Source organism: Drosophila elegans, unplaced genomic scaffold (genome assembly GCF_018152505.1).
Source record: "Drosophila elegans isolate 14027-0461.03 unplaced genomic scaffold, ASM1815250v1 contig_397, whole genome shotgun sequence".
NCBI lineage: Eukaryota > Metazoa > Arthropoda > Insecta > Diptera > Drosophilidae > Drosophila > Drosophila elegans.
Window position 1 is genome coordinate 736,925 of NW_024545782.1, and position 71,706 is coordinate 808,630.

General features: G+C 41.3%; 4 protein-coding genes and 2 pseudogenes across 11 annotated transcripts; 4 read left to right on the top strand and 2 right to left on the bottom strand.

Annotated features, from left to right (window-relative positions):
- Window positions 1-10,758: 10,758 nt before the first annotated feature.
- LOC121467361 lies at window positions 10,759-12,339 on the top strand. 6 transcript variants are annotated; one of them, XR_005977475.1, is made up of 4 exons: window positions 10,759-11,087; window positions 11,197-11,394; window positions 11,448-11,508; window positions 11,574-12,339. XR_005977475.1 is itself a non-coding variant. In XM_041708752.1 (2 exons), the coding sequence occupies exons 1-2, from the start codon at window positions 10,961-10,963 to the stop codon at window positions 11,388-11,390; spliced, it is 321 nt and encodes a 106-aa protein (XP_041564686.1). In that variant the 5' UTR covers window positions 10,759-10,960; the 3' UTR covers window positions 11,391-11,562. The 6 variants fall into 6 exon arrangements, 1 of the variants encoding a protein (XP_041564686.1); XR_005977474.1 differs by having other exon boundaries at window positions 11,454-11,508; XR_005977473.1 differs by having other exon boundaries at window positions 11,197-11,508.
- Window positions 12,340-13,640: 1,301 nt separating this feature from the next.
- On the top strand, window positions 13,641-14,066 carry LOC121467362. The gene is made up of 2 exons (XM_041708753.1): window positions 13,641-13,758; window positions 13,816-14,066. Exons 1-2 carry the CDS (start codon window positions 13,641-13,643, stop codon window positions 14,016-14,018), a joined length of 321 nt encoding a protein of 106 aa, XP_041564687.1. The 3' UTR covers window positions 14,019-14,066.
- A 1,379-nt stretch (window positions 14,067-15,445) lies between these two features.
- LOC121467360 lies at window positions 15,446-16,216 on the top strand. The gene is made up of 2 exons (XM_041708751.1): window positions 15,446-15,864; window positions 15,929-16,216. Exon 1 carries the CDS (start codon window positions 15,459-15,461, stop codon window positions 15,861-15,863), a length of 405 nt encoding a protein of 134 aa, XP_041564685.1. The 5' UTR covers window positions 15,446-15,458; the 3' UTR covers window position 15,864; window positions 15,929-16,216.
- Window positions 16,217-22,100: 5,884 nt separating this feature from the next.
- LOC108139037 (protein adenylyltransferase Fic) lies at window positions 22,101-24,275 on the bottom strand. 3 transcript variants are annotated; one of them, XM_017261648.2, is made up of 3 exons: window positions 23,260-24,273; window positions 22,884-23,087; window positions 22,101-22,826 (listed from the first exon to the last, which is right to left on the bottom strand). In XM_017261648.2, the coding sequence occupies exons 1-3, from the start codon at window positions 24,102-24,104 to the stop codon at window positions 22,433-22,435; spliced, it is 1,443 nt and encodes a 480-aa protein (XP_017117137.1). In that variant the 5' UTR covers window positions 24,105-24,273; the 3' UTR covers window positions 22,101-22,432. The 3 variants fall into 3 exon arrangements, with proteins under 3 accessions (XP_017117137.1, XP_017117138.1, XP_041564765.1); XM_017261649.1 differs by lacking the exon at window positions 22,101-22,826 and having other exon boundaries at window positions 22,945-23,082; window positions 23,260-24,275; XM_041708831.1 differs by lacking the exons at window positions 22,101-22,826; window positions 22,884-23,087 and adding an exon at window positions 23,141-23,174 and having other exon boundaries at window positions 23,260-24,275.
- A 2,803-nt stretch (window positions 24,276-27,078) lies between these two features.
- On the top strand, window positions 27,079-36,557 carry LOC121467390 (annotated as a pseudogene).
- Window positions 36,558-36,824: 267 nt separating this feature from the next.
- On the bottom strand, window positions 36,825-47,472 carry LOC121467391 (annotated as a pseudogene).
- Window positions 47,473-71,706: the final 24,234 nt, after the last annotated feature.

A 71,706-nucleotide genomic window follows, 5' to 3' on the forward strand; every position in this document is an offset into this window, starting at 1 on the left:
TCGACATTATCCAGCGAGCACAATCAAAAATCCTGAGAACTATCACTGGGGCACCTTGGTATGTTCGGAACGACAACATCCACAGAGATCTGGGCATTCTACCCGTAAAAGATGAAATTTCAAAACAAAAGGCGTCCTACCACACCAAGCTAACTTCTCATCCAAACCAGCTCGCCAGGGGCCTAGCCAGGGTTTCCAACCGGACCCGATTGCAACGAAATGACCTTCCAGCTCAGCAATAGTTATTAGAGCCCTTACATCCCGCGTCAGTCAACTTGACTGTCAGATATAGCTTTTTAATTTAAGATTTTATATACTTATTGTTAGTCTCAATTCAGAGAAGATTCAATAAATAAAATGCATACGTAAAAAAAAAAAAAAAAAAAAGCATGCATACTGTAGTATGCACACATATTGTATACCCACTTTACCAAGAGTACTTAACTGTAACACTTTGTTGCAGTGTTTACATAATCAAAATGTCCCGGTCATAAACCCAAGTGGCCGAAATATGAACCGATCGCTCTGCTTTGGACTACACACCGAAAGTGCTAGCGTCGGCATAATTGTAACACAAACGAACCACATGTGCATCCACCTCGCGCTCCCGCTTAAGAGAGCATAGCCTATATAACTAAGCATAATCATAGTCGTCTCTCTGCCGCCGTCTGTGGGCAGCGCAGCGATGAGACTTAGTCTTACTTTGAATTAAAAGAATAATGTAAGATCAGAAAACATATAAACGTTGGAGCGACACCATTGCTGCTCCTACAAAAAAAAGAAACAATTTAACTTAAACTTGATGTTTCATTTATGAATAAAGAGGATACGACCGTGACATGGTCCTGGAGTACCTGGATCTAACAAGGATATATGGACGAATAACAACCTGAAACACTGGCAAAGGAGAAAAAGAGAAGCTAAGTGAGTAGAGTATTGTGAGTGATGGGTCGCGGTGAAGTTATTAAAAGGTTGAGCAAAGAAAATACCGTGGAAGGCAACTCCTGAGCTACAGGCCACGCTTGAAGGAAATAAAAAATAAAAACCCAACACCGCAAGTCCACTCAGCAAATATTCAAGTTATCAATGAAATCAAAATAACGAAAACACCTTCTCTAAAGTCATTACCGAGGAAAGAGAAATCCTGCACCAACGATTGCCGGGACCACTATATAGCCCGGCGTGCAAATCAACCTGCATGAAGCCCACGACCTGTGCGAAGACCGGGACACCAGCAGCAGAGAACTCGCTCCATCGAAGGAACGTCAGCGTAACCAAATCGGTGACGACCAGCTGACGCGGAGAACACCAGAAGATACTTTATCGGAAGCAGCCAAAACAACAGCGCGAGAGGCAATACGCAAAACAAAATAAAAATTACAAATTCCTAAAATTCCACTTGCGCCTTCGAAGGAGCGTCAGCGAAGCCAATCCGGCGACGACCATCTGATTCGGAGAAATATTTTATTACCAATTGCACTGCGATGCAAAATTTTTTTTAATCGCGCCACGATGCATATTTTTTTAATAATATAATATAATATATTATTTTTTAAAACTGAGCGGAACCCTTTCTGCCCAGTTAGAAGTATGGCCCGGAAAATTAGGTAGAACAGGTAAAAAAAAAAAAAAATTACAAAATTACAACTTCCTAAAATTCAGAAATGAATAAAAATTCAATTAAAAATTCAATTAAAAAAAAAGCAATTTAATCATATTTTCTTCATGAGCCAATATACATGGCACATTAATAATAAATCGAGAAAAGCACCACATATAATTGGCATAAATTATAAAACACTCAAAATGGGTTTAGTAGCCACCAAATTGACACAGAAATGATCACAATAATGCTAATAATAATAGCATTTATAATTTTAGCAAATTTGTTTTTAAAGATATATAAATTGCACAATAATACTCAAAAGATTCCAAAGTAAAGCAAACGACTTGGTCAAAATTTAAAACTTGCCCATTATAATTGCGATCATTATTGACATTAATCAAAATAAAAAAAAAAATAATTAAATTTATGTAAAAATAAAAAAAAGAATAATATTAACATATTCATTCAAATTACTTCACTCAAATTCAATAATTCCCAATATCCTGCTTATTTTTTTAAATAACTAAAAATTAACACTCTATTACAAAGGTTAAAGGAATGACCCAAATTTTAGGCATAGAATTCTACAATAGGTATCAACGCCCCCGAAGAGCATATTAGAGCTCGAATACAGTTACATTGATTTATAGAGGTTAGGTTTTTCACCAATTATTCCTTGCTCAAGAACACAGGGGAACTATCTACCCATATCCATAAAATAAAAGACGCTTTTAATCGAATATCGTTATTGAACCGAATAGACGCACTTTTGTGAAGCTCCGCTTTAACACCGAATAATACCTTAAACACGGCTTAAAAAAAACTAAAAGCTGCTTACTACAGCAGCATAAATAAGAGTAAACACATAAAAATTCATTTTGCCCGGAATAAATCGGTTCTAAGCTACATAAATCGCTTCCTAATAAATCCACAATTTTAAGTGCAATTTTAAGTCCACAAACAGTGCACAACATAACATAACAGCACAGAGACAAAACACTCAACGCATCAAAACACTCAATCGAAAAACTCTCGTCGCCAACAAAAAACCAACTCAACGAAGAATAAAAACAAAACAAAATATGGTTTTGCCAGAGGGAATACGCTTGAAAGAAACCTCTGGCTCTAAGCGCGGGCGCCCCTCTGACGCTGCCAATGACACTGCCTCACCAATGCTTATCGCGGCAATGAATAGCCGTTTCGATGAACAAGCCCAGCTGATCAAGTCTACCATCCGTGAGGTCGAGAAGAAGATCCTTAAGGTGCTGCAGGAACGGCTCTCGGGTGTCACCACGGAGATGATGCAGATGGCCGATCGCATGTTGCAGCTGGAGCAGGAGGTTAAAATCCCAAATTGGCACGGTGTAAGGTAAGCTTGACGCACAGTGTGCCAAAAGCGAGGCGTGCGCAGTATGCATGGCGTTCTTTTTGTGGAAGGAGAGAAACTAAGGCCGCTGTTTAACAAGCGACATGTTTAGGGTCCGAAAATCGCTAAATTCTCAACCGCCAATTCTGATAAAATTGGAAACTACGAGGGAAAAAGTTTCACTTCTTCGCGCACTGGCTGATTTACGACGAACAACAAAACAGCAACTGAGCATACACCTATTGGGCTTTGACTCGCCGGCCGCTCTCTACGTAAATGAGCAGCTCACGAGAGATAATTTCCTTATATTTAAAGAAGCCATGCGTTTGAAGAAGCAGACATCTCTTGCTGCTGTTTTTACGCGCCGTGGGCTCGTGCACGTGAAGTGCAGTGGGAGAGAGGACATTTACATTATCCAGCAGCTTGATGAGCTCTCAGAGATCACGGCTGCTGAGTATGCTCTCCCTCTCTCTGTATCTAGCGCGTTGGTTGCCGAAGGTACCCCTTGTGCTGCTTTCGTAAATAACATCTCTTATGCAGCTGACCTCTTTATTCTTATAGCTTTAAAGAGTAATTTAGGTTTAATCTTTTCGTTTTAATCTAGCTTGTGCCTTCTCAATTCATATGTGCGTTGTCCAATTTACCTTATACCCCGCTATTAATGCAGGTCAATACAAATAATGCAACAGCGAGCAGTCTGCTGAGAATTCTGTGTAAACAGAAAGTTGGTCTGAAGATTGTCCACATAAATGCTCAAAGCTTGGTCAGAAAAATGGATGAGTTTAGGGAACTATTTGTAGGATCAAATATTGAGGTAGTGTGTGTTTCACAAACATGGTTTGTAAGTGGCTACAGTGACGTCCCTTTTGAATGTGATGGCTACGTGTTGCATAGGTCCGACAGATTAAATCATGCAGGTGGTGTAGCGATTTTTGTAAGCAACAAATACACTTCGAAGCTTATTAAATCAAACCCGATCGAAGGTGGTAGGGTTGAATACTTGTTTGTGGAAGTCGTAGATCCTAGCTTCAAGTCAAAAATAGTAATCTGTTGTATTTATAGTCCCCATCGAATGACCGAATATACTGATCTCTAAGAGTCCGTATCAGACATATCTGTGGCGTACGAAAACGTAATCCTGGCTGGAGATCATAACAGCAACATAATCAGAGAACAAAGTGTACAAAATGACTTTAACTCGCCTAAACTTGGTAAACTGCCAACTACCTACGCATTTCACAAGTACCTGTAGATCTTTGTTAGATGTTTTCTTTGTAAGTGAAAGTCAAAAATCATTTTCTATGACTAGTTGTGTGTGCCAGCGTTATCTAAACATGACTTGATATTTATAACATATCATGATTTTTCGGACAATTCAACACGATTTTTTAACTATAGGGACTATAAATCAATCAATTTCAACAACCCACTAACTGAATTTGACAATTATGACTGGACAAACATTTATGACTTGACTTCGCCACAGGAACAACTTCTATTATTTAACTCCAACATTCGACGGTTATTTGAAAACTGTGTTCCATTAAGAACAAAAATGAAAGCCTGCACATAATTTTTAAACAACTGAGAAACTTTGTCACAAACTCAATCTCTTCCTCCAAACGTAGATTTTATAATAATATATTTGCCAATGCAGAGTCTCCTGGTCAAGTTTGGAAGGATTTAAGAAGCCTGGGCATAGGAAAACAAAATGCTATGGCTAAATCGGACCTTGATGAAGACACCCTTTGTAAGAAATTTTAATAAGAAATTTTCCGTCATTCCTACACATAACTTGTACCTGAACTCAACAAAATCCCGTGATATAACTTTTAGCTTTATGTGATGTCCTTGAATGTATACTTAAAGTTAAATCAAATGCAGAAGGGTAGATATTGTTAGCCCCAAATTTATAAAAATGTTGCTCCCAAAACTAATTTGTTATATTACCCATATTTTTAATACAGTTTTTACCACGACAATGTTTCCTGATAGCTGAAAAATTGATACAATTTTGCCCGTCCCGAAATAAAAAAATTAATTTAGACCAATTTCCATCTTGCCTTTCCTTGCAAAGTCTTCTGAGCAACTAGTTGCCCTGCAGATGCAAACTAACCTGGAGAACAATAATCTTCTAAGTTGCAGGCAATCAGGTTTCAAAAAGCACAGAAGTTGTACAACTGTCATTTTAAAGATATCCGAAGACTTCGCCAAAAAATCGATGACAGCAAAGTAACCTTCCTAACACTTCTTTACTTTAGCAAAGCATTTGACTCGATAAACCACGAAATACTCTACACAAAGACTCGCATATTGTGCAATTTCTCTTCAAGTGCAATAAACCTCATCCGAACATATCTCACAAACATGGTGCAGGTCGTCGTCTTCAGGTCGCAAAAATCCTCAATTCTGCCTCTCACACAAGGAGTCCCACAAGGCTCAGTTTTAGGTCCACTGCTTCTCGTTATATGTAAATGATCTCCCTAAATGTATTTATGTTTGCAGATGATGTCCAGTTATATGTTAGACGTCCCCTAAGTCAAATTAGTGAGTGTATTAGAATTAGCGACAATGAAAATAAACAAATAAATTATTGGCCTGATGCGAACGGGTTAAGACTCAATCCATCCAAATCAAAATGCATTCTAATTCATAATAAATCAATTGACCTTAGCTGACTTCCAAAAATTGAGGTAAAAAATGTTGAAATATAATTTGGGAATAGAATTTAATTTCACCATAACGTGGGATGACCATGTGAACAAAGCCATAGGAAAAGCATATGGCATGCTCAGGCAACTATCCTTATCCAGAAACCTTATTCCACAGAATATCAGGATGCTTGTAGCGAAAACCAACTTTGTTTTACGGTATTGAAGTACCGTACATCCTGCGACGCCATAAGCATGCGAAGACTAAAAGTTGCCTTCAACTCAATTACGCGATATGTTTTTAATTTAAACCGCAGCACATAACATGTTACTCAAATAAAATTTTTTAACTAAGCTTTGAGTCATAGATTAAGTTAAAAACCCTGTTATTTCTGACTAAAAAGAGCCGCAGTACTTAATAGTCGTCTACTAGATCAAACAACATTGTCTGCAAAAGATTAAAATTGGCGATGACGGAAACACACTTTTTCATACATGCTGCTCGCTATTGGAATAACGTCCCAAGCAATATTAAATGTATAAGAAATGAAACGCGCTTTAAAAACTAACTTATAAACTATTTAAAGGGCACAAACTAATTCTTATTCTTCTTTTAATTTTAATTTATTATTTTTATACCCTTGCAGAGGGTATTATAATTTCAGTCAGAAGTTTGCAACGCAGTGAAGGAGACATCTCCGACCCTATAAAGTATATATATTCTTGATCAGCATCACTAGGCGAGTCGATCTAGCCATGTCCGTCTGTCCGTCCGTCCGTCTGTCCATATGTCCGTCTGTCCGTCCGTCTGTCCGTCCGTTTCTACGCAAACTAGTCTCTCAGTTTTGAAGCTATCTGCATGAAACTTTCCCAAAAGTTGTCTTTCTATTGCAGGTAGTATATAAGTCGGAACGAGCCGGATCGGACGACTATAGCATATAGCTCCCATAGGAACAATCGGAAAAATAAAGAAAAATTGCTGTTTTTTAATTTTTCTTTTAGTTCTTCGTAAATCAAAATTTTAATGTTTTCAAAAATGTTTAATTCTTGCAATAGCTGCAAGGGTATATGAACTTCGGATTGCCGAAGTTTGCTTTCTTTCTTGTTAATGTTAATCTCATTTTGTTTTAAATTTAATTCATTTCGTTATGTTACTCATGTTACCAAAACCTTTTTAATGTATTAATCTGTAAATGTTAAAATGAGTACTGTTATTGTAACGTAATGTAATGTAATTGTACTTCTAGTATTTAAGTTTTATTGTACGAACCCCAAAGTATTTAAGTTTTAATGTAAAAATCACAAAGTGACCGATAAATCTGAAATGACTTAGTCTTACATCGTCGGGATACCAAAACAAATAAATTTAAAAAAATAAATTAATTAAATTAAATAAAAATTGGTTTAAAGAAATATGCGCGCGATTTTTGTTTAAAATTAATTAATTTTGCCTGCATATACATGTTGCACACTGAAACAATCATTCCGATAATATTTCGATAACATGCACGAACGCGATATTATATCAATGAACGTTGGTACTCCCTGTCCAGGTGATGTTGCCAGATCGGCATGTCATTTTAAAGTGACAGATGCAAACAAAAATAACAGTTCTTACCGTTATTTACCAAGAAATCGATCTTGTCGCAAACTTTCACCTATTTATTCGTAGTCGGGAACTACGAAACACAATAATGTAATTTATTGCGCAACAAATAGAAATAATAAATAAGTACCTTAGTGGATTTGACACTGGGATCAAAAACCAAAATGATAAATACAAAATAATAAACACAAAAACGCAAAAGTAAAAGTAAAAGAACGCGTATAGACGCAAAAGTGAAAGAGTTTGAGAAAAAAACTTTGTTAAGCACTAATGGGCTTCTTGACATTGTTTTCCTCATTCATTGCTCAATTAATTTTTTAACTATACGATTTTACGTAAGTGTGAGCAAGACAAACGTGTGACGTTTCTAATGAGCAATGAAAAAAGAAAATTGACAGAACACGATACCCGATAGTAAAATACTAGACGGAATTAGGTAAAAAACAAACCGTTCGGTAGAACGACCAACGGGCCGATATATCAATGAGCAAAGTTTGATTTAAAAAGTACAATTTTGCTCATTCATTAGCGACAAAACGGAATAAGAAAGCGAGGCTTAAATGTATACAAAATATTTATTACCATTTAAAGGTAACAACTGAAAACCATTAAACGTCTAAATTAGCAGGATAATCACAATGTAATAAACAAAAGAATAAAGTTTGAATTTGACGTTAAAAAGGCAGTGTGACCGTGAACTTATTACCAAAAAAAATCTCAAGCAGTCTCTGAGCTTTAATGAATCCGTCAATTAATGGGGCGAACAATGTTATGTCATAAACAAAGATGGTTGGCCTGTTGACTTTGATTACGTTTTGACGAGCCACAGCTGTACAGATCATCTGAAATTGGAAGGTGGAAGGTGGATATGCTCTGTAGCTCGTCAAAACATAAACAAAGATGGTTGACCTGTTGACTTTGATTACGTTTTGACGAGCCTCAGCTGTTCAGATCAGCTGATATCGGAAGGTGGATGTGCTCTTTGGAAATCGGAGTTTCACATTTGTTAAAAATTCCAACCATTTCCAACTGATGGACTTTGTGGAAAGAGGCAATAGACAATTTATTAAAATTGCACTGACACAAATATTACTATTGTTACACATATTTTTAACTCTGCCATTACATCTTCTACCTTTCCTGAACTGTGCAAAATTTAAAAAATATCACTATACCCAAAGGAGTGAAAGAATATAGGCCTATAGCGTTTCTTCCCTATCTCTCAAAAGCTTTGGAACAAGTATTGAAATTTCAGGCAAAACAATTCATCCAACAAAACAATCTAATGTTCAATTTTTATTCTAGATTTCGTCCCTTCAAAAGCTGCACAGCTGTTACAGTAAATATCCCTGAGGATATCACAAAAGAAGTCGTCAACAGTCAAGTACACTGCTAACAGTTCTTGATTTTTGCAAAGCGTTCGATACAGTTAACCACGCAATTCTCTGCAGTAAATTGACGAACTTTTTTTGTTTTTCTGACCACTCTATTAATTTTTTATCGTCCTATCTAAGCAATCGCCATCAATGTGTTTTTTCAGCATCTAGTTCGTTTTCATTTTGATAGTCTACGCGGAGTGTACACCAAGGATCTGTTTTGGGGCCAATCTTGTCTTCAATGTATGTAAATGATCTTCCGACTATTACGTCCCTTTGTTAAGTTTATTTGTATGCTGATGATGTGCCACTATATGTTAGTAATCCTCTTTGTTGTACTAATGAATGTGTTCAATGGGAAAGTGCAAATAGTCTAGCCTTAGAGCCCAAAAAGTCGAAATGTATGGTGATTTACAAGAAGAAAATCAAAACAGAAAATTTACAACCTGTTCAAATTGATTATACAACAGTACCTTATGTCGACAACGCAATTACCCAGGGGTTCACATTCAACAATACCTTAACCTGGAACGACCACATTAATAGAGTAGTAGCAAAAACAAACGGACTTTTAAGTCAACTCGACTTTAGCCAGCAATGTCTTCCAATTAAAATAAGATTGTTGGTTGCCAAGACTTATTCAGATATCCATCTCTACAGCATGGCATATAAGTTTTTGAAAGTTTTGATGCTGTCAGCTTTAAAAAGATGAATATAGTATTCAATAATATCGCACGATATATAATTAAGATGAGACCCCTTGACAATATTTTTGAACACGCTAACAAATATTGGGTTTTAAGTATGTAATCAATCGCATAACTTTGACAACCCTCTCCAAAATTATCCGCACAAAGGATTTTTTGAGTTAAGCTTTAGTGCATCTCAAAGAACTAATAATCTATTTGCAAGCCGGACCAAGTTGTCCAGTAATGTGAATCACTTTTTCGTAAACTCTGCTTAAAACTCTACTTCGGCTCTTCATAAAATCAATAAATAGCGCCCAAAATATAAATATTGCCTAACCGCACACCTAATTACAAAATCTACATAACATAAATTAGCATTAATGTTATTTAATAACTTTTACTTGTAGTGCTAGGATTTTATGCATAAAGAAATAATAAAAACAACAGGAAAGAATGCTATGGTCGAGTTCCATGACAAATTTCAATATATATTTTCCCCTACAGAACAATCGGAGTTTAGGCCAAGAGCGCGCAACACTGCGCTGCGTGGGAAAAACTAGAATCTGCATGCCAAGTCCAAAATCCCTAGCTTTTAGAGGTGGAGAACTATCGATAGTGAGCGCAATCGATAGTTGACGATATTTTATTTTAAACCATCGATAGTGTCGATAGTGCCATCGATAGTGGCTCGATAGTGTAGCCCAACAAAAAAATTTTTTTTGAGCAAATATAAAAATATTATGCTTTATTTTAACTAAGTTACGATTTAAAAAAAAAAGAATGAAACGAATACAATAAAATATGCTTTATTTCAGCCAAGAGTTGCGATTTAAAAACAAAAGAATGTTAACATTTTTTTCTTTGAGTCGGGTTCGCCTCTCCGATATTATTTGGCCCGCCTTGCTGAATGTTCTTTCAGACTCCACGACGTAGCCGGAATGCAAAGATATTTGGCGAAAAGGCTCCCAATGGCAGGGAAATCAGTTTGATTCACCTGGAAAAAAGTAATATACTTAATTATATGCAATTTATAGCTCGGCACTTGTAAGAAGCGCACTATCGATGGCTCCATCGATAGTGGATGGGCCACTATCGAAGGTGTCTGCTGCCATCGATGGTGGCTCGATAGTCTAAACCATCGATAGTGGCGATAGTGCCATCGATAGTTCTCCACCTCTACTAGCTTTTGTAGTTTCCGAGATCTCGACGTTCATACAGACGGACATGGCTAGATCGACTCGGCTGTTGATCCTGATCAAGAGTGTATATACTTATATGGTCGGAAACGCTTCCTCCTACCTGTTACATACATTTAAACAATTACAATCTACCCTTTTACTCTACGAGTAACGGGTATAATAAAAACTATCGAAAATCGACGTATTAAAACGTATTAGAAGCAAAAAACGCCAGAGTAGTATGCACTCCTAAATTTAAATAAAAAGAATTGTATCACATGTTACGGAACTGCATCTTTCCCGGAGGGCAGCGCCGGCTAGCCACGGAGTCCCAGGGCGGAGTACCCCCTATGCCCTGCAGTCCGAACAATCGATTCCGACTCATCGGACGTCTCACGTCGATTTACCATCTCTAGCACAAATCAAAACAAAACAAAATTATGTTTACATTAAGCAACTAAGACAATTCGACGAAATTGGTGGCTTCGATGTCCTTGCCACGACGCACCCACCCAACCTTGGGTGCCCCAAGAGAGATGTGGGAGGCACACCCCATCTCCGGCAGACCGGAGTCTATTCCTGGTGGATTAGGATTGGCTCATCTCCCCGCCCAAGGTAACTCACACAACCATCTCGGTAGCTTGTTTACATTTAATTCTTGGTGAGATTAACAAGTAAATACATTCATTATTGATTCCTACTGATAATCTATTCTTTTCGTTAGAAACTTTAAGGCCGATCTCAGACCGTCGCCCAGATGAGAAGCGGTCAAAGCGGAAACAACCGAAAGGGAAATTTTTAGACGCTCAAAGTTCCAAGTGTCAGGCAAAGTCGCCGCACGGCACTAAATTTGGAGGCGTTTGCCAGCCGGGTCGCCTAATCTTGAGGAGCTCCAAGGGAAAAGAAGGGACGTGCTAATAAGGTAAGTACGCTAAACAAATCCCACAAGTCATTAAATTTCGCGACCCAATTTAGATGTAGTTGGACGCGGGCTAGGGTTCGGGCTTGAGCCTCTAAATTTAGATTAGATTTCACAGTAAGTACTTTACAATCTTGACTATATGATATCACAAAACAATAACTAAAACTAATTTATTGCAGAGTTCAACGTCGGATGTGTTGAAACTGCAGCAGAAAAAAAAACGCTGACGGCGAAAAACCAGCGCGAGTCCGCACGGAGCCAGTTGGTCCGGAGGATAGCGCAGCGTAGCCGGAGGCAGTGCGTCGGTGGACTTGGAGATGACCACGTGGCCAGCGCGGGCATTCGTTCCCGGAACGGACTCACCGAGGGAATCTCCGTATCTGGCCGTCTTGGCGGCAGTCGCTGTAGCTGCTGGCGCTTGAGGCTGCTGCTGCTGCTACTGATCGCTGCCAATGCGGCCAATGCTGCTGCTGCTGCTGATGCTGCTGCGGCCAATGCTGCTGAGGCCAATTCTGCGACGGCTGGTGGATGACGACCAGGTTAGGTCCGCCTGGTAAGTTTTCACTGCCCAAATCTTTAAATTTCCGGGGCCCTTTAGTTAGGGTCCCCGGCGGCTTCAATATAAAAAAACACTGTAATTTACAAGTTCCGGACTAATAAATAAACACTCACTTTGAGTTATTTAAACACTAATCACGAACTTAAATTTTGGGTTTTTTTCTGACCGTTCTCCTACTACTTCTTGCAGCAACTAAAGCAAAACCCTGACCTACACCAAAGTCGCTCGCCATGTTCCCTCCCGCTCTCTCAAGATGGGTCAGCGAACGTATTCAAGGCCATCTAACCCAGTTAACGAGCGAACCGGGCTAAATTTAAATAGCTAGATCCTCTCCCGCTATCAATAGTCGGTATCACGACCAAATCTTATCGATAGCGGAACCTGCTGACGTATCGGTTCGTTTCAGTATTTTCCCGACGGCTTCAACTGAAAATGCAACACCACCCTGGATTCCGAGAGACGCTAACACAGAGTTTTAGGCTAGCGCAGGAATACTTGGGAGCATTTGGATTTGGACTATTCGGATTCCGCCGGCCTCGATGCCAAGATGCAGTTCCAACGGTGTCCAACGTAGGGCCCACGCTTTACGGGAAGTAGACACATGCCGATTCTGAGCTCGTGTACTTTGTTATTCCTCTTTCCAGATCACAACCTAATGTCCTTGGCATGGTACACTCCGATCGGTCGTCCTTGAAGATCTTCAAGCTCGTACGCATTATTGCCGACTGTCCTGACCACCCGTGCTTTTAGGAACTTCCGAGCAAACTTTGCATTGAAGGCCTTTTTGAAATCGCTGGGGACAAAGTTGCGGCGATACACTTCCTGACCTGGCTTCGCAAGGAAAGTACGAGCCCTTTTGTCCTACCGCAGGCGACTCCGATCGTATGCCTCTTCGAGGTTCTTCTGCAACTTGTCATGGATCACTTGGAGTTTATCAGCTGTTCTCATCCCAGACATTTCGTGATCACACAGCGACTTCAACTTCCTTGCCAACTTGTAGCTGGCTCCGTTCAGGAACATGTGTCGTCCGAATACGGTGAAGAACGGAGCTTCTCCAGTTGCTGAATGGACCGCGTTGCGGAGGGCCACCTCAATCTCCGGAAGATACGCGTCCCATTCTCGATGGTCTTCTTCTAAGTAACTTCGGATCGCCGCCAACACGCTTTGGTTTACCCTTTCCGCTGCGTTGCTTTGCGGAGAGTGGACTGGCGTTTTGATGTGCGTGATGCCAAAGCTCTCCATCGCCTCCTCGAAGATCTTGGACGTAAACTGGCGGCCGTTGTCCGAATGCACAATTTCTGGAACCCCAAACTTGTAGAACACCTCGTGAATGAGGAACTCCACTACATTGGAGGCCGATGCCTCTTGCATGGCTTTCAGAAATGTGTACTTAGAGAAGTGATCCACCACAATGAAGATGTAGGCCTGTCCCTTCTTCGACCTCGGATACTTCCCCAGGAAATCGATGTACAGCTTCTGGAATGGCTGCTCAGTCTGGACTCTCTCACCGATACCAACTTGCATCCGGAAATTCGGGGATTTCGTCTCCTTGCACACTTCACACCTGCGTATGAACTCCCGGACTTGCAGTGCCATGCCAGGCCAGTAAAACTGCCGCCGTAGGTTTTCCAGAGTTTTTCCCATTCCGCCATGAGCTGCCGTTGGATCCGAATGTGCACGCTCAATTATGCTGTGGGTCAGACTCTGGGGAATCCACAACTTCCATTCGAAGCCTTCCACCTCGTCATCCAGATTTGCCGAAAAGACTCTCTTGAAGATGAGACCATCCACTATCTTCAAGTCTGGTAGGTTGGCCAAGTTTTTTCCCACCTCTTGTAACAACTGCGTGTACTCTTCTCCAGCAAACTCAGTGGTCTCGAATCCGAGCAACTCTGACGGGTCCACCGTTAGCTCTTCAACACAACGCGAAAGGGTATCTGCCACAACGTTCTCGCTTCCTTTCCTGTGTTCGATGTTGAAGTCATATCCCTGGAGTTGCAATGACCACCGAGCCAGCCGACCCGAAAGATCTTTCATGGACATGAGCCACTTCAAGCTGGCATGATCGGTGATGCACGTGAACGGCATTCCTTCCACATACGGCCGGAACTTTCGAATGGCCAGCAGGGCTGCGAGGCATTCCTTTTCAGTGACGGTGTAATGGACTTGGTGACGATTCATCTTGGCCGAGAAGAACGCTATTGGTTGTTCCTGGCCGTCTTCATCCCGCTGGAACAACACTGCACCGACTCCGATCTGGGATGCATCGCACTGGATGAAAAAGTGCCGCTTGAAGTCCGCATGTACCAGCACTGGCGCAGTAGTTAGGGCCATCTTCAGGGACTCTACTGCCAGCTGTGCTTCTGGACTCAAGGAAAACTTCTTATTTCCCGTCTTCTTCAAGGATTCCGTGAGCGGGGCAGCCAAAGTTGCGAAGTTCTTTATGAACCGACGGTACCAACCAGCGGTCCCAAGAAAGGCTCACACTTCCTTCATGGTCCTTGGCTCAGGCATCCGCCTAATAGCTGCTACACGCCCTGGATCCATCCGCAGACGTCCTCCACCCACTATGAAGCCGAGGTAGGTCAAAGACTTGAAGCAAAACTTCGACTTGCTCAGCCCAATGGTTAACCCTGCTTCCTTCAGGCATTCAACGACTCGGCGAAGATACTTCAAGTGCGTTCTTATGTCGGGCGCTAGTATTAGCAGATCATCCAAGTAGACGAACACATTTGAGCGGATTTCAGCAGGAATTACTCGGTCCATGAGTCTCACCAGCCTCTGTGATGCGTTGCAGAGTCCGAAAGGCATCACGCGGAACTGGTAAAGAGGCCGACCAGGAACCGTAACGGCTGTGTATTCCTTGCTGCTCGTGTCCAACTCAATCTGCCAAAAAGCGAACTTCAAATCCACGCTGGAAATGTAGTATGTTTGCTCAATTCTGGACAGGATGCCGTCTATGCTGGGCAACGGGTAAGCATCTTTGATGGTCACATCATTAAGCTTACGTGCGTCTAAGCAGAACCGGTGTTTTCCAGATCTTGACACTACGGTGGTGCGGTTACTCCAGGGGCTTTTGCTCTCCTCGATGACTCCGAGCGCTAGCATCTTGTCGACCTCGTCCTCGACCACCTTCTGCTTCACGGGAGACATCGGATAGGGTCGATCCTTGAACACTTTGGCTCCGTCCATCAGCTCAATAGTGTGTTTCTCCAGACTGGTGGTACCTAAGCCATCCCTCTCGAAAGTCAAGAACTGCTGCTTGATCTCCTCCAGCTCTTGTTCCTCGGCCTTGGAAAGCGTCCAGGACTCGGGATCGGGTTTCTCCTCATCGTCATCCTCGACTTCCGCGTAGTGTTCCATCTCCCTGGCGTGTAATTCTTCGGCCTTCTTCACGCCTTCCGAATTTATGTGGCCTATAATCGCTGGGGCCAGTCCGAATGCTTGCCAAAAATCAACTCCAAAATAAGCTGGCTGCTCCAGGTAAGGACACAAGTAGAAGAGAATGTGCTCTGTCCGTCCTCCGTATTCCACCGGTAACTTGACCCGTCCTATAATTGACCGATCCTCTCCAGAGGCCGTACGGACTGCGGATAAGTACTTCTGGACGGGCACATCCAAGGCCTCGACCAGCTCTCTGCCACCTTTTCCAAGCAGACTCACACTCGCTCCAGTGTCCAACAACCCCGTCAGTTGCTTGGTCAGAACTCGGACTGCGGCGAACGGTCTGGGATCTCGCGATAAACTGCGCCTCACGGCGGCCACTGCTTCGCGTCGGCAGTTCCGACGTTTGCGAAATCGCTCCCTGGCCTTTTGCACCTTACGAGACACCATACGCATCCCGCCCAACTGGTGCTCTGAGAAGATCCTGTTCCTGGTCTCTAGATACCGTCGCATCCTCTCCGCATAAGGTAAGTATCGTAATGCAAACTTATTACTATTTTTAGAAGGTAAACATTTATCTAACCCTACCAGCTCTTCTTCTCTGCGGAACTCCTGTTTGGACGCATCCTCTCCGCCCTCGGATCGCCCAGCCGACCGTTTTCCGCACAATCCGGACATTTGGGAGACACGGTGTCGGGCTTCCCACATCGGTAGCAGAACACTCTGCGTTCTGTTGCTGCGCAGTCACGGAACCCGTGATCCACGGCTCCGCAATTCCAGCAGCCGGCTCGGAACGGATTTTTAGGCTTCGCCCGCACTTCATCCACCTCTTGCCACGGAGGATCCTCACCAGGATCTGGGCCAATCGCCTCGCTAACCTTGGCCTTTTCCGCCAGAGGATACCGCATCGGCTGCGTGTACGTGGTCCGTCCACGTCGTCCAAAACTGCGCTCCACCTCGCAGCACTCTTCCCGCAGTTCATCCACCGTGAGCACGTCCATCGCGTAGACAAACCTTGCGATGCTCTCCCTCAATCCCTTTTTAATAATCTTCACCAGCTGCCGCTCTGACAGTGGCCTTTTCAGTCGAGCCGCCAACTGCTGCATCGCATGGATGTAATCGCCAACTCCTTCTCCGGACTGCTGCTCCCTCTGCAGAAGTTGGTGCATCCGATCGTGCTCCGTCTGATGGCATCGGAACCTATCCATCAGCGAGGCTCGAAGCTGGGATCACCTGTCCACCCTGCAGTGACGCACGTGCACCCAGTACCACTCCCGAGCCCGCCCAGTGAGCAGCAGGTGGAAGTTTCGGAGCACCTCTTGCCACGGACATTGGCACTGCCGCTGCAGGAACTCCAACCGGAAGAGAAAATCTTCCACCGAGTTTCGCTCATCCTCCCCGTCGAAGGATACGCCCCACCGCTCAATTCGCCATTGCTGGTTGGCGGCTGCCGGCCCCACATTGGCATACAGACGCGGCTCCTCCCGGAACTCTGAGGCCCTGCGGTCCTCAATGCACCAGCTGCGGGCCGGGCCATCGTCTCGGTGCGACCTGAAATGATCCGGAGGATACCCGGGACTGCTACTTTCCAACTCCTGGAAATCCAGCGGCCGCCTCGTCGGTTTGGGTGGCACCCTCGGCGGAGGTAGCCTGGAACCGTCCCTGCCGGTGACCTGTGTGTTCTTCGGCACCGCACCTTGCGGGGCTTGACCAGGGATTCCCGCGTTGATCCTTGAATCCGGACGCCTTTGCTCATCCGGCATGCTCTCCAGGGGAAGCTGAGGCCGCTGAGCAGCAGGCCTTAACACCTCGTTCATCAGCTTCATCATCTCCAGGAAGCCACTTCGGATCTCGTCCCTCAGTGCCTGATTGATCCCGCCTTCTTGGGCCTTCCAATGGGTCTCCGCCGCCTGTGCCAAAGCCACATTAACGGCCGACCTTGCCGCGGAATCCACAAAGGGATCGTCGAGTCTTGCGTCCTTATCGTCCAGCTGCAATAACTCATCCGCTGCGGAACCAATTCCCTCCAGGATCTGCTGCTGCCTTAGGTCCTGCTGCAGCTCTGTGTCCTGTGGTCCTTTTTGCTCTTGTTGCAGTCCCTGGCGCAAACGGGCAAGCGGAGTCCTGGGCAACCCTTCCGATATGCGCGGCAAGCCAGCCTCGGTAGCGCCCTCCACATCCGTGGACCACATCTTTTCGTCGTCCTCGCCTGGAAAACCTTTCGACCGAAGCAGGTGATCATGCTTGCTGCCTTGTCGCTTTGACATCTTGAATTTTGATAACCCCTAACACGACTTCTGAAACCCCGAATTCAACGTGGCCACCAAAAGCCCAAATTATGTATAAATAAATAAATTATACTGAATGCTAGTGAATAATAATAAACAATAAATAAACACCACTAAATAATATGCACCTAAATAATACGAATACTTATATTACCAGGCCAATAAATAATAATAATAAATAAATAGAAACAATAAACCATGAATAGATAAGAAATAATTAAGAAAATATATTAAAGACCCCCAAATACCTAAGGCTAAACAAATTCACACCAAACATTAGCTCTTATCAAAAAAACAAGTCCCTCGACTAAATTTCTTTCCCTATTTTTATTTTTTCTTTTCCCAGCCTCAATAAGGGGAGATGGAGCCGATCCCCAGCCGGTAGACTCCGCGCCAGTCGTCTTGCGTCTACAATTTCGTCCGAATTCTCACTAAACAAACCGCTCGTCAACTGGACTAACTTTCAGCTGTGCTGAAAGTCGCCAGTTAAGGACTTCGGCTGTTTGCAGGATCGCATCGGATTTCCTTTTGGACTTTGCGTTTTTCATTCAAGTCGCGGTGGCCGAGCAGCGCGTGACGAAGTCACGGGTCACGACCACACATTTAAGTTTTAAACCGATATGATGTGAAAACGCCAATACCCAGAAAACCCAAGGATCTGCACAAAAAAAAACAACTACACTGTAACCCCAAAACAAGACATTCATTAAAATTACGTTAACAAAAAAAATATGTCCCTAATACCTATATCACAGTTTAATCACCGTTTTTGGTTTAACCTTTCGTGCTTATTGCACGGACGACCTGGGATGCGAATCCTTCGATTTTCTTCGAAGAGGATGTCACCGCCAAATCACAGCTAATCCCTGTGAACTGTGCCTCGGGAGCAATTGTCCTACTTCTAGTGGACACGCCTCCCTTTCTTCCTACAAAATTTAAACAACTTTTCTCCACCAGTCCGCATCCCGGTGCAATTGCATGTGTGTCATGCAAGCCACCGTTCGTGGGCTGGCTGGAGATAATAAATATGCGAGACGCCGTCGACTCGGCTATCACATATTTTATTTGTTAAATTGGGCGCCATATTGTTACGGAACTGCATCTTTCCCGGAGGGCAGCGCCGGCTAGCCACGGAGTCCCAGGGCGGAGTACCCCCTATGCCCTGCAGTCCGAACAATCGATTCCGACTCATCGGACGTCTCACGTCGATTTACCATCTCTAGCACAAATCAAAACAAAACTATGTTTACATTAAGCAACTAAGACAATTCGACGAAATTGGTGGCTTCGATGTCCTTGCCACGACGCACCCACCCAACCTTGGGTGCCCCAAGAGAGATGTGGGAGGCACACCCCGTCTCCGGCAGACCGGAGTCTATTCCTGGTGGATTAGGATCGGCTCATCTCCCCGCCCAAGGTAACTCACACAACCATCTCGGTAGCTTGTTTACATTTAATTCTTGGTGAGATTAACAAGTAAATACATTCATTATTGATTCCTACTGATAATCTATTCTTTTCGTTAGAAACTTTAAGGCCGATCTCAGACCGTCGCCCAGATGAGAAGCGGTCAAAGCGGAAACAACCGAAAGGGAAATTTTTAGACGCTCAAAGTTCCAAGTGTCAGGCAAAGTCGCCGCACGGCACTAAATTTGGAGGCGTTTGCCAGCCGGGTCGCCTAATCCTGAGGAGCTCCAAGGGAAAAGAAGGGACGTGCTAATAAGGTAAGTACGTTAAACAAATCCCACAAGTCATTAAATTTCGCGACCCAATTTAGATGTAGTTGGACGCGGGCTAGGGTTCGGGCTTGAGCCTCTAAATTTAGATTAGATTTCACAGTAAGTACTTTACAATCTTGACTATATGATATCACAAAACAATAACTAAAACTAATTTATTGCAGAGTTCAACGTCGGATGTGTTGAAACTGCAGCAGAAAAAAAAACGCTGACGGCGAAAAACCAGCGCGAGTCCGCACGGAGCCAGTTGGTCCGAAGGATAGCGCAGCGTAGCCGGAGGCAGTGCGTCGGTGGACTTGGAGATGACCACGTGGCCAGCGCGGGCATTCGTTCCCGGAACGGACTCACCGAGAGAATCTCCGTATCTGGCCGTCTTGGCGGCAGTCGCTGTAGCTGCTGGCGCTTGAGGCTGCTGCTGCTGCTACTGATCGCTGCTGCTGCGGCCAATGCTGCTGCTGCTGATGCTGCTGCGGCCAATGCTGCTGAGGCCAATGCTGCGACGGCTGGTGGATGACGACCAGGTTAGGTCCGCCTGGTAAGTTTTCACTGCCCAAATCTTTAAATTTCCGGGGCCCTTTAGTTAGGGTCCCCGGCGGCTTCAATATAAAAAAACACTGTAATTTACAAGTTCCGGACTAATAAATAAACACTCACTTTGAGTTATTCAAACACTAATCACGAACTTAAATTTTGGGTTTTTTTCAACTAAAGCAAAACCCTGACCTACACCAAAGTCGCTCGCCATGTTCCCTCCCGCTCTCTCAAGATGGGTCAGCGAACGTATTCAAGGCCATCTAACCCAGTTAACGAGCGAACCGGGCTAAATTTAAATAGCTAGATCCTCTCCCGCTATCAATAGTCGGTGTCACCACCAAATCTTATCGATAGCGGAACCTGCTGACGTATCGGTTCGTTTCAGTATTTTCCCGACGGCTTCAACTGAAAATGCAACACACACAGGAAAAAAATGCAAAGAAGTATCCTGTAAAGTAGACCAAATGATCACTAACAGATCGATGGATTTAGATATATTCATTTCAAGGCTAAAACAAGCGGCCAGTAATCACAAAGTTGACAAATTAAAAATACTTTCTTACGAAAACATGTCTATTTCGAGAACGTTTGAAAAATAAAAAGATATGTAAATATGTAAAAGCACTAACCATACAACATGTTGTATGGTTAGTGGTAAAAGCCAGTGGAACACAAACTCCTGCAACAGCCTTTGATAAACCAATGATATAATATATAATATTTATAATATATGATATTATATGTGATGTAACAAAGTATTTAGTTAGAGTTCCAGCATTATATAAAAGCGCAAAAACAATACCAAGGGCAATTTTAGATAAATGTATGTACACTTACACTCGGATTAAAGAAAACCATTTTAGCAGACATGTGGACAGAATACATGAGCTCTGTATTAAAATCATAACAAATTGTAACATTGATAAACATAAACCAAACCAATATCAAACTCTAGGCTCAATAGGCTTAATCTGAACAGCTGTAGCTCATGAAAAATAAACAAAGATGGTTGACCTGTTGACTTTGTTTACGTTTTGACGAACCACAGCTGTTCAGAGCCCTTAAAAATTTACTTGTTTTAAAAAATCAAAACAACAAGCAACAAAAGCGGATAAAGGAAGCAAGCTTCGCCATGACGAAAAAATAAACCCTTGCAATTGTTATACAAATTAACACAAGAACACATCGATTTAATTGATATTTGTTCAAAAACAGTGAATTCCGCTAAATAAATCAATCGTTTCTAGGAAAGCTTAAAAAAGCTTATTAAACCGTAATTCTAAAATAATAATAAATTATTACTATATTAATAAAAATATTATAATTTAATTTAAAAACAGCAATCTTATCACTTTTGTTAGTTTTGTCCGGTTGTTCTTTTGGGAGCTAGATTATATAGCCGTCCCATATTAATAAATTAAAAACCTTAAATCAAAAATTTAAATCCCCGAGGGTGCCGACTGGTAATGACACTACATTGACATTACAGATCAGGGGTCAGAAACTGTGTGCTTTGATTTTTTCATATATGTATGGACGGCTCCGGGTCATGGCATTGGAGTACCTGTAACAGTATTAAAAAAAAAACAAGAAAGGAAGCGAACTTCGGCAAGCCGAAGTATATATACCCTTGTAGCCATTGCAAAAATACAAAAATCTTTTTTAAAACATCTAAATTTCAATTTATATCGGCTTGCCGAAGTTTATATACCCTTGTAGCCATTGCAAAAATACATCTTTTTTAAAACATCTAAATTTCGAATTATATGAGAACCCGTTGAAACCCATTGAAGCTGTGATGATTTTCCCCCCATTATTCGATGGTTCCTATGGCAGCTAGATGATGCTGATCAAGAATATATATATATATATATATACCTTATAGGGTCGGAAATGTCTCCTTCACTGCGTTGCAAACTTCTAACTGAAATTATAAAACGCTCTGCAAGGGTATAAAAACTTGTGATATCAAGTTATTGATATGACGAAGTTATTAAGCATTCGACTAAATAGATACATTATTTTTACCTTTGTAGATAAAAAGCTTAAAATTTTTGTTGGAACGGTTTTTTTTGTTACGGAATAATCCTGTTAATAATATTTGGGTACTTTGACTTTATTTTAAAAAAAGCTTCTAATATCAAACAAAATTATAGTAAATTTTAAAATCACCACTTTGGTTAGGGTCCTTAAAAAAATAAATTAAAGATTATGATTTTCTGTATTTTAACTCCGATTTATATACATTTTTGGCCAAAAAGCAGTTTCAGCATAGTTACACTATTTCAGGTTTGCGAAAAAACGAGGTCTGTGAGTAAAAAATCCTATTTAGTAAATATAACACTATAGTTGGTTTGTGCCTTAGTTACAGCATACATTTGGTTGTCTTTTAGCTTAAATTGATCACAGTATAACGTCAATTCTTTTGTTCAGAAAACAATCTACTATAGACAAATTTACATTAACTTGAATAATTTTGCACGAACGTTTGAATAACACAAAAGAATTAGCTAAAATTAATGCATTCAGTAGATTCATGGCTGCGATCCTGAACCGAATTCATTGAACTCTGATATTGACGACTTGTGATTTATGTATGGAGACTGCATTTTAGCCAGACGCTCTCCGACTTCACTTTCCGTCTGAATGAGGATGGGGATCTGTTGAGGCAGTTCGCTGGTGGACCACAGATACAGATCAAGAGTCTTCTCCGTGCAGTCAGCGATGAATCGCAGAAAGGGCCGAATGTCACCCTCGTTGGCAAGCTTTAGAAAGTGATAGTACTTACTACGCTGCTGCTTTGGAATAATAACAGGTGGGTAGCCTGCTCGCATCAGCAGCGTGTTCATTAGCAGACGCGAGGTGCGTCCGTTCCCATCAATAAAAGGGTGAATGTGGACCAGCTTGTAGTGGGCGATGGCCGCATAGCTGAATATTAAACTGTGTAGTTTTATACTAGGATATAGAAAAGTGTTTTACACCTACTTGACGGGATGTAGTGATGTACTGCGCTCCGAGTTTATCCAGCTCTGAAAGCGCTGCATTAACAGCGACAGGTCCCCCGGACCGGGTGGTATATGTCCCCCAACGTACACCTGATTACGCCGAAACTCGCCACCTTCAAGGGGGTCCACATGACCCAAAACACGACGATGCAGCTCAAGGATATCCTTTATAGTGATTTCTATTCTGAACGAAATTAAAAAGAAGTATTTCAAACATGTCACTCGTGGATAGAGAATAAGGGATATATTGCGTTATACAGCGTGTCCGACCCTATATGCATATAAACATAAAAACCACTGGTCAGTTTTAAAATTAAAACAAAACCTGAGAAACATGAAAATAAGTTATTACATACTTTTGCACCAAGCTAGCATTGATGTACTTCATAGCCAAATCCATTCCCAAGATCTCGTTGTGTTCATCGATGGATTTGCCGTCTACAGCCATGCGGGTCTCTAGGATTGACCGCGTCTGGGCCAGCGTCATCGTGTTCCCCTCTATGCCTACTGAGTGGTAAATGTGCTGAAAATAGGCTTCCTTTTTAGCACGCCGCAGGGCGGGTTTAGACTCGTGAATGGCGGAGAGAGCATTTCGTTTGAAGTCCAGCGACTCCAGGCGGCGCTCATCAAGATTCTGCACCACGTCGGCAGTACGCCGTCGGTTGGCCAGCGCCTCCAAGTTGCTCGGATTAATAGTAAGTGCCTGAAAGTAGTACTGATCCGCCAGAACAATGTTGCGCTGGTTGTGCTCCAGGAACTCGCCATAGCGAAGCAGGACTTCAGGGTGTCGGGGGGCTAATGCCAAAGCGTGTTTGAACAAACGCGCCGCCTTTTCATCCTTCCCCGCCAGGTACATTTCATGAGCCAGTCGAAGGGCTCCTAGCGCCTCATTGACGTTTGTCTGCTCCGCTTCCGTGTAACTCGCCCAGATGCTGTCGGTAATGCTCTTATCATAGAACTCCTTAAAAGTGTTGACCTCCTCCACGGAGTAAAGTGCAAACTCGTGTCGCGTCTCCAGGTAGTGGGCAGTGGGAAGTTTCCAGCTCAGACTCGAGAAATTCAATGAATGAAAAACCCAGGCCGCAAGACTGCCGGCGATAAAGAAAAGTGCTAAGTGGTAGATTGAGGGTTGCCTTCGCGCCCTCCACACTGGCTGCAAAAGCTCCGAGTCCGACTCCCCAGGTGCCGTGGCTATGGTCATTGCTCTATTTAAGTATATGTTTCACACGAATTTTGAATACTATGACCGCCAGGTACATCTTCCGATGACTTAAAATACTGAAAGACTTGTTAAAAAAAATTGTTTGTTTACAATACAGCAGTCTGCTAACGCCACGCATTTGTATTTATTTTCTATACATACGAACTTTCCTCCCAAATTTCCATAACAGCTTATAGCCTATTTCCACAGAGTTCCATCCACCTTCCACATCCGTTGAATGGATGGTCCATAATGCCCTCTTTCCACACGGTCCATTCGTTGGAAACGGCTGGAATTTTCAACAAATGTGAAACTCCGATTTCTATAGAGCACATCCACCTTCCACCTTTTGATTTCAGCTGATCTGAGCATCTGTGGCTCGTCAAAACGTAAACAAAATCAAAAGGTCAACCAGGTCATGAGCCACCGCTGTTCAGATCAGCTGAAATCGGATGGTGGAAGGGGGATGTGCTCTGTGGAACTCGGAGTTTCACTTTTTTTTTTTTTAATCTGAACGGTTTTTCAGGGACAGACTGCATTGGAACAGGCAAAACATCGGCTAACTTCGCCTACAGAAAATGACCTCGATAAGACAAAAACTAGAATACAGTCAGAAATGAATTAGAAAATTTGCCCAAATCCTATACCGGCCTATACAGTCGGGTAGGCATGGTCTACTCTGCTCTTAGATTAATACAAATTGTACGGCTCAGAAAAATTTCGTTTTTATTTTATTTTTTAAATTATAGCATTTTAGTTTTTTAGTTTTAATATAACATTTTAAAAATATTTTTTATATAATTTGTAACATTTCGAATTTGTTAACTTTTTAAAAAAATTTCAATTTACCGGGTTTTTCGTTTCCATTTTAGTTAAAGCTCTTATAAGAATTTTTCATCATCAAATTGGCTTGGCATAGCTATTTGAGCATGCAAATAAGCTTATTATAAAGATTTGCAACGGGTTGAATTTTTGAACTCTGAATAACTCCCAAAACCGAATGTTTAGATAAAAGTATCACTGTGGACGGCCGTCCACGTAGTGACGATGAGCACCGGAAAGCGTGCGCAAGAAGACTACTACATACGTACATACATATGTAAGGTGAGCGAAAAAAGTCACCTTACTCTACTTGGTACGTGCTGCCAAAATTTTTTGGTCAGGTTTGGTCCACTTCTGTTTACACTATTTTAGTATTACAGTTATACTTACTCCATAAAAAGATGCACAGGTGCAAAAACAAAAAAAGGTTCCGTAATATTCCATCATAACTTCGAGCGCCTCGTGTTGCTGAAAGAATTAATTGAGCTTACATAGATATGTATGTAAATTGGCTGTTTTAAAATGATTACGATCAAAATCTAAAATTTGCATTCTCTAGTTAAGTTTAAAATACCATTTAGTTAGTAAATTTTCATATTAAGTGTTTTTATACTTATAAAATTTAAAATTGGCCGAAATTGGTGGCTTTGGTGTTATTGCCACAACGCACTCAGCTTTCCTTATAATTATGGAGGCACACCCCATCTGCGGCAAACCGGAGTCTCTTCTAAGTGGATTACGACCGGCTCATCTCCCCGCCCAAGGTAGCTTACACAAACATTTCGGCAAACATTTTTGCAATATCTGCACGCGTATATAAGCTTCGGCTTGTCGAAGCTTGCTTGCCTGCTTTCTTGTTTAAATTTAATTACGGGCAAGATTTTTTATAAAATACGTTCAGATATTATTCTTACTCATGAACTACTCTCTTCGTTGGGAACACTATAGCGATCTTAGACCGTCGACAAGATGAGAAGTGGTCAATGCCGATCATAGACCGTCGCGGTAGTAACTCGAGGGAAATATTAAGACACAAAAAAAAATGTTTGGCAAAATGGCTAATTATAAAAAAATGCGGTACCAATTCGGAAGCGTTTGCCAACCGGTCACCTAATCGTGAGGAGGAGAAAAGAAGGGACGTGCTGAAAAAGGTAAGTAATGCTAAACAAATCCTATCCTTCGTTAAATTTCGCGACCCAATTTAGGTATAGTTGGACAGGCGGTTAAGGTGCGGATTAAGGCTTCTAATTCTAGATTAGATTTCACAGTGAGTATTAAACAAAAAGGTTGACTGGATGACTTTATTAACTTATGATTTCACAATTTATTTAATGCAGTAAAAAACGCTTTGTCATGGTCGACTTACGGCGAAAACCAGCACGAGTCGGCTCAGAATAGTCCGGACGAAAGTCAGCCGTTGGCCAGTGAGTGTCTGAAACAGTGCTTCGTGGCCCCAGGGATGACAACGTGGTCAGCGCGGGTATGCGTTCCCGGAACGGACTTACCGAAGGAATCACCATATGTGGCTGTCGTAGTCGTCACTGACTGCTGCTACGTATAATTGCTGCTGATATACCTGCTGGTAGCGCTGTTGCCGCTGTTGAAGTCTGCAGCTGTTGCGGCAAAAATCTGCAGATCCTGCTGCAACTGCCTCAGACTTGGCTTGCTACTGATACTGCTGCGGTTCGCTGCTGAATGGCAGGTGCAGGTGACTTAGTTCTCTACTGGCGACGTGGTCTTTCCGACCAGGTTAGGTCTCCTAAATTTACTTGAGATAGGGTCCCCGGTGTCCTTTAATTTTTTAAAAATCACTGCTATTTATAACCTTAAGTCCAATAAACCACTACTCAGTTAAAGTAACTATTCAAAATAAGCCCGAATGAATGACTACTTTTTTTCCGACCGTTCGTCTACGACTTTTTGCAGCTACTGAAGTAAAACCCTGACCTACACCAAAGTCCTTCACGACTCTTCAATCCTGCTCTCCCAAACTGGGTCATCAAACAAGTCCAAGGCCACTTTATCGAAAACCTGGAGCGAACCGGGCCTGTGACCCAACTACTATGGATAGCCTTGCTATTATCAACTCAAACCGCAACAAAGTTGATATCTGTTCAATGAAGAGCTAGTAAAATTTTCAGCTCTCCCTAAAATGGCGATGACACTAGTTAATAATGCAAATAAAGTGATGAGAAGGTATTTTACTGTCCAAAAATTCCTTAAAGATTCTCAAAATCATGGGAAAAAAACGCGCCCGGACCGCAATGAGCAATGAGAAAATTGACAGAACCCGATACCCGATAGTAAAATACCAGAAGGAATTGGGTAAAAAAATACCATTCAATATAATACCACCGGGGCCGTTACATCAATGAGCAACATTGTATCTAAAAAGTACATTTTTGCTCATATATTGGAGTTGAAGATAAAGCGGAATGAAAAAGCAAGGCTTAAATGTATACGAAATATTTTTTATCATTTAATGGTTACTACTGAAACCCTTTAAACGTTAAATTTAACCAAAGAATTAAATTTGAATTTAACCATAAAATGACAGCAGTATCTCAAGCAGTATCCTTACAGTTGTCTTTGTCTCTGAGCTTCAATGAATCCGTCAATGAATGAGGCGAACAATGTTTTGTCATAAACGACGCATAAAGGTCCTTGCCGTTAAAGAAAACCAGAGTGCTGCCCAAATTTGACGCGAATTGGATATATCAAGGAGGCTTCCCAATGGTGGGTGCTGTATTTGGGTTCGCTGGAAAGAGTGAAATATACTTCGTAAGTCACAAAAGGAATTCAGAATACTACATTAAACTCTTGGACGAAGTTCTTATTGATTTTGGAGAACAACGTTTTAAAAACTGCTGGACTTTTTAACAGGATAATGCTCCGCGATTCATGTGTGGTCAGCAAAAAGCCCTAATCCTAACAAAACACAACACCTTTGGGCATACTCTCTATCAAAGTTTACGTGAATGGAAGCCCATTTACAATATTAAAAGGGCTTAAAGAAGCTGTTATCGAAACTAGATATATCCTTGCTTCAAAAGTTGGTAAATTCCATGCCAGGACAAAAGTCTTAAGAAATAACGAAGGTCATATTTACCACAACACAATTACGTTCAATATTTAAGGAGAAAACATAATATTTAGCAAATTTAAATATTTATTTATATTAAATATTTATTTATGTTAAATTTAAATATTTTTGAACAGTTATTTTGTTGAGTTAAATGAAAAATTAAACAGAAATAACAAATTTCATTAACTTATCTTTTTATATAGTTATATGTGTTAGTAAAGCCAATTATTTTGCTCAACGGAGTATTCGAAGTCAGCAAAGAATAGTCCGATCTTAATAAATGATATAGCAATCAAAAGGTATCGTTTTTATAACAGTTTGTGCATACTCATATTTTTAGAAAATCATTTGGTTCCGGAGAAATGTGAGCTTTTGCACCCGTCTGAGCAAAAACTTACTTTTACTATTATGATATGGTTGTATTCTGGCTTTAAATACGCGTCTAACGACACCTCAATTATCTCAATACGAATCTTCGTTAAAAAGATATTCAATAATCAAGATTTAGACAGCATTTTTTTATTGAGAACGTTTTTCCTTTTAAGAGATTTTTAAGGCGATGTTTTGGGGTCCTGAAACTGTATTAAGCAGCTCGAGCTGAAAAACTTTTATTCCACCTTTTTTTTTTTGTAAAGCGCGATAGTCGGAAAATCGACTAAAAAAAGCTAGATTTCACACGATCACAACTACCAAACGTATCGTTAAAAAGGTATTTTATTTATTTTGCATCCTAGCACTATGAGTAATTAAACTCTTAGCCACGTGGTGTGATACGGAGTTATAATATTCTAATTCTAAATTTTAATTTTAAAATAAAATTAACATAGACTTAAATTTGCGTTACAATTAAGTTAAGTTAGATAAAGCTTGTGGTAAAGTGTACGGTTAGGCTAAAATTGTATGTTTGGGCGTTTTTTATCGATTTTGTGGGGTGCGAGAGTTGGTTCCAGAGACAAGCAGAATTTACAAAAAAGTGATTTGCTGAACTGGACAAATTATAAATTTTATTTGGGTATTCAGAAACATGGTCACGGGGTCTCAGCTTAAATACATATCGTGCAATGTTATTAAATGCTACATTCATTTTTCTAATGCTACTAGCATCACAGCTACCAAAAACTTCTATGCCATGCAGTAGAGATGGAGTCAGATAGGTCTTCGCGACGAATAGTCTTAATTCAGGAGGAAGATACTGCTGGCTAACATTAAGTTGTTTTAAAAGTCCGTACGTTTTCCTTACTGCTCTGTTTATGTGGCCGTTCCAGGTTAAATTATTGTTGAATGTGAACCCCTGGGTAATTGCGTTGTCGACATAAGGTACTGTTGTATAATCAATTTGAACAGGTTGTAAATTTTCTGTTTTGATTTTCTTCTTCTGTTTTCAAAAGTATTTAATTCTTGCAATAGCTGCAAGGGTATATGAACTTCGGCTTGCCGAAGTTTGCTTTCTTTCTTGTTTATTTATTTTTTCGATTGTTCCTATGGGAGCTATATGATATAGTCGTCCGATTTTGATGAAATTTAAACCGTAATTCTGAAATAGTTATCCATTACTATATGTCGAAGAACTAATAAAAAAAATTGAAAAATAGCAAAGTTATAATTTTTTTTTGTATTTTTTCCGATTGTTCCTATGGGAGCTATATGATATAGTCGTCCGATTTTGATGAAATTTAAACCGTAATTCTGAAATAGTTATCCATTACTATATGTCGAAAAACTAATAGAAAAATTTAAAAACAGCAAAGTTAATTTTTTTTGTATTTTTTTTCGATTGTTCCTATGGGAGCTATATGCTATAGTCGTCCGATCCGGCTCGTTCCGACTTATATACTACCTGCAATAGAAAGACCACTTTTGGGAAAGTTTCATGCAGATAGCTTTAAAACTGAAAGACTAGTTTGCGTAGAAACGGACGGGCAGACGGACAGACGGACGGACGGACGGACGGACGGACGGACGGACGGACGGACAGACGGACAGACGGACATGGCTAGATCGACTCTCCTAGTGATGCTGATCAAGAATATATATACTTTATAGGGTCGGAGATGTCTCCTTCACTGCGTTGCAAACTTCTGACTGAAATTATAATACCCTCTGCAAGGGTATAAAAATACTATCAAAACTTTTTAATCCAGGCGCAACTGTCCACGTAAAAATAGATAAAAGGTTAGGAACTAAACTTACGCCTAGATACAAGGCGAATCCAGATTAGCATCTAAGCAAGGCGGAACATTTAAAATCATCCACATATTTAACCTACAATGCCATGAAGAAACATTGGCGAAGTGAGAAGAATCATTTCATTCACTCACCTCATCTCATCTCATCCATTATTTATTTTTTATTTTAATTTATTTATTTTCCATCCTAGCACTACGAGTTATACACTCTTAGTTTATTGTGCTAGTCACGTTGTGTTGTGATACGGAGTTACAATATTCTTATTCTAAATTACAATTTATTGTAATATAAAATTAACATAGATTTGAGTTAAGTTAGGTAGAGTTTGTGGTAAAGTATGTAGTTACGCTAAATTAATATGTCTTTGATTTTATGGGGTGCGGGAGTTGATTCCAGGGGCGAGCAGAATTTACAAAAAAGTCATTTGCTGAACTGGACAACTTGGTCCGGCTTACAATTAGATTATTGGTTCTTTGAGATGCACTAAAGCTCAACAGGTACGACGGTTCCCTAGTGTGGATAATTTTGTGGAGCATTGTCAGAGCGCTGCGTTTTATTACAGATTTCAAACTTGGTCACGGGGTCTCAGCTATGATACATATCGTGGGATGTTATTAAATGCTACATTCATTTTTCTAAAGCTAGTAGCATCACAACTACCAAAAACTTCTATGCCATACAGTAGAGATGGAGTCAGATAGGTGTTAGCGACTAAAAGTTTTATATTAGGAGGACGATAGTGCTGGCTAACATTAAGTTGTCTTAAAACTGCGTACGTTTTCCCTACCGCTCTGTTTATGTGGTCGTTCCAGGTTAGGGTATTGTTAAATGTGAAGCCCAGATTAGTTGTGTTGTCGACATATGGAAGTGTCGTGTGGTCAATTCGAATAGGTTGTAAATTCTCTGTTTTAATTTTCTTCTTATAAATCATCATGCATTTAGTTTTTTTGGGGTTTAAGGCTAGACCATTAGCACTTGCCCACTGACTAATGCTTTGAAAGTCAGAGTTACAAGCACCGACACAGTCATTAATACGACAAAGAGAACTACTAACGTATAATTGCACATCGTCAGCATACATGTGGACTTTACAATCGGACACTACAGTCGGAAGATCATTTATATACATTGAAAACAATATTGGCCCCAGAACAGATCCCTGCGGTACACCCCGCGTACTCGGTAAAAACGAAGTCGAAATAGACGCTGACACTACACATTGATGACGATTACTAGGTAGAACGATATAAGTTTAATATAAGAGTCGAAAAAATGAAATAAGATCGTCAAATTACTGCAGAGAATTACATGGATAACAGTATCGAACGCTTTATTAAAATCGATAAGTGTTAAGAGTGTAGCCTGGCTGTTATCGAGTTTTTCCTGATATCCTCTGAAATCTTTATTATGGCTGTTGTGCAGCTTCTGAAGGGGCGAAAGCCAGATTGTAGATTGTACATTAAATTGTTTTGCTGGATAAATTGTTTTTTAAATGGGTTGCCAATATTTGCTCCAATGCTTTGGAGGGATATGGAAGAATAGCTATAGGCCTATATTCATTCATTCCCTTAGGTGTTGGAATTATTTTCGTAATTTTCCATAGTTCAGGAAAGATTGAAAATGTTATTGCAGAGATTTTATACAAATTTTCGATTTATATCGTCCAAGCCTGTGGTTAGATTTCACTTTTAATATTGCGTCTAGGGTATCACATTGAGGGTATCACACATAAAGGTAAACGTATTATTATCATTATTATATTGATTCAGGTACTGGGGCTCTTAAGCCCCTTATGGCGATTACTAAGGATGTTAATCATTGCATGGCTGCATAGTCTCTGATAATTCTAAGTTGGATTCATCGCCCATCTTTAAACTAGTATAGCATACTCAAACTACACACAGCACACTACACACAGCAGCACAACATGCTTACTCAAAGGGCAAGTCCACCGAATCAGCTCTGCACGCAGTAGTCAGCCAAATCGAAAAGTCACTCAACCACAAGGACACAAGGACAACCACTAGTTGCATTAGAGGGCGCTTTCAACAATGTTCTCCCTGCAGCCATAACCGAACCCCCCACTGACCTGGGTGTTGAGTTTCAAGTCGTGGAGCTAATCCATAAATTGCTGATGGGCAGAAGTAACCTCCACCCTTGGAACCTCAACACAAACAAGGTTCGTGAACAGGGGGAAACCCTCAGGGTGGTGTACTCTCCATTCTGCTATAAGCTGAATAAGCTGCTGTGTATCATGGAAGAGGGTGGACGTATGGTTGTGGCATATGCGGACACTATGCGATCTAATGACCGCAAACTTAAAATACTATCTGACTGGACAACAGAAGCCCCACAAAAACGGAGCTGGTGATTTTCACAAAAAGATACAAGGTACCTCAACTAAACCCACCAACATTAAATAACTGCTCTCTCACTTTCGATGATAACGCTAGATACTGGGGGTTAGTACTAGATAAGCGTCTAACATGGAGACTGAACAGCCAAGAGAGAACGAGAAAGGCAACAATTGCCCTCTATTCCTGCAAAAAAGCCATCGGAACGAAATGGGGCATGTCCCCAAAAATCGTCAATTGGATACACACAGCGATAGTCAAGCCTATTCTACTCTACGGAGTGTCAATATGGTGGCCTGCGCTAATGAAACAGAAATCCACAGCATTCCTTAACAAGGTTCAACGAATGGCATCCTTATGCATAAACGAAGCCCTTTGCACCACCCCTAACTAGGCGCTAAATGCTATTCTGAACCTTCCCAGCCTGGACTTAGCCGGCATAAAGATAGCCAAGATAGCTGCGGTTCGAATGAGGGAAACCCCAAAGATATGGTCATGCCAGGATACTCCAGCAAAACGATCCCACCTAAAACGGATCTATGCGAACCAATTGAATACAGCCACACCCCCTTTGAAGCATTACTCCCAACCAGAGAAGACTGGGAGCAAGGTCTACCGGGCCTAAAAGAGGCGGTCAACTTCTACGCTGACGGCTACAAATTAAATAATCGAGTCGGAGGAGGAATATACTCCGACCAACTTAACATCAGGAAATTCTTCAGACTTCCGGATCACTGCAGTGTCTTCCAAGCGGAAGTATATGCTGTCAATCTGCAATCTGTCAAAAGAAATGGCTAAACATCTACAGTGATAGGTAAGCGGCTATCATACAATACAACACAAACTCTCAAACTATATCAAACTGCCGTAAATCTCTACATGAGGCTTTGCAGTTTAAAGTATACCTAATATGGGTCCCGGGTCACCGAAACAGGCAATAGTATTGCAGATGAGTTGGCCAGACATGGCACTACCGTTCCTCTCCAACCGGACAAGGAGAACATTGGTATGCCGATAGCCACCTGCAAGCTAAACATTAAAAACAAATATAAAGAACTTGCGAACCTAGCATGGGCACACGTAATACATTGTCCCATCTATCACCAGATATGGCCATTAATGCGAAGAGAACTTCTGAACTTCTAAAGCTAAACCGTACCGAGTGCGGAATGATAATACGAGTGCTTACAGGACATTGGTTGGTAGGTTGGTTGAGTTTTCAGGTTCTGCGTCTTGCTGAGTAGCAGCATTAGACTGGTTGGATATAGAACTCTGTTGTGGAGCAATATCGATAAGTTTTTGAAGAGTTTCGACGGGTATCGCTCCCCTCCGGCTTGATGTTTAATGTGCACCAGACCCCTACGGGAAAAGACTACTTGTCACCGCCGAAGTTTTTTCATTGCATCGCTTCTTTGAAAATGGAGTAGTTTTGAGGAGTAAGCTGCTCATTGACAAAGAACGGCGTAACAACTTCAAAGCCCAAAATCTGGAGATTCAGGGGTTGCTTATAAGCACGCCTTGGTGCTAATATTTTCCATCTTTACAAGGATAATAGCGTCCACAACAGCATTTTTAATTTTGCTTCGAACTCTAAAAATAAAGTTTGCTGCGAAGATTTTCATTATCTACAAATGGAATACAATGTATTCGTAGATCGCCTGCAACATCGTTATTGGCTTGGATCTAAAGACTGTTAGCAACTTCGCTGGATATGTATTCGAATTTGGAGGCCAGCCCTTTTTCAACCGGCATCTCACATTCAAAGTTCAGAACTCTCTGTTGTAGCTCAGCTATTAATGTATTAGCTGCGGCTAATTCTTCTTGAAGAAACGATTTGATTCGTCCCTCGGATTAATTTATCTGAAAAGCATGCTCATCGAAGCGCTGGTTTATGAGGACTATGAGAGTTCAGTTCAGAAATGTTTGTAGTTCCAGCTTCTATTTTAGCATTTTTTACATGTCCTCCAATATTTATGAAAAGTAGTTAGGTTGTTAACAGAAGCACTGCTTTAACTGTGTTGAACTGCTTGCATTCAAAGGGTTGTAATCCAGCACCGCTAAACTCTCACTAACTCTGAAGATGCAACTAGATATCTTCTCTCACCCAATAGTTGCACAAACAACAACTTAAGCGTTTCCAGGTTATTTAAAATTGTTTTTATGCCGTAGGTAGCAGGTCAATTGCAAGTGTTGCAAGTTATTCGCGTGGCGACTGATTTCACAAACACAGTGTCACTCGAATTGTCTTATAGGTTGTTTTGTTTACACGGCTTAGATGAAAGGCTTGACGGAGCGTTTTGTTGTCGTCTGCTCTCTTCGGCTGCTCGAAATGGCTAAGGGCTATTTAAGTTTCCTCTACATATTTTTTTGATATATAACACATTTTTTGAATTTTCATTTTAATTAGCAATTTATTCTAACTTGATTGAGAAGAAATATATGCAAAGCAAATTTGATGATGAAAAATTCTTGTTACAGCTCTTTTAAGTAAAATGGAAACGTAAGCAATGGTATTTTAGACAAAAGTAATTTTTTATGATCAAAGGTCAGAACTGTGTTCTTCGGTTTTTTCCAATTTCCACGAAATATATTGTCGCCTCCTGGTCATGGGATAGTTTAATACAAAATTTGATTTTAGGTCTCCTATACAAACAGTGGCTGAGCACCGGCAGAGTCGCGGCAGAGCTGCAACAGAGAATTTCATGAACCTATAACTTCTAAAATTTTAACTCGATTTTAAAGCTAATGCAAACATGCCTCAGGATGACGTGACAGACGTTTTTAGTGTTTCTCGATTTCCGCTTTGAAATAAGCTTGCGCTGCGTAAGAAACATTAGTATCTGCATTTTAAATCCCAAATCCCTACCTATTATAGTTTCCGAGAACTCGGCGTTCATACAGACGGAGAGACAGCCAGACGCACAGACAGACGGACATGGCTAGATCGATTCGACTATTGATCCCTGTTTCTTGGGCAGCGGGGGTTGCTGGGTGTCGTCGACTTGTAGAAGGCAGCTCCAACGTGGCAGCGGGATGCTGATCGGTGGCGGCTGTGGAGGTGGAAAAAAAACACTCGGTCGCGACCCGAAACGAAGAGGAAAAAAAGACTTGTGTTTCGATTATAGCGCAGACAATTTTTGAACTAAACTCAAAAACTAGACCACCTCCAACTTGGTCCCCTCGTTGACCTTCGACCGGATTGTCGCCGTGCAGATCTTCTTATCTCAAACGCTGGTGGTCGGAAGACGAAAGGCTGCTGCCATCGACGCGTCGATGCAGCTGGTCGCGGTGCACGGGTCGATGAGGTCGGCAGTGTCGAACGTCTTGAGCCCGGTCGATTACACTGTGACGTTGGAGCAGGGAAGAGAGCGACGGACCACCGGGTCGAGAGGCGAGCGCGGAAGAGAGCGCTCTACGGATTGGCGGATCTTGCCGGCGCGAACGCTGCCGAGAAGCGGAACGGCGCGAACGCTGCCGAGAAGCGGAACGGCGCTGGGAAGAGGAAGTGTGATGGTTTCGGTTGCAGATCTTGCACCGGTCACCGCTACGACACTCTCCTTGCGAATGCTCGTGAACGAGACAATTCGCGCAGTACTTGTTTATTAGAACTGCTCGGAGCCACTTCTCCGCGCTCAGCTTTCGGAACCTCTGACACTTTTTCAGAGGGTGGATATCCCGGCAGATTTGGCATCGGTAGGACAATTACCCCGAGTACGTCTGCTATCCAGAGCCTGGACGCTGCGTGGACGTGGGGCCATCTCAAGGGAATCTGAAGGAGAATTATGGAAAAAGAAAGCCAATGAAAATGATTCAGACTGCAGTGGCACGTGCTTATGGACTATGGATGACGGAATATGGATTTATTGGGTAGATAACCACTTCGGTTACTGGACGCCGGATAACATCGCGCGCAGTCCGAATGTCGACTACAAGGACGTTGCTATCGGCTCCCGGAAAGACGGAGTCGATTATACCACTCATTCGATGGAAAATTGTCGTACTTGATGACGACCATATCGTCGACGCAGAGATTTTCGGTGGGAAGTTGCCACTTGTTACGTTTGTGGAGCTCTTAAAGATACTCTTCCTTCCAATCGGCACGGAATTGCTTATGGAGAGCCTTTAAGTGCTGCCAACGGTTCATAATGGATTTGGATTCCTTCACTTCGGGTTCCTATATGGACTGAAGAGGTCCGCCGACAAGAAAGTGTCCTGGTGTCAACGCTAATAGATCGGTCGGATCCTCTGACATGGGAGATAGCGGTCTGGAATTTAGACAAGCTTCGCGTAGCTGTGGATTTATAAAACAGAGTCTTGAAGCTATTGACACCCGCTTCCCACAGGCCTCCCATATGGGGCGCCCCCGGATGAAAAAATTGCCATTGGTGCAATTGGTGGCTATACGCATCAGTCACAGACTCTTTAACGGCAAGTAGGAAGTCTCGGGAGGTAAGGTGGCAGCGCCAACGAAAGACACGAAATTTGCGAAAGCGGCAAGAAACATCTCTATTGTTCAGTCGGATGTAGGCTCTAGATGGATAGCCTTAGTGGAAAAACATACGAAAACCAACACATACCCCTTTGTAATAAGACAAGCTCTTCCGTGCAATTTGTTATGTCAAAGGGGCCGGCGTAGTCCATCTCTGTGTACGTAATTGGACGGGAAAAGGAGGCTCGCTCTTTCGGTAAATTGCCCATCATCTGGAGTTGCAATAACTGCCTTCACCAAGTTGACGCTCATCATAACGCAAACTTCCCGAGGCCGATACTCGGCCGCACGTCTTTATTAGCCCTTCTTGATCCAGAATGGAGGTTTAAGGAGAGAATTGAACTTGACGCGGACACAGGACGCTTTTGCTTCAGACAGCGGCGTTCGTTAGCAAAATATCTGCGCTGCGTGCAAGCAACCATGAGTCTTTCAGCGGCTACAAGTTCCGGGTCCTCTAGCCGGCCCCTTGAGAGCGGCGATTGTTTTCAACACCGATGGACATAAGCGAGAACTCGCAATGCTCTATCTAATTTGGAGAAGCGATCTAAGATATCTTCTTAAGGCATGGACGCCACATGGACTTTGACTGCCCGCTCGTGGGTTGTCAACCAGCTCTTGGAGGTGTACTCCTCGACTAGCCAAAACAGCTGGGTTGTGTTCGGATTGAATGTGCGACCAATTGGCTGCATCTGCGGATTTGGTTATCTTTGTCACTCTGTTGGCCACGAACGTCGTCCAATGGTACGGGGGCTTGGCTAACAATGCCAGCACAATGGTGGAGTTAATCCAGCAATGGAGGTTCAAAGTAAGAATCAGCATGTCAGGAAGGACAGCTTCGGCCTTCCCGGCCAGCAGTAGGGCTCCACACAGCTCTAGCCGGGGGAGCGACACAGTTTTGACTGGCGTGTTGGCCGTGAGCAGGTTAACTACTCTAGTATTCCCCATACACGCACATAAATCGCACCCATGATGCTCTACGCGGAACTATGGGCGAAAGGAGACCCATCTCGGAATTCGAACCTGCTCTAGGACCGAATAGCTCTGGAGAAAACTGCGCCACTTTTGGCATAACTCAGCTGGAAGTTCATCGTTCCACCCTAACTCCTGAAGCCAAATTTCTTGCATAAAGATCTTGGTACACACAACAAATGAAGCGAGCCAGTACGCTGGGTCAAACAGCCTTGCCATTTGGGAAAGGACCTGGCGTTTTGTGGGGGAATTCTCACTTGATAGTTGTGGTGGGACGAAGAAAAATTCGTCGGACGTCGCTTTCCAACGCATTCCGAGAGTTTTAACTGTACTTTCGGTATCGATCTCGAAGAAAGCTGTGTTCAAAAGATGATCGCTTTGGATGTGAGCTAGAATTTCTTTGTTGTTTGAGGTCCACTTTCTTAATGGAAAGCCCGCGGAATCTAGGGAACTTTCTAGCTCTCGTACAATGAGCTGCTCGACCTCTGCGGAGTCAGCTCCCGAAAGGACATCATCTACATATATATAATTGCGAATGACATTGCTTGCTTTTGGATGACTGAACTGCACGTAAGTCGACAGCTGTTGAAGAACTCGAATCGCCAGGAAGGGCGCAGAATAGATTCCAAAAGTCACCGTTTTCAATTCATAATCCCGAATGTACCCCTCGTTATAAGATGCGTTGGAACGGATCTGTCGTTACATCTTCTCGATATCGGCACTATAGGCGTATCGGAAATATCGCCACTTCAGGATCTGGATGGTTAGGTCGGATAGTTAGACTGGGCCAGCATGAAGGATATCATTCAAACTGACCCCATTCTCTGAAGGGTTGTGCTTTCCTTCTTGAGCACGTAGGGTAGGAAGCACCTTTCTCATATGGTTGAGATCGAGATATTCTTGAATCACGCCGTTATATTTGGCTTTCAGTTGACTGTACCTTGTTAGGCATTGCTCGTTTCTTAGGAATTGAGCCAAAGCGCAGGATCTGGACTGTTCCAGGGCGAACCTTACGTTTTCAAGATCACGAAACGGGAGGCTTACTATATACCTGCTGCTATCGTCTCTCGTAGTAGTCCGGAGGAAGTTTTCCTCACATGTCAAATCTGACGCTTTTGCCTGGCAGATCCTCCAGCTCCCAAAATTTGGAGTGACATTTGTGAAGGGCAGTGTTCGACGTGTGAGAAATTCGCGTAGAAAAGGCGGAAATCATATTTTACCATGAAGCCGGTACTGGTTCAGTTAGAATTCATCCGAAAATGGTTTCTTGGCCGAGAAGGGAACCACAGATATTCGGACGCGTGCCGCTTAGAAGGATGGATGGCAATATATCGGCCCCGATCAAAACATCTATTTGTGCGCTCTCATGAAACTTTGGATCCGCCAGGTCACGTAGAAAATGTTGCGGAATCGGACAGGATGGGAGATTTCCAGCGAACTGTGGAAGAACATAGGCCTGTTCGGCGAACGAATGGTAAACTGACAGAGCTTTTTTGATTCAGCGGATACTGTCTGGTTTAAGCCTGACACTTGAACATGGATATTTGGTGAGGTGAATAAAATTAAAAAGCCGCTCAGTGATAAATGTTGCCTCAGAACGTGATTCTATCAGTGGGCGGGAACTGATAGCGCTTTGGATGAGTTGTAGGCCGACCAATCGTCGACCGAGATGTGCGCATGTGCGTACTGGTTGGTTTTCCCCTCTTGCACAAATCACACCATCTAGGATTGGATGCCACTCATGTCTCGTAGGAATTTATTCTTCGAGATGCAGTATTAGATGTGGACGCCTTCGACTGAGACTGTCTAGAACCTGACGATAGCACGTCAAGAGTGACGCTCAGTCAGGAAAACCCTTATTTCATGCCATGTTGGCATTGTCGTGTAGCGACTGCTCCCATAAGGACAGCGTGGGCTTCGGGAGTTTGGAGGAGCACATGTACACTAAGAGACAATCCCAATTTTCGATGTTTATTCTGCACATTTCTAGTGCTGTGAGGCAGACCTGAATGACGCTTTGTAATTCTCGCAAAGCTGTTCCAGATTCCTGATTGATGGTTTGCACATTAAACAGTATTTTAAGTTGGCTATTAACTAAAATTCGTTTGTTTTCGAAACGCTCAGTTAGGTTAGCCCAAGCTGAGCGAAAACCATCGTTAGCTAGAGGCGCATTCGAAACTATGGCGAAGGAAGTTATCGAAGCCGTGTGCGGTTCGCTCAAAAATAGCTCCTTCAGTTCCGCTAGCTCTCGTTTAGCACCAACAAAGTTTGTCGCATTATCACTCCAAATAGTACGTAGTTCTCAAAGCTGCAATGAAAGAATCCTTTGTGAGATCCTGGTCGATTTCCAAGTGTGCACTTGTGGGGTGCTTTGTTCCGGGTCTCTTACTTGTGATAGAATGTCAACAATAGTCCACTCCTGTGGTGTGAAATACTGGTTAAGGCTGAACCCGATCTGTTGGCAGGCTACCCATCACGTGTTCCCAAGACAAAGGTTTTCATCCGAAAGCATCTAACGCTTTTGTTGATGAACGATCTTTCGGCCTCCAATTGGCAATTACCTTACAATAGACGAGTCCGACCAGCAGTAAAAGGTGCAATCAAAACCAATGGTTTTCTAAACGTTTACGTTAACTCGCTGCTGAAAGTTCTAATCTTGGTATTGTTAAAGCTTTTAATGGCGCAGAGTATATGGGCTTCAGCGTTTCCATTGGCCTCCGAACGCAAAATAAGCACGCGTCATAAGCTGCTGTGCTAGCATCACAGAATCCGTGCATCTCGACGGAAGCCTGCGATTGCATTACGAACCGTGAAAATTTTAGGTTCTGGACGATCGGCAACTGAGAGGTCAACTCCCCTCATCACGAAAGAAGGGGCCCTGGCAGTGTGCCATCCCAATTTATTTATTGATTTATATATTACATTAACGTTAGCAAATATCTGACATCATAAACATAGTACTAGACTCACATTAAGTGGGACGGGGCAAGGACAGGAAAGTTAGGATGTTTGTTACAATAAAATTAACAGAATGCAGTTCATTATATTGCGAAAATAAAACACGAAATGGAGCATGTACCTCGAAATTCGTCTTACAAATGTCGAGGAGACCTAACAGGGATGGAGAACCGTGTTTGACCAAGTAGATAGCTTGAATGTACAAGTCCAGTTATTTATTTGTGAAGGACACCATGGCAGGTCCGACGATCCTTGAGGGAGGGCAGGTTCAGTAGACGCAGTCTATCCAACTAAGATGGTAGGTGACGATGGGTATCCCAGTTTAAACCACGTAGAGCAAACAAAAAGAACTGTTTCTGTTCCGATTTTATAAGATCCTGATAATTGGTATATTTGAGAGACCAAACACACGAGCAGTGTTCAAGAATTGAACGAACCAAGGAAATGTTTAAGTGTTTCGTGGTATAGGGGTCCTTAAATTCCTGAGACCAACGTTTAACAAAGGCAAAACCCCTTTTGCTTAACTAACTATAATGCAAATGTGATCAAAGAATTTTTATTTGTGATTGAATAACACTCCAAGGTCTGTTACGAAATTTATGTGTTCAAGATCACTCGACCCAATAGAACATGAAGTGAGGAGGAGAAGCCTCTTTAGATAAAAGGACATAAAGTTATATTTCGAGTTATTTAAAAACAGCAAATTCTGGATGCACCAAGAATGCAGATTGTTCAGATCGGGTAGCAAAAGTTCATGGGAATTGGGGTTAGATAATGGCAAACAAAGTCTTACGTCGTCAGCATACATCATAACATGAGAAGAGAGAACTACTTGAGGTATGAGGTAATTCCAAACAGTAGGATTCTGGGTGGCTTTCTTGCGGAACACCTGAGGTCACGTGAACAAAATTAGAGAATGTGCTTTTAAAAGCTAATCTCTGAGTCCGGTTCGATAGGTATATTGAAGTCCACATTGTCAACGGGATCGGGGATCCCAAGAGTATTAGTTTTTTCAATAATATCAGATGTTTTACGGAATGATGACTGAGGTAAATTCAAGAAGATTTGTAGTCGTTGACCTTCATTACATAAAGCAATGCTGCGTTGGGGACATTATTGAGCTGCATTGGTTCTGTAGCTGAGCGGTAATAAGCTGTTCAAAAGGCTTGGGGATCGCGCTCAGTTTTGCAATACCACGGGAGTTTTTAATGTTCGATTTATTTATACGTGTTCATGTTTGAACAATATTAGTGAATGAAAACTGAAAAAAATTAAATGAAACGAACTGGTCAAAAACATAAAAATTATTCATCAAGTTATGTTCAATCTTAAGTGAGGAGTAAAAATCAACAGAACAGGTAGAAGTAGATTTAACGGAGGACGAAGACTCCAAGTCAAGCGAAGGAGTTAATAACAGAAAAAGATCTACACGATCTGACAATTCCTGCGGGAATAACATTACCGGAAGTAACGAACAACGTTGAGCAGATGGTATTGCAAACTGTTAGCCCTGCACGCGTTTAAATCCGGCTCCAGCTCGTCAGCGAATGTCGTGGTGTTCTTGGGAGGCTGCAGCTTACGGGTGCTCTTAAATATCTTTAACAATTAATATGTATTGCGTGCAAACAGGCAACGAGCCAATATCGGCCGGAAAAGAGATAGCATATCAAACAGACAGACAGACAGAGATAGCACTTCTCACACTACACGCCCCTAGATGTAAATGGGGGTGTTGTCAGCCCACCCTACCATGGCCAATGCTCTTCCAATACCATACTGCATTAGGCCCCTTATAATAACTGATTCTACGACGGCTCTCGGGTTAGCATGGAGTTAAAAAGATGATTGTTTACTCAGACATTATAATAAGTGTTTATTCACTAAATATAAGAGGGAATGATATTAACTTCATTTAAATTAAAATATTTTTGTGTATACAGGTATTGTTTAAAACTAGCATGCATGATTCTTAATAAAACTTTAAATTTTCATTTTTTTTATTTTCATTTCAGTAACAAAAGGGTATTAACATATATTTAAATCGAAAATAACAGATTTACTTTTCTACTTCACTGTTTTCTTTTTGTTTGTTTAATAAGAAATATTATCGTTATCATTCAGACAATTTATTTAGTATTTGGTTGCTTTTATATTACAAGGGTTTTTTTGTGTATAGCGATAAATTTTTACTTGATCAATTAATTGCGTAATAAAATTTCGGATAACTCTCAAGACCGTTAAATTTGCCGAAGGGTATTAAATTGTCAAACTTGGCTCACCTGAGAAATCCCACTGATGAAAGCGCTTCCATATATTGGTGGTATTGCTGAAAATTAGTAAACAATATGCAAGCCAAAGAAATTCGGCAATTACAACCTTATCGGCTGCACATTTTTAACTGGTCCGAAACTTACATACACATCTCTAGAATTTTACATGTTCCTACTCTCCACCTATATTCGCATCTTTTTTAATCTATTTATAACTAACGATAAAAGCTTTCGAACTTCTTGTTCTCTTCTTATGCACACCTACTGCTCTTTTTCTATTCACATTTCTTTTAACATTTTAACTTATTTATATTTTTTATTGATTTTAATTAGTAGAACTTAGCCTTATCTTATACGATTTTTATGTCTTCAACCGGTTATATGTTTTTATTTGGCAACTTCAAATTTACTTCATTTTATCTGTGTAAAAATCTGGGTTTGCTTTTACGTTTGTGTTTACATTAAGGTTTGCGTTTACTTTTATATGTACTCAGCTTTGCGATCATTTGTATACATGCATTTCTTTGCTTACTTTTATATTTGCATTTAGTTTGCGTTTACATTTATATACGCATTTTGCTTTGCGTCTACCTTTGGGCACTATTCTGACTTAGTTTTAGACACTTCACTATGGGAAATACTGGGATTTAATTACTGTAGGCCATAGCTGCAGATTATGAGAGCACAGACGGGTTGGTATGCAATTTAATTAAGTCGACAGACGTATGATACCAAAAAAAAATGCACTGAAAACTTATTGCGGCATGCTGCTGGCGCTGGTTATGTTGAGTTCCTGATGGCGTTTCCTTCTCCTCGCTGCTCCGGGGCTTAGCCGAAGACGTGGACGAACTGAACTTCCTTTTTGGGGCAGAAATGACTGACGATATGATCGCCGGAGGTACTCGGCGACGAGAGAGCATGTAATATTCCGTCCCCTATGACAAATAAAACGCCTGAATGAGGGCATGTTCACTTGCACCGGTTATAGGTTATGACTTACCCGTGAGGGTGTGGTAACTAACCGTTTTGGCCAGAATCTGGCCAAGAATTGGTTCACTGCCACTGTAATACTGTATGCCGCGCAAAAATTTGTGCAGTGGTGAGCTGCGAAAGTCTTGATCGGCCACAACCTCTTTACTTTAAGTTGTATTATCGCTGTTCTTTTGCCAGCTATACAACCGCTCAGGTCGAGACTCAGATTAAGAAGAAATCATGAGGTTTTCGAGGGCGGATATTACAAGATGGGTTACAACCGGGATTAGAGCTGGGCTATCGCTAAAAACGTTAACGCTAATGCAGTCCTACCTATTGACGATTAATCTTCCCCTCTTAAGGTTGCCCTTTACAGCCGATACCGCCCGCTAGGTGGCGCAACTAAACATACGATATGTGGTTCTATACTCCACTACAACACCCCCCGCTAAAATCAGACTTGGTGGTAAACCCAACAAGGCTGATCCCGCCAAGACTATTGGCGCAGATCTTTTGCATGTTAGCGTCCAACGAGTTTACCTTGAAGGTCCTCAATGTCGTAGTATGAATTTCCTAGCTTCTGACGCACACGTGCCTTCACAAATGCAGGTCCTAATTTGGCATTGTATCCTGTTTGAAAACAGCTTTGCTTAAAATTCCTCCGAAACACTTCTTGACCATTGGAGTAGGAAACCTCACGCGATCTAAGATTGTAGCGCTCTCTATTATTATTGTCTTGCTTTTCTGATAACTTTATTGCCTTGCTATGAGCTAATTTTAACGAGTCTGTTCTAGTGAATGTCACCCCTCTATCTTGTAAAGATTGCAGCGAACTCAATAAGGAGTAAGTGCCTCCTGATGTCACCATGTGTTGGCCAAATATCATATAATAAGGAGATGTCCCGATGGCTGAATGGGTGGCAGACCTAAGGGCGCAGGAAATGCTGCTTTGATTTGCATCCCAATCTTTTTGGCTAGCATCTACATACGATCGAATAGCAGTAATTATTGAGCGATTCACTCGCTCTGATGCATTTGCTTGGGGCGAATGGATTGCTGTGAGCTTATGAGTAATCCTGTGTTCCCTTAACAACTTTTGAAACAATTCAGCCCTAAACTGTGAGCCGTTATCTGAAACTATTGTTTCCGGCACGCCGCACAAATGAAACAACTCCTCTCTCATATACTTCACAACGATGGCCGCTTCCAGCTTTTTAACGGCTTTCAAGAAGACAAACTTCGAGAAGTGATCCAGAACTATAAAAATTGCGACGTTTCCACTACGCGACCGAGGGTATGGACCTAGAAAGTCTATATAAACACGCTGGAAGAATCGTTGAGATTCTGGTGCTTTTCCCATGGGAGGCCTTAACGGACAGTTGGGTGCTTTTGTGGACTTGCAGGTTTCACATTTGCTTATGTATGACTTTACGTCACCTACCAAACCAGGCCAGTAATAGTAGCGGCGTATACGTTCTAGAGTTTTATACACGCCTCCATGAGCAGCAAGTGGGTGATTGTGTGCATTTTCCAACACATCGGTCACCAGCTGTATTGGTACCCATAGTTTCCAGATATAAACATCGTGAAGAGGCTCACCTGTCGCATGCTCTGATCGTCGATAAACCAAGTTATCTAACACTTTTAAGTCAGGAAATTTCGAATTGTTGGCCCTAACACTATCTACCAGGCTTAAATATTCTGGGCTTTGAAAATGTTTGGACGTTACATCCACCAGCAAGCCCTGTGAAGCATCAATGCTCGCTATTTCGTCCTCGTTGACTCTAGAGAGGGCATCTGGAACTACATTAAGTGATCCCCGGCGATGTTCGATCGTGAATTTAAACGCTTGCAATTTGAGAGCCCATCTTGCCAAACGGCAATTGAGATCCGTCTGACCCATTAACCACTTCAGCGATGCATGGTCTTTAATTATCGTGAAGTCCTGACCTTCTACGTAGGGACGAAATCGCTTAACGCTTACAATTGCAGCCAGGCACTCTTGTTCACTTACTGAGTAGCTTTTTTGGGCCTTGTTAAGCTTTTAAGAGACAAAAGCGATCGGGTATTCGTCACCCTGTTCCGTTTTCTGGACTAAAACACCTCCTACGCCACTTTTGCTAGCATCGCAATGAATAAGAAGGGCTTTGAAAAATCTGGGCTTCTAAGGACGGGTGCGGAACAAAGCATTCGTTTCAACTTTATAAATGCCTGATGTCCTTCCTCTGTCATCGTGAATTTTCTTTTTGCCTTAAGTAAGTCTGTCAAGGGTGCAGCTACCGTAGCAAAATTGTGTATAAATTTGCGGTACCAGCCCGCCATACCTAGGAAGCTTCTCAAACTTTTCAGGGTTTTGGGCAACGGAAACTTCTCAATCGCTGATACTTTTTTCCGGATCTGTGCGTATCTCGCCTTCCCCGATGACATGCCCTAAATACCTGACCTGCTGAACGCAAAAATGACTTTTTTGAACATTGATTGTCAAACCGGCAGATCGGATGCGATCAGAGACTGTTTTCAGGACTTTTATATGGTCTTCAAAGCTCTCTGACACTAGCAAGAGATCATCAAGATAGATGAAAACCTCATTGCGCAGTGAAGCAGGGATAACTTTGTCCATTAAACGCGACATTGTTTGGCCAGCGTTGCAAAGGCCAAACGGCATTACCTTAAATTGGTAAAGCGGCCGACCTGGGATCGTAAACGCAGTCTTATCCCTAGATGCTGGATCCAACGGGATTTGCCAAAATGCATCCTTAAGGTCCAGACTGCTTATAAAAACGGCTTTTGGTAGACGACTTAGGATGCCGTCAATCTGTGGCAGTGGATGCGCATCCTTGACAGTAACTGCATTTACTTTCCTGCTATCTAGGCAAAGCCTAACCTTTCCAGGTTTTTGCACCAGGACCACTGGCGAGGACCAAGCGCTATCAGACTCTTCTACTACGCCGAGCTGCAGCATTCGATCTACTTCTCCATACAACAGCTTTTCCACGGCTGGTGATACGGGAAAATGGCGCTGCTTTATGGGCTTAGCGTCACCCACATCAATGTGGTGTGAAAGGAGACTTGTTTTACCCAAACCAGCGGATGCGAATGATGGGAACTGATCAACTACTTTCTGGAGGGTTTTCTTCTGTTCCTCAGACAGATTATGAGCGCTTAGCTCCGAAATCTGAATATCGGGAGGTAACAAATCGAAAAGTTGCCAAAAGTCAACGCCGAGATAAAGATTCTGCTTCAGAGAAGGAACTATGTGCATATCAATAGCCTTTATCTGACCATTATATTCTATATCTGTGCTTAATCGACCTACAATATTCTGCTTGCTTCCATCTGCAGTACAAATATTATTAAACACTCTGCGAATGGGGACTTTACTACCAAGAATTTCCTGTGCGAACTGACCGCCGATACAACTCATAGCGGCTCCGGTATCCATAAGCCCTTTAATTTTGCGATCAAGGATTTTGACCACGGTGTATGGACGCTGGTCGACACAAGTATTGCGAAGCGCACTTAAGTCTTTAGTAACTTTCCAGAACCTTTTAAGTCTATTTGTATTTCGTGATTTATTTTTAATTCTAGAGTTATTAAGAAAAGAAGATTTGTTGCTACTAATTTTAAGATTACTAACTCTCTGATGCCACCCACCTAAAGGAACATCATCAGGAGTAAGAGAGTCCTTTTCAGGACAGTTCCTAATGGGACTTATAAGTGCTCGTTTTCGGTGTTTGTTGACTGTGTCTTCTGAACACACCGAGAACGAGTGACTTGGGTGTTCTGCTGAAGGTTTTTTTAGCATCTTTGGCACGATGGCTTGTACGTGTTGCGTGCGCCACATCCATAGCAAAACACTTTTCGAGGAGCAGTGCAGTCTTGGTACCTGTGACCTTCCTTTCTACAGTTCCAGCAAATTAAAGATATTGCTTCAACTGCACCATCATCGTCTTCGAATAACTCTGATTCACAAACCTTATGCTGGTCCTCTAGCAGTTCTGAGACATGGCTTTTAAACAGAGAATCCTTTTTATATACTTGATTCCGCTTTACTTCATCAAGGAATATTTAAGATTTCGTGTCTTATTTCTGCTCTCAGATTGCGCCTTAGAATCTCTATCAAGGCTTTTTCATTCAAAGGGCAATCTAGGCTATCAGTCAACTGAACTATAGCATCATAAAACGAATCGAAATTCTCTTTTTCTTTTTGTTTTCGATCTCTAATCAATTCTCGAATATCTACATCTCTCCTAGTGTCCCTGAATTGACGACGAAGTGCGCCACACAGTTCGCTCCACTTTACGGATTGCACTGATTTATGATACCGCCAGTAAAAGTCACTTGCCTTACCCTCAAACAATGCACTTGCGTTGCTACACATTACATCGAATTTTGAATCAAGTGTTTGACCGGTTAGAGCTTGTACCCTGTATATAAAATTATCTACGCTTATGCCGCCTGGGTCTCCGCTAAAACGGAGTTTCCATCCATTCATTATATGTGCCACCTTATCTGGCCTGTGAAAAAGTTCTGTGGCTGTTGATCTAGGTGAAATGTTAGCCTGAGAAAGATTTTGTCCTGCATTCGATTGTCTTGCATCTATGCCAAGAAGCTGATCAAGTGAGGACCCTAAATCGGTAGCGCTATGAAGTGTCGGTTGGGGGATTCTGGCCGCTAGATTGGATTGTATCATGTTTGACATTTTTTCTGATAATTGCGTAAGCAACTCGTGTTGCATAGATTTTACTGCATCTAACACCATACTTTGTAGGTCCTCGCCCCCACGCTCTCGACTCTGATTTTCTTTCTCCATAACTTCTGATCCCTGACTTTCGCCCTCTGCTTGTGAACTTAAAAGTTTTTGACTTCTTGTTTTTTGTGCGATAGAACTATCTGATCTTGTAGTAAGTTCTCCAGAACCAGCAGCTTTACAGGTTGGGCAGGTTTTTCAAGAATGCGCGAATTGCATAAGACACAAAAATCAGACGATCTTCCGGCTTCTTCGCTATCTGAATGGTCTACTCCCATAGTTTATTAATTTCCCGCTTAGACAACAGTTGGCTGGTTTTGTAAATCAAATATTAAAATGAAACGTAACTAGCTAAAGAAAAATTCGGAAAAATCGAAAATATAAGATCATAAGCAACTAGCTTATGCTATTACGAAAATTTATGACGGATAAACAATTAACTCCATGCATAACCAAGAGCTCATCGACGAAGCTCTAATTAAAAATGATGTGAGAAGTTCTTAAAAAAAATGGAGAAAAAGGTAAAGCTGAGAATGAATGCACAACAAGAGAATACTGGCTGTTTTGATCACTTGACCTTTATATGAAGCGTGGCCAACCTAAACTACTAATAGTTCTTTTTAGGATTGTAGTTCCAAGCACTTCACACTCTGCCTGAAATAAAATTCCCTGGTAACAATTGCTCAAAGCCCTAATTTCATAACCTGCGGCCAGGCTTTTGCTTCTTAGCATTAGCTCTGTTATCCTGCAGTGCCGAATTACTAGACTTTAGCTTAATTACCTATGCATCGCTGCGTCAAGTGTGGTTAGTCAAAATAATTAGATAATTGTTATTGACCAAAATCCAAAGCACTTGACCATTGTGGTTTAACACAAATAAAGGAGACAGCTGCATCAAAACTTTCTTCGTGGTGTGTTTTTACTATTTCTGAAAATATAAGCACTGCATTCCAATGCGATAGAAAGTTGACACGGCTGACTAGGAAAATTATGGAAATATAACTGAAAGGAAAATGTATAGTATTTGTATGCTATTTAGTGGGCTTACTGTACGTTGGGCGCCAAATTATTCAGATATTATTTATTATTATTCCTGTAACGAACAACGTTGAGCAGATGGTATTGCAAACTGTTTGCCTTGCACGCGTTTAAATCCGGCTCTAGCTCGTCAGCGAATGTCGTGGTGTTCTTGGGAGGCTGCAGCTTACGGGTGCTCTTAAATATCTTTAACAATTAATATGTATTGCGTGCAAACAGGCAACGAGCCAATATCGGCCGGAAAAGAGATAGCATATCAAACAGACAGACAGACAGAGATAGCACTTCTCACACTACACGCCCCTAGTAAATGGGGGAGTTGTCAGCCCACCCTACCATGGCCAATGCTCTTCCAATACCATACTGCATTAGGCCCCTTATAATAACTGATTCTACGACGGCTCTCGGGTTAGCATGGAGTTAAAAAGATGATTGTTTACTCAGACATTATAATAAGTGTTTATTCACTAAATATAAGAGGGAAAGATATTAACTTCATTTAAATTAAAATATTTTTGTGTATACAGGTATTGTTTAAAACTAGCATGCATGATTCTTAATAAAACTTTAAATTTTCATTTTTTTTTATTTTCATTTCAGTAACAAAAGGGTATTAACATATATTTAAATCGAAAATAACAGATTTACTTTTCTACTTCACTGTTTTCTTTTTGTTTGTTTAATAAGAAATATTATCGTTATCATTCAGACAATTTATTTAGTATTTGGTTGCTTTTATATTTCAAGGGTTTTTTTTTGTATAGCGATAAATTTTTACTTGATCAATTAATTGCGTAATAAAATTTCGGATAACTCTCAAGAACGTTAAATTTGCCGAAGGGTATTAAATTGTCAAACTTGGCTCACCTGAGAAATCCCACTGATGAAAGCGCTTCCATATGTTGGTGGTATTGCTGAAAATTAGTAACTTTTTAACTGGTCCGAAACTTACATACACATCTCTAGAATTTTACATGTTCCTACTCTCCACCTATATTCGCATCTTTTTTAATCTATTTATAACTAACGATAAAAGCTTTCGAACTTCTTGTTCTCTTCTTATGCACACCTACTGCTCTTTTTCTATTCACATTTCTTTTAACATTTTAACGTATTTATATTTTTTATTGATTTTAATTAGTAGAACTTAGCCTTATCTTATACGATTTTTATGTCTTCAACCGGTTATATGTTTTTATTTGGCAACTTCAAATTTACTTCATTTTATCTGTGTAAAAATCTGGGTTTGCTTTTACGTTTGTGTTTACATTAAGGTTTGCGTTTACTTTTATATGTACTCAGCTTTGCGATCATTTGTATACATGCATTTCTTTGCTTACTTTTATATTTGCATTTAGTTTGCGTTTACATTTATATACGCATTTTGCTTTGCGTCTACCTTTGGGCACTATTCTGACTTAGTTTTAGACACTTCACTATGGAAAATACTGGGATTTAATTACTGTAGGCCATAGCTGCAGATTATGAGAGCACAGACGGGTTGGTATGCAATTTAATTAAGTCGACAGACGTATGATACCAAAAAAAAATGCACTGAAAACTTATTGCGGCATGCTGCTGGCGCTGGTTATGTTGAGTTCCTGATGGCGTTTCCTTCTCCTCGCTGCTCCGGGGCTTAGCCGAAGACGTGGACGAACTGAACTTCCTTTTGGGGCAGAAATGACTGACGATATGATCGCCGGAGGTACTCGGCGACGAGAGGGCATGTAAGAACGCCGTCCCCTATGACAAATAAAACGCCTGAATGAGGGCATTTTCACTTGCACCGGTTATAGGTTATGACTTACCCGTGAGGGTGTGGTAACTAACCGTTTTGGCCAGAATCTGGCCAAGAATTGGTTCACTGCCACTGTAATACTGTATGCCGCGCAAAAATTTGTGCAGTGGTGAGCTGCGAAAGTCTTGATCGGCCACAACCTCTTTACTTTAAGTTGTATTATCGCTGTTCTTTTGCCAGCTATACAACCGCTCAGGTCGAGACTCAGATTAAGAAGAAATCATGAGGTTTTCGATGGCGGATATTACAAGATGGGTTACAACCGGGATTAGTGCTGGGCTATCGCTAAAAACGTTAACGCTAATGCAGTCCTACCTATTGACGATTAATCTTCCCCTCTTAAGGTTGCCCTTTACAGCCGATACCGCCCGCTAGGTGGCGCAACTAAACATACGATATGTGGTTCTATACTCCACTACACGGAACAAGAAGAATTAGATTCAGACACAAGTTAAATAGACAGGCGAAATAACTGCCCAAAGGGAATACATATCGATTGTCATTCCAGAATTCAATGGACAAAGGATGCACCTTCAAAAATTCGTAACGACTTTGAAGTAAAGCTAACAAAAGGCACATCCGAAGAGATAGCATTTGAGGATGTTCATTGTACAATGTACAAAAATAAACAACGATTAATGCAATTATAAAACAATTGCACGATACTAAAGTTGGTCAAAAATCCGATTTATTAAAAGCACAATTGTAAAAACAACCCTAAAAGGGATAGTTGCGGAAAACTTCCCTACAGAAATTGACAATTTACGTAGGCTCTTGGAAGCATAAACTAAAGTAAAAGCAAAAAAAAGAAACATTAAATATGATAATATCATTATTTTATATATCATAAATACCACTAAAAAAAATAATTTACAAATCAAAAAATATATAAATTAATTATTAGTCCTGTTTATGGATTTATTTTAAGACGCACTGTACTGTACGAATGAGAAGACTTTGTAATTGCGAGGTTTGTCCGTCACGGTTTCTAACTGCTAAGTACATTTTTTTTTATAACGAAAGCTAGCCTTATGCCCTAGAAGTGATGACCCGGCTGGCCATGCATGGTGTTGGGTAGCCGCCGTTGCATCGGGGTGCATTGCCCGCTGATTGCGCTGACCGAAGCTTGAGATTTTGGCAACGTCGTTGTGCAGCATCCGTAGGTGTCGCTGGCCTTGCATTATTTTATTCGGTTATGCATGATCAGCTGGGGACTTCCGTGTTGCTGTGAAACCGTGTTACCTCCTCCCTTACTTAGATGACGTCCTCGGACTTCTAGAAGCTGTCAACGATAACTTGAAGGTCACGCTGACGTTGATCTCGCCGGTATCTCTGATAGAGCTTGTAAATAGTAAAGCAGATGACCAAGAAGGCGATTGCGGCCACTCCAGATATTATAGGCCGTGTTTCCAGTCCCTTTTCTATTTCGCCAATGTAACGTAGGTTTTTTATATTTAATTTTGTAAGTATGGCAAGGAAGTTGAAGTTGCTGTGCGCAGGTTGTGTAGGGCATTTCTCTGCAAAATGTTGTTGTAAGGGCGGTGCTGCAGTTTCCAATCGGTATGATTTTGTTACCACAGTCAGCTATAGTGTTGTCTTCAGCAAAATTAAGAATGGTGCCGTTGTTTTCAACGGGGTGGAAGATTATCTTCTTACAAGCCACATACGGCTAAGGATATTGTAAAAAATAGTGTAAAAAATTAATATTTAATAAACTAAAGGTTTGAGCAACTTCCATTAAATCAGTAACAGTAACATTTGTAGAATGTTCATTGATTAAATTTTGTAATTCATTTGAATCTAAAATTGCGGCGTTGATTATTCCAATTTTCGCAAGTGTAACTGACAACATAAAGGCTTCGAGTTCGGATATAACTATTCTATTTCTTGATAGCAATTTTTCATACAAATTTTCTGTATTTATCTGTTCTTCTTTTGCGTTTTTTACTAAAATGTTTAGGATATTCCTGTATCTGCCTATTTTCTGAATCTATGAGTTCTTTCTGCGTGAATTTAATTTTCTCGAAGTCATCGAAATGTGGAGTTCCAGCTACGATTTTTAGTGCGGTGCCTAATAAGTTGATGCTTCTAGCGTGTCTATGGTAAACATTAACTGTATCTATGAGAGTTCTAATGTGTCGTAAATCCGAGTCTAATATCTGACTCATATGTGACCGAGGGAAATGTTCTTCCATTTCTTCCGTATCCTTTACTATCTCCTAATACATTGTTAAATTGGTCGAATGTTTTAGGTACTGGAAGCCTTTCCAAATGGTCACGTCTCCGTCTATGATTGGTATGCAATTTGAGGCCGCGTAATCGGTGATTTTGTCTGTTATTGATACGGTGAGAAGAAGTATCGTGCAAATACTGGCGTGTTGAAAATAAAAGAATAGAAGAACAATAAACTTTATTATAATTAGTCTTTTATTAAGACTGTGGTCCCCAAGTCTGCATCTATGGTTTCCTCGGTGTACAAATTTGAAAGTTTGTTTCCCAAACTCTTAGTTACGAGAACTTTGTCTCCTACTTGAAAATTTCTTTCTTGTCTAGTTTTATTTAATCTTTGTAGTTGGATGTTCTGTGCATTTGAGACTTTATCTCTTATTTCTGCGTTAAGCTTTATGGTTGATGAATTTGTTACAGAGTGAATTGTTCTATTTTATTCTTTAGCCGCGAGGAGTATTAATTCAAACGTGTCCTCAATACCTCTTTCGATTTTTAAACTCCGTGCTATTTCAGTTAGTGTAAGTCGTAAAATCGCGGTGTCTGAGGGTGTCTATCGTATTTTGACTTCTGGCATATTTTACAATTTGCGACCACCTCATTTTCCATATGAGTGATTTTGGGAAAAAAATAGTCTTGCAAAATCTGTTTCACGATTTCTTGAGCGGCCCTATGAGCCCTGTTATGTTCTGACACCGTAATTTCTTCTTGCTCGTTTTTGTCTAGGATGTCAGTCACCATACGGTTCGTGTAACGGAATGTGGTTGTCGGAAAAGTTTCTTTTAACTTATGTTGGATAAATGCCAGTACTGGTAGTTCGAATAAAATTGTATAATCGCATACTCTCTGTATAAGTGAGATGTCGAGTTATTTCACCAAACATAATGGCCGTTCTAGCTGAAGCAGTTCTGATTTCTTCTATGATTATCTGGTTCCGAAAGCAGTTGACCGGTTTGTCTATTATTTCAATAGTGTAGGTGAGTGATAGCTCGCTATGTATTGTGGCAATATCTGACTGGGCATCCTCCTCTAGCGCGTGGATGTGCTATCGGGACAATGCATCAGCGACGTAGTTCTCTTTTCCTAACTTATAAAAAAGTTTGGGCGTTGTGCTCTTCAATGAATGCTTTACAGCGCTTAATTTTTGCGTTTGGATTGCGATCTGAGACGGCGAAAGTAAGCGACTGATGGTCAGTAGAAATGTTTAAATTTTTCACGCCGTATAGATAATTCCTGAGGCTTTTTAAGGCCCATACTATTGCTAATAACTCCCTTTCGTTAGTTGCAAAATTTAGTTTAGTTAGTTTAAAGTTCGTGTTATCATGGTTATGGGTTTCCGTAACAGGTATTTTCTTTGATTGTCCTGCACTACCTTGCCATTTTCTCCTTTTAGGATGTCACTTTTAGGTTTTGCAATAGATGCAAAGTCTTTAATAAAACAACTATAGTAACTAGCTAGTCCGAGAAATGACCTGACATTAAATAGTGTGGTCGGTTGTTCGTAGTTACGGATTGCGTCTACTTTGTTAGGACATTTTCTTATGCCTCCACGTGAAACCACGAAGCCTAAATACTCTACATTTTCTTTTAAAAAATTAGCTTTCTCTCTCTCAAAATAATTACGTCGTCGACGTAGACATAGCATGATTTCCCTATTCCCTGAGCACATCGTCGATGGCTCTCTGAAAAATACTGGGTGCATTCTTCAATCCAAAGTGTAGTCTACAGAACTCATATTTCCCATTTCCTACTGAAATAGACGGTTTTTATCTGTCGCTTTCGGCGAGTAGTATCTGGTGAAAACCAGACTTTAAATCTTATGTGGTAAAGTATTTTGCCTTTCCTAAATTTGCCATGATAAAAACTACGTTCGGGATACGGTATTTGTCATCTTTTGTCTTCAAATTAAGCTTTCTGAAGTCTATTACTAGGCGTTTTTTTTGTGTTTCCCTGTTCATCGTTCCCTTTTTTATCTACAACCCAATCAGGATTGTTATATGGAGACCGAGATGGTCGGATTATGCCGTATTGTAATAACGCTTGTGTTTCTGTGTTTACAATGTCGGACACGCCCATAGGGTATGGGTAAAATTTTGAGTATATCGGATCTTCATTTTCTGTCCGGATAGTACCAATAATATTAGTATTGTACGGCAGCGCTTCGTTTGGCTCTGCAAATACACCCGTACGGTTTCCTAACATTTCCTGAAAATTTTCCAAATTTTTCTGTTGCACTACTATATCCTCAACTTTTGTAAAATTAACATCTGCACACTTCAAAAATTTAATTTCCTCTGAACTGCTATTAGTTATTAACTTTTTTTCTTAGACCAAGTACGACTTCAGTTTTTTTTTAATTGGTCCAGTCCAATTATTCCATGAAACGTTGTTAAGTTTGGTAGCAAGAAAAATGTTTTATTTGTATTAAAAAGGTGCATTATACATTTTTTGTTTATTGTGTTGTGACCATGGATTGCAGGATAAGCAGCACATCAGCCGAAAAGCAGAAAGCAGTAGAGCAGGAAAGCAGCAGCAGAAATGTAAAGAACGCGTTATGGATTATTTTGATGATCGAAGAATGGACAGTTCTAGAAGAGGAATTCAGCAGAAGCAGAGGCATAAGCAGAGAGACAGAGAAAAAGTGACGCCGTAGGAAAAAAGTCAAATATTTTGTATCTTTCTATACTAACTTTATATAATAATAATAAAATGCAAGTTGAGATTAACCATCTCAACTCACATTTGGGGGCTCGTCCTAGTCTAGAAAGTGGAAGTGACTACTCCGTCCCGAGGTGTCAAAGATAAAATAAAAGGACAAAAAAGCAGGAGCCTTCTAAGATACCAGTTGTAAAAGGGAGACAGCCGTACTACACAAGGTCAGTTGCCGCAGCAGTAAAAAATCTTAGAATGACTGCTCCGAACAACGAGAAGCAGAAACTTGAAGAAGCAAGTGGTGATCAGAATTTCGGAGCTATGGCTACTGAAAGCTGTTCAGTCGCCGAGAATACAAGGACCGTAAAGGATCTTGTCCAGCTCCTCGCCTTAAAAATGGGAAAAGATGAGCAGAACAATACCAGTAGCTCAATTACTGTGGAAAGCTTTGCAAAAATCATTCCTGAGTTTGACGGTGAATCCATACCGGTCAAGCATTGGTTTGACAATTTTGAGCTGAATACTGAAGCTTACGGTTTGAACATAAAGCATATGTATGTACAGGCTCGTGCCAAGATGACGAATACAGAAAAATTGATTTTGGATTCTACTCACGTACACCAATACACCGAGATGCGCCTTTTGCTGGAAACGGAGTTTAGTCGTCAATACGTGTGCAGCGCGGATCTTCATGAGCAGCTCCGTACTCGGAAAAAACGCAAGCAGGAATCTTTCCACGAGTATTATTTGCAGATGAGGAAGATTACAGCGCTTGGCAGCATAGATGCACGTTCTGTAATACGCTACATTGTGGATGGCCTAAATCTGAGGAGCGACTTCACATACACTCTATATAATTGCAAATCTTTTAGAGAGCTGCAGGAACAGTATGAGGTTTTTGAGCGCGTAGCCGAAAAGGGAAATAAGCCGTTTCCGTCGAACGACAGTAGTTGGACCCCAAACCAGAAGAAGCAGCACGAATTTAACGACAAAAAGAGTCATTGCTTTAACTGTGGATCTGCCGATCATCTTCGCAAGGATTGCAAGGCCGCCACGAAATGTTTTAGATGCAACAAATAGGGTCATATGTCTAAAAATTGCCCTGGATTAGCTGCTGGTGTCCAAGTTGTGCGCAGTGCGAATCGCATGAAGAAGGTCACCCTTAACGGCGTCGAAGTGGAATGCCTGGTAGATACCGGAGCCGACGTATCCGTGTTGAGAAAATTCATCTTCAACAAAATTCCTAATGTTATTAATCATATGCCCAATTGGACGTTTTTTTGCCGATGTCGTGGTAGACGAAGTGAAGACTTCACAAAGCTTCGTTGTCATAGACGATGAAGACATTGAATATGATGCGCTGCACGGAAATGATATAGTCTCTAAGTTCAACCTGTCATTGTCTGCGGAAGGATACAAGTTTTCTTCCCAGCAAGGGGAGAAAGCTTGTGAGGAACCAAATCAGATGAGTATTTACAATTTAATAAATACAAATGACGAAATCGATGTTCCTTCCCAGTACGCAAAGGAAGTGTCTATGCTGATAAAAAACTACAAGGCAGCGGATTTGGTAGCAGAGGTTCTAGTTAAGCTGCGATTCGTTCCAGACGGCGAGATCATCCCATTTCGTCAGTCCCCGAGTCGATTCGCCATTGCCGAAGAAAAGGATGTCGAGAAGCAGATCGACGAATGGTTAGCTGCTGGAATTATACGCTCATCTACATCAAACTTTTCTAGTCGCCTGGTGCTGGTAACCAAAAAGGATGGCACGCGTCGTATATGCGTTGATTTTCGTAAACAGAATTCGATGGTGCTGAGGGACTGTTTTCCCGTTCCGGTAATCGACGGCTGGAAAAGCTGCAAAAAGCGAGATATTTTACCGTGATGGACTTGGAGAATGGCTTCTTCCACGTTGCTATAGAAGAGGACAGCAAGAAATACACAGCATTTATCACCAAATCAGGACTCTACGAATTCAATAGAACCCCTTTTGGATTTAGGAACTCGCCGGCTGTTTTTATTCGCTATGTAAATCACGTATTTCAAGAGCTGATGTACGAGGATGTTCTTGATTTATGTATGGATGATATAATAATTCACGCCGAAACTGCAGAACATTGTTTGGAAAAGATGACACTCGTTTCTAAAACAGCTGGAGCCTTTGGCTTAAAGATCAAGTGGCGAAAATGTCACTTCTTGCAAATTTTCGGTGCCGAAGAATGTCAGAGCAGTCCAAGCTTTCCTGGGGTTGACTGGATTTTTCAGGAAATTTATCTTGAAGTATTGATTACTCGAACATTAAAGATGTTCGTTTTAAATGTCTGAGCCTCAGATGAATGCATTTCAGAGTTTGAAGGATGCGCTGACAAAGGAGCCGGTTTTGAAATTGTATATCAGAGGAGCAAAAACTGAGTTACACACGGATGCATCAAAAGACGGATTTGCAGCAGTGTTAATGGTCGGATGGCAGACTCCACCCAATCCAGTATTGGAGCAAAAAGACAACCGAAGCTGAGTCTCGCCAGCACAGTTACATCCTAGAAGCAAAAGCCGTATATCTAGCAGTAAAGAAATTCAGACACTATTTGCTGGAATCGCCGTTTAGGTTGATAACAGATTGCACCGCATTCAAGTAAACCCTACAGAAGGCGGATGTGCCAAGAGCAGTGACGCAGTGGATAATTTATCTGCAGGACTTTGAGTTTGCAGTTGAACACCGTCCAGACGAACGACTTAAGCACGTTGACTGTCTTAGTCGTTATCCCAATCGTGTTATGCTGGTGTCATTAGAAATCACAGCTCGAATGAAAAATGCTTAAGGTAAAGACGAAAATGCTTAAGGCAATAATGGAAATTCTCGCCAGCCGTCCTTATGAGGGACACAAGATGAAAGGTGGACTAGTCTATAAGGAAATAAACGGCAATGATTTACTTGTAGTCCCAAAAGTGATGGAAAAAGATGTTATTTTAGACGCCCACAATTTAGGTCACTTTGCTCTTCAAAAAACTGTACATGCTGTTCAACAATCCTATTGGATTCCTCATTTGGAGCAAAAGGTTTAGCAGGTTGTAAGCAACTGCGTAAGATGCATAATTTTTAACAAGAAACTCGGCAAAAGAGAAGGACTTTTAAACTGTATTGAAAAAGGTGATCAGCCGCTTCATACGCTGCAAGTTGATCATTTTGGTCCCATGGATGCGACTGGAAAGCAATATAAATACATATTTGCAATGGTGGACTCATTCACGAAGTTTATATGGCTTTTTCCTACAAAGACCACAAGCTGCGAGGAAACACCGAAGAAGCCCGAAATTTGGTCCGAAATTTTTGGAAACCTAGTGCGTATTGGTTCCGAAATAGGTTCCGCCATTACAGCCAACTTATTTGCAGAGCACATGAAGGAAATCGGTAATGATCACGTTTGTAGCACAACCGGAGTTCCCAGAGGAAATGGGCAGATAGAAAGGGTAAATCGCACAATTATATCGATAATCTCTTTAATAAAACAACTATAGTAACTAGCTAGTCCGAGAAATGACCTGACATTAAATAGTGTGGTCGGTTGTTCGTAGTTACGGATTGCGTCTACTTTTGTTAGGACATTTTCTTATGCCTCCGCGTGAAACCACGAAGCCTAAATACTCTACATTTTCTTTTAAAAAATTAGCTTTCTCGCGCGAAACTCTCTCTCTCTCTCAAAATAATTACGTCGTCGACGTAGACATAGCATGATTTCCCTATTCCCTGAGCACATCGTCGATGGCTCTCTGAAAAATACTGAGTGCATTCTTCAATCCAAAGTGTAGTCTACAGAACTCATATTTCCCATTTCCTACTGAAATAGACGGTTTTTATCTGTCGCTTTCGGCGAGTAGTATCTGGTGAAAACCAGACTTTAAATCTTATGTGGTAAAGTATTTTGCCTTTCCTAAATTTGCCATGATAAAAACTACGTTCGGGATACGGTATTTGTCATCTTTTGTCTTCAAATTAAGCTTTCTGAAGTCTATTACTAGGCGTTTTTTTTGTGTTTCCCTGTTCATCGTTCCCTTTTTTATCTACAACCCAATCAGGATTGTTATATGGAGACCGAGATGGTCGGATTATGCCGTATTGTAATATCGCTTGTGTTTCTGTGTTTACAATGTCGGACACGCCCATAGGGTATGGGTAAAATTTTGAGTATATCGGATCTTCATTTTCTGTCCGGATAGTACCAATAATATTAGTATTGTACGGCAGCGCTTCGTTTGGCTCTGCAAATACACCCGTACGGTTTCCTAACATTTCCTGAAAATTTTCCAAATTTTTCTGTTGTACTACTATATCCTCAACTTTTGTAAAATTAACATCTGCACACTTCAAAAATTTAATTTCCTCTGAACTGCTATTAGTTATTAACTTTTTTTCTTAGACCAAGTACGACTTCAGTTTTTTTTTAATTGGTCCAGTCCAATTATTCCATGAAACGTTGTTAAGTTTGGTAGCAAGAAAAATGTTTTATTTGTATTAAAAAGGTGCATTATACATTTTTTGTTTATTGTGTTGTGACCATGGATTGCAGGATAAGCAGCACATCAGCCGAAAAGCAGAAAGCAGTAGAGCAGGAAAGCAGCAGCAGAAATGTAAAGAACGCGTTATGGATTATTTTGATGATCGAAGAATGGACAGTTCTAGAAGAGGAATTCAGCAGAAGCAGAGGCATAAGCAGAGAGACAGAGAAAAAGTGACGCCGTAGGAAAAAGTCAAATATTTTGTATCTTTCTATACTAACTTTATATAATAATAATAGAATGCAAGTTGAGATTAACCATCTCAACTCACATTTGGGGGCTCGTCCTAGTCTAGAAAGTGGAAGTGACTACTCCGTCCCGAGGTGTCAAAGATAAAATAAAACGCGAGCTAAAAAAGCAAAAAAGCAGGAGCCTTCTAAGATACCAGTTGTAAAAGGGAGACAGCCGTACTACACAAGGTCAGTTGCCGCAGCAGTAAAAAATCTTAGAATGACTGCTCCGAACAACGAGAAGCAGAAACTTGAAGAAGCAAGTGGTGGTCAGAATTTCGGAGCTATGGCTACTGAAAGCTGTTCAGTCGCCGAGAATACAAGGACCGTAAAGGATCTTGTCCAGCTCCTCGCCTTAAAAATGGGAAAAGATGAGCAGAACAATACCAGTAGCTCAATTACTGTGGAAAGCTTTGCAAAAATCATTCCTGAGTTTGACGGTGAATCCATACCGGTCAAGCATTGGTTTGACAATTTTGAGCTGAATACTGAAGCTTACGGTTTGAACATAAAGCATATGTATGTACAGGCTCGTGCCAAGATGACGAATACAGAAAAATTGATTTTGGATTCTACTCACGTACACCAATACACCGAGATGCGCCTTTTGCTGGAAACGGAGTTTAGTCGTCAATACGTGTGCAGCGCGGATCTTCATGAGCAGCTCCGTACTCGGAAAAAACGCAAGCAGGAATCTTTCCACGAGTATTATTTGCAGATGAGGAAGATTATAGCGCTTGGCAGCATAGATGCACGTTCTGTAATACGCTACATTGTGGATGGCCTAAATCTGAGGAGCGACTTCACATACACTCTATATAATTGCAAATCTTTTAGAGAGCTGCAGGAACAGTATGAGGTTTTTGAGCGCGTAGCCGAAAAGGGAAATAAGCCGTTTCCGTCGAACGACAGTAGTTGGACCCCAAACCAGAAGAAGCAGCACGAATTTAACGACAAAAAGAGTCATTGCTTTAACTGTGGATCTGCCGATCATCTTCGCAAGGATTGCAAGGCCGCCACGAAATGTTTTAGATGCAACAAATAGGGTCATATGTCTAAAAATTGCCCTGGATTAGCTGCTGGTGTCCAAGTTGTGCGCAGTGCGAATCGCATGAAGAAGGTCACCCTTAACGGCGTCGAAGTGGAATGCCTGGTAGATACCGGAGCCGACGTATCCGTGTTGAGAAAATTCATCTTCAACAAAATTCCTAATGTTATTAATCATATGCCCAATTGGACGTTTTTTTGCCGATGTCGTGGTAGACGAAGTGAAGACTTCACAAAGCTTCGTTGTCATAGACGATGAAGACATTGAATATGATGCGCTGCACGGATATGATATAGTCTCTAAGTTCAACCTGTCATTGTCTGCGGAAGGATACAAGTTTTCTTCCCAGCAAGGGGAGAAAGCTTGTGAGGAACCAAATCAGATGAGTATTTACAATTTAATAAATACAAATGACGAAATCGATGTTCCTTCCCAGTACGCAAAGGAACTGTCTATGCTGATAAAAAACTACAAGGCAGCGGATTTGGTAGCAGAGGTTCTAGTTAAGCTGCGATTCGTTCCAGACGGCGAGATCATCCCATTTCGTCAGTCCCCGAGTCGATTCGCCATTGCCGAAGAAAAGGATGTCGAGAAGCAGATCGACGAATGGTTAGCTGCTGGAATTATACGCTCATCTACATCAAACTTTTCTAGTCGCCTGGTGCTGGTAACCAAAAAGGATGGCACGCGTCGTATATGCGTTGATTTTCGTAAACAGAATTCGATGGTGCTGAGGGACTGTTTTCCCGTTCCGGTAATCGACGGCTGGAAAAGCTGCAAAAAGCGAGATATTTTACCGTGATGGACTTGGAGAATGGCTTCTTCCACGTTGCTATAGAAGAGGACAGCAAGAAATACACAGCATTTATCACCAAATCAGGACTCTACGAATTCAATAGAACCCCTTTTGGATTTAGGAACTCGCCGGCTGTTTTTATTCGCTATGTAAATCACGTATTTCAAGAGCTGATGTACGAGGATGTTCTTGATTTATGTATGGATGATATAATAATTCACGCCGAAACTGCAGAACATTGTTTGGAAAAGATGACACTCGTTTCAAAAACAGCTGGAGCCTTTGGCTTAAAGATCAAGTGGCGAAAATGTCACTTCTTGCAAATTTTCGGTGCCGAAGAATGTCAGAGCAGTCCAAGCTTTCCTGGGGTTGACTGGATTTTTCAGGAAATTTATCTTGAAGTATTGATTACTCGAACATTAAAGATGTTCGTTTTAAATGTCTGAGCCTCAGATGAATGCATTTCAGAGTTTGAAGGATGCGCTGACAAAGGAGCCGGTTTTGAAATTGTATATCAGAGGAGCAAAAACTGAGTTACTGCATCAAAAGACGGATTTGCAGCAGTGTTAATGGTCGGATGGCAGACTCCACCCAATCCAGTATTGGAGCAAAAAGACAACCGAAGCTGAGTCTCGCCAGCACAGTTACATCCTAGAAGCAAAAGCCGTATATCTAGCGGTAAAGAAATTCAGACACTATTTGCTGGGATCGCCGTTTAGGTTGATAACAGATTGCACCGCATTCAAGTAAACCCTACAGAAAGCGGATGTGCCAAGAGCAGTGACGCAGTGGATAATTTATCTGCAGGACTTTGAGTTTGCAGTTGAACACCGTCCAGACGAACGACTTAAGCACGTTGACTGTCTTAGTCGTTATCCCAATCGTGTTATGCTGGTGTCATTAGAAATCACAGCTCGAATGAAAAATGCTTAAGGTAAAGACGAAAATGCTTAAGGCAATAATGGAAATTCTCGCCAGCCGTCCTTATGAGGGACACAAGATGAAAGGTGGACTAGTCTATAAGGAAATAAACGGCAATGATTTACTTGTAGTCCCAAAAGTGATGGAAAAAGATGTTATTTTAGACGCCCACAATTTAGGTCACTTTGCTCTTCAAAAAACTGTACATGCTGTTCAACAATCCTATTGGATTCCTCATTTGGAGCAAAAGGTTTAGCAGGTTGTAAGCAACTGCGTAAGATGCATAATTTTTAACAAGAAACTCGGCAAAAGAGAAGGACTTTTAAACTGTATTGAAAAAGGTGATCAGCCGCTTCATACGCTGCAAGTTGATCATTTTGGTCCCATGGATGCGACTGGAAAGCAATATAAATACATATTTGCAATGGTGGACTCATTCACGAAGTTTATATGGCTTTTTCCTACAAAGACCACAAGCTGCGAGGAAACACTGAAGAAGCCCGAAATTTGGTCCGAAATTTTTGGAAACCTAGTGCGTATTGTTTCCGACATAGGTTCCGCCATTACAGCCAACTTATTTGCAGAGCACATGAAGGAAATCGGTATTGATCACGTTTGTAGCACAACCGGAGTTCCCAGAGGAAATGGGCAGATAGAAAGGGTAAATCGCACAATTTTATCGATAATCTCTTTAATAAAACAACTATAGTAACTAGCTAGTCCGAGAAATGACCTGACATTAAATAGTGTGGTCGGTTGTTCGTAGTTACGGATTGCGTCTACTTTGTTAGGACATTTTCTTATGCCTCCGCGTGAAACCACGAAGCCTAAATACTCTACATTTTCTTTTAAAAAATTAGCTTTCTCGCGCGAAACTCTCTCTCTCTCAAAATAATTACGTCGTCGACGTAGACATAGCATGATTTCCCTATTCCCTGAGCACATCGTCGATGGCTCTCTGAAAAATACTGGGTGCATTCTTCAATCCAAAGTGTAGTCTACAGAACTCATATTTCCCATTTCCTACTGAAATAGACGTTTTTTCTCTGTCGCTTTCGGCGAGTAGTATCTGGTGAAAACCAGACTTTAAATCTTATGTGGTAAAGTATTTTGCCTTTCCTAAATTTGCCATGATAAAAACTACGTTCGGGATACGGTATTTGTCATCTTTTGTCTTCAAATTAAGCTTTCTGAAGTCTATTACTAGGCGTTTTTTTTGTGTTTCCCTGTTCATCGTTCCCTTTTTTTTATCTACAACCCAATCAGGATTGTTATATGGAGACCGAGATGGTCGGATTATGCCGTCTTGTAATAACGCTTGTGTTTCTGTGTTTACAATGTCGGACACGCCCATAGGGTATGGGTAAAATTTTGAATATATCGGATTTTCATTTTCTGTCCGGATAGTACCAATAATATTAGTATTGTACGGCAGCGCTTCGTTTGGCTCTGCAAATACACCCATACGGTTTCCTAACATTTCCTGAAATTTTTCCAAATTTTTCTATGGTATCACTATATCCTCAACTTTTGTAAAATTAACATCTGCACACTTCAAAAATTTAATTTCCTCTGAACTGCTATTAGTTATTAACTTTTTTTCTTAGACCAAGTACGACTTCAGTTTTTTTTTAATTGGTCCAGTCCAATTATTCCATGAAACGTTGTTAAGTTTGGTAGCAAGAAAAATGTTTTATTTGTATTAAAAAGGTGCATTATACATTTTTTGTTTATTGTGTTGTGACCATGGATTGCAGGATAAGCAGCACATCAGCCGAAAAGCAGAAAGCAGTAGAGCAGGAAAGCAGCAGCAGAAATGTAAAGAACGCGTTATGGATTATTTTGATGATCGAAGAATGGACAGTTCTAGAAGAGGAATTCAGCAGAAGCAGAGGCATAAGCAGAGAGACAGAGAAAAAGTGACGCCGTAGGAAAAAAGTCAAATATTTTGTATCTTTCTATACTAACTTTATATAATAATAATAGAATGCAAGTTGAGATTAACCATCTCAACTCACATTTGGGGGCTCGTCCTAGTCTAGAAAGTGGAAGTGACTACTCCGTCCCGAGGTGTCAAAGATAAAATAAAACGCGAGCTAAAAAAGCAAAAAAGCAGGAGCCTTCTAAGATACCAGTTGTAAAAGGGAGACAGCCGTACTACACAAGGTCAGTTGCCGCAGCAGTAAAAAATCTTAGAATGACTGCTCCGAACAACGAGAAGCAGAAACTTGAAGAAGCAAGTGGTGGTCAGAATTTCGGAGCTATGGCTACTGAAAGCTGTTCAGTCGCCGAGAATACAAGGACCGTAAAGGATCTTGTCCAGCTCCTCGCCTTAAAAATGGGAAAAGATGAGCAGAACAATACCAGTAGCTCAATTACTGTGGAAAGCTTTGCAAAAATCATTCCTGAGTTTGACGGTGAATCCATACCGGTCAAGCATTGGTTTGACAATTTTGAGCTGAATACTGAAGCTTACGGTTTGAACATAAAGCATATGTATGTACAGGCTCGTGCCAAGATGACGAATACAGAAAAATTGATTTTGGATTCTACTCACGTACACCAATACACCGAGATGCGCCTTTTGCTGGAAACGGAGTTTAGTCGTCAATACGTGTGCAGCGCGGATCTTCATGAGCAGCTCCGTACTCGGAAAAAACGCAAGCAGGAATCTTTCCACGAGTATTATTTGCAGATGAGGAAGATTATAGCGCTTGGCAGCATAGATGCACGTTCTGTAATACGCTACATTGTGGATGGCCTAAATCTGAGGAGCGACTTCACATACACTCTATATAATTGCAAATCTTTTAGAGAGCTGCAGGAACAGTATGAGGTTTTTGAGCGCGTAGCCGAAAAGGGAAATAAGCCGTTTCCGTCGAACGACAGTAGTTGGACCCCAAACCAGAAGAAGCAGCACGAATTTAACGACAAAAAGAGTCATTGCTTTAACTGTGGATCTGCCGATCATCTTCGCAAGGATTGCAAGGCCGCCACGAAATGTTTTAGATGCAACAAATAGGGTCATATGTCTAAAAATTGCCCTGGATTAGCTGCTGGTGTCCAAGTTGTGCGCAGTGCGAATCGCATGAAGAAGGTCACCCTTAACGGCGTCGAAGTGGAATGCCTGGTAGATACCGGAGCCGACGTATCCGTGTTGAGAAAATTCATCTTCAACAAAATTCCTAATGTTATTAATCATATGCCCAATTGGACGTTTTTTTGCCGATGTCGTGGTAGACGAAGTGAAGACTTCACAAAGCTTCGTTGTCATAGACGATGAAGACATTGAATATGATGCGCTGCACGGATATGATATAGTCTCTAAGTTCAACCTGTCATTGTCTGCGGAAGGATACAAGTTTTCTTCCCAGCAAGGGGAGAAAGCTTGTGAGGAACCAAATCAGATGAGTATTTACAATTTAATAAATACAAATGACGAAATCGATGTTCCTTCCCAGTACGCAAAGGAACTGTCTATGCTGATAAAAAACTACAAGGCAGCGGATTTGGTAGCAGAGGTTCTAGTTAAGCTGCGATTCGTTCCAGACGGCGAGATCATCCCATTTCGTCAGTCCCCGAGTCGATTCGCCATTGCCGAAGAAAAGGATGTCGAGAAGCAGATCGACGAATGGTTAGCTGCTGGAATTATACGCTCATCTACATCAAACTTTTCTAGTCGCCTGGTGCTGGTAACCAAAAAGGATGGCACGCGTCGTATATGCGTTGATTTTCGTAAACAGAATTCGATGGTGCTGAGGGACTGTTTTCCCGTTCCGGTAATCGACGGCTGGAAAAGCTGCAAAAAGCGAGATATTTTACCGTGATGGACTTGGAGAATGGCTTCTTCCACGTTGCTATAGAAGAGGACAGCAAGAAATACACAGCATTTATCACCAAATCAGGACTCTACGAATTCAATAGAACCCCTTTTGGATTTAGGAACTCGCCGGCTGTTTTTATTCGCTATGTAAATCACGTATTTCAAGAGCTGATGTACGAGGATGTTCTTGATTTATGTATGGATGATATAATAATTCACGCCGAAACTGCAGAACATTGTTTGGAAAAGATGACACTCGTTTCAAAAACAGCTGGAGCCTTTGGCTTAAAGATCAAGTGGCGAAAATGTCACTTCTTGCAAATTTTCGGTGCCGAAGAATGTCAGAGCAGTCCAAGCTTTCCTGGGGTTGACTGGATTTTTCAGGAAATTTATCTTGAAGTATTGATTACTCGAACATTAAAGATGTTCGTTTTAAATGTCTGAGCCTCAGATGAATGCATTTCAGAGTTTGAAGGATGCGCTGACAAAGGAGCCGGTTTTGAAATTGTATATCAGAGGAGCAAAAACTGAGTTACTGCATCAAAAGACGGATTTGCAGCAGTGTTAATGGTCGGATGGCAGACTCCACCCAATCCAGTATTGGAGCAAAAAGACAACCGAAGCTGAGTCTCGCCAGCACAGTTACATCCTAGAAGCAAAAGCCGTATATCTAGCGGTAAAGAAATTCAGACACTATTTGCTGGGATCGCCGTTTAGGTTGATAACAGATTGCACCGCATTCAAGTAAACCCTACAGAAAGCGGATGTGCCAAGAGCAGTGACGCAGTGGATAATTTATCTGCAGGACTTTGAGTTTGCAGTTGAACACCGTCCAGACGAACGACTTAAGCACGTTGACTGTCTTAGTCGTTATCCCAATCGTGTTATGCTGGTGTCATTAGAAATCACAGCTCGAATGAAAAATGCTTAAGGTAAAGACGAAAATGCTTAAGGCAATAATGGAAATTCTCGCCAGCCGTCCTTATGAGGGACACAAGATGAAAGGTGGACTAGTCTATAAGGAAATAAACGGCAATGATTTACTTGTAGTCCCAAAAGTGATGGAAAAAGATGTTATTTTAGACGCCCACAATTTAGGTCACTTTGCTCTTCAAAAAACTGTACATGCTGTTCAACAATCCTATTGGATTCCTCATTTGGAGCAAAAGGTTTAGCAGGTTGTAAGCAACTGCGTAAGATGCATAATTTTTAACAAGAAACTCGGCAAAAGAGAAGGACTTTTAAACTGTATTGAAAAAGGTGATCAGCCGCTTCATACGCTGCAAGTTGATCATTTTGGTCCCATGGATGCGACTGGAAAGCAATATAAATACATATTTGCAATGGTGGACTCATTCACGAAGTTTATATGGCTTTTTCCTACAAAGACCACAAGCTGCGAGGAAACACTGAAGAAGCCCGAAATTTGGTCCGAAATTTTTGGAAACCTAGTGCGTATTGTTTCCGACATAGGTTCCGCCATTACAGCCAACTTATTTGCAGAGCACATGAAGGAAATCGGTATTGATCACGTTTGTAGCACAACCGGAGTTCCCAGAGGAAATGGGCAGATAGAAAGGGTAAATCGCACAATTTTATCGATAATCTCTTTAATAAAACAACTATAGTAACTAGCTAGTCCGAGAAATGACCTGACATTAAATAGTGTGGTCGGTTGTTCGTAGTTACGGATTGCGTCTACTTTGTTAGGACATTTTCTTATGCCTCCGCGTGAAACCACGAAGCCTAAATACTCTACATTTTCTTTTAAAAAATTAGCTTTCTCGCGCGAAACTCTCTCTCTCTCAAAATAATTACGTCGTCGACGTAGACATAGCATGATTTCCCTATTCCCTGAGCACATCGTCGATGGCTCTCTGAAAAATACTGGGTGCATTCTTCAATCCAAAGTGTAGTCTACAGAACTCATATTTCCCATTTCCTACTGAAATAGACGTTTTTTCTCTGTCGCTTTCGGCGAGTAGTATCTGGTGAAAACCAGACTTTAAATCTTATGTGGTAAAGTATTTTGCCTTTCCTAAATTTGCCATGATAAAAACTACGTTCGGGATACGGTATTTGTCATCTTTTGTCTTCAAATTAAGCTTTCTGAAGTCTATTACTAGGCGTTTTTTTTGTGTTTCCCTGTTCATCGTTCCCTTTTTTTTATCTACAACCCAATCAGGATTGTTATATGGAGACCGAGATGGTCGGATTATGCCGTCTTGTAATAACGCTTGTGTTTCTGTGTTTACAATGTCGGACACGCCCATAGGGTATGGGTAAAATTTTGAATATATCGGATTTTCATTTTCTGTCCGGATAGTACCAATAATATTAGTATTGTACGGCAGCGCTTCGTTTGGCTCTGCAAATACACCCATACGGTTTCCTAACATTTCCTGAAATTTTTCCAAATTTTTCTATGGTATCACTATATCCTCAACTTTTGTAAAATTAACATCTGCACACTTCAAAAATTTAATTTCCTCTGAACTGCTATTAGTTATTAACTTTTTTTCTTAGACCAAGTACGACTTCAGTTTTTTTTTAATTGGTCCAGTCCAATTATTCCATGAAACGTTGTTAAGTTTGGTAGCAAGAAAAATGTTTTATTTGTATTAAAAAGGTGCATTATACATTTTTTGTTTATTGTGTTGTGACCATGGATTGCAGGATAAGCAGCACATCAGCCGAAAAGCAGAAAGCAGTAGAGCAGGAAAGCAGCAGCAGAAATGTAAAGAACGCGTTATGGATTATTTTGATGATCGAAGAATGGACAGTTCTAGAAGAGGAACTCAGCAGAAGCAGAGGCAGAAGCAGAGAGACAGAGAAAAAGTGACGCCGTAGGAAAAAAGTAAAATATTTTGTATTCTTCTATACTAACTTTATATAATAATAATAAAATGCAAGTTGACATTAACCATCTCAACTTACATTTGGGGGCTCGTCCTAGTCTAGAAAGTGGAAGTGACTACTCCGTCCCGAGGTGTCAAAGATAAAATAAAACGCGAGCTACGAACGCCGATGAGTGAGAGGACAAAAAAGCAGGAGCCTTCTAAGATACCAGTTGTAAAAGGGAGACAGCCGTACTACACAAGGTCAGTTGCCGCAGCAGTAAAAAATCTTAGAATGACTGCTCCGAACAACGAGAAGCAGAAACTTGAAGAAGCAAGTGGTGGTAAGAATTTCGGAGCTATGGCTATTGAAAGCTGTTCAGTCGCCGAGAATACAAGGACCGTAAAGGATCTTGTCCAGCTCCTCGCCTTAAAAATGGGAATAGATGAGCAGAACAATACCAGTAGCTCAATTACTGCGGAAAGCTTTGCAAAAATCATTCCTGAGTTTGACGGTGAATCCATACCGGTCAAGCATTGGTTTGACAATTTTGAGCTGAATACTGAAGCTTACGGTTTGAACATAAAGCATATGTATGTACAGGCTCGTGCCAAGATGACGAATACAGAAAAATTGATTTTGGATTCTACTCACGTACACCAATACACCGAGATGCGCCTTTTGCTGGAAACGGAGTTTAGTCGTCAATACGTGTGCAGCGCGGATCTTCATGAGCAGCTCCGTACTCGGATAAAACGCAAGCATGAATCTTTCCACGAGTATCTTTTGCAGATGAGGAAGATTACAGCGCTTGGCAGCATA

Coding starts and splice junctions, on each gene's coding strand:
- LOC121467361 (XM_041708752.1), top strand. CDS start 10,961: ATGTCCTTGCCACGACGCACCCACCCAACCTTGGGTGCCCCAAGAGAG. Junction 11,088..11,196: donor GGCTCATCTCCCCGCCCAAG/GTAACTCACACA, acceptor TCTTTTCGTTAG/AAACTTTAAGGCCGATCTCA.
- LOC121467362 (XM_041708753.1), top strand. CDS start 13,641: ATGCTGTGGGTCAGACTCTGGGGAATCCACAACTTCCATTCGAAGCCT. Junction 13,759..13,815: donor ATCCACTATCTTCAAGTCTG/GTAGGTTGGCCA, acceptor ACTCTTCTCCAG/CAAACTCAGTGGTCTCGAAT.
- LOC121467360 (XM_041708751.1), top strand. CDS start 15,459: ATGTGCTCTGTCCGTCCTCCGTATTCCACCGGTAACTTGACCCGTCCT.
- LOC108139037 (XM_017261648.2), bottom strand. CDS start 24,104: ATGACCATAGCCACGGCACCTGGGGAGTCGGACTCGGAGCTTTTGCAG. Junction 23,088..23,259: donor AATGCTAGCTTGGTGCAAAA/GTATGTAATAAC, acceptor AATTTCGTTCAG/AATAGAAATCACTATAAAGG. Junction 22,827..22,883: donor ACATCACTACATCCCGTCAA/GTAGGTGTAAAA, acceptor TTTAATATTCAG/CTATGCGGCCATCGCCCACT.